Raw genomic sequence first — 72,089 nt, forward strand, 5'->3', positions numbered from 1 at the left:
CATATTTTATTTTCTGTCCATAGAAAGGTTAAAATGTCAGGGTAATGAAATGGTGACAAAATGTAGCTGCAGAACTAGAAGGAATCTCCAGTTTCAGAAAACAAGCATATATACCTGTGAAGGTGTAGAACACAATGTTTGCACGTTTTATAGGGATAAAAATAGTGAAGGCAATAGTTTTACTTATTTCTTAGTGGTTAATGACGGAAAGTGGGAAAAAGCAATTCAGTCAATGGGAAAAAAAGGATTTTGAATTAATATCTGTTTTGTTATTTCTAAAAATTTTTGGTGATATTTTAAACAATACTTAAAGAATTTAAAACAGAGCCTGACACATAGTGGTTCTGAAATAAAAATGTGCTTTCCCTCTTCCTTTCCAGTGTTTCTGGGAGGAATAGTTATGAAGTAACCAGCTAATTTTAAATAATACGTACCATAATACGCAGCTGAAAATTTTCCTCATTCACCTTATGAAAAAAGATATATTGCATTAGATCTGAAAATAAGCTTATAATTCCAAATCTTGTTTTTGCAAGATGGTCTTAGAGCCCATCTTTGTTTTCACTTTTTTATTTCATATTGTGCACATATAAAATTATATTTATATCATAAATGTAATATGTAGGGAAAAATAAAGTGAACACCAGTAAACCCAGAAGTGATTATTTTGAAGGTATATATATAAAATTTATATTTTTTTCTTGGGGTAGTATCTGTGCTTTAAGAATTTATAACTCCCATAATGTTCGACTTTACTAATAGCAACTGGTTATTCTAGTGAAAGGAATAGTTTTTTTGTATTCCAAAACTTAAAAATAATGGTTCAAGTATTTCTACACTATATTCAGAAAATTAAAAGGAAACACACCAGAAGATATAATAACCAGTATCCTACATTAGATATAAAAGCACTGTATTTATGCTATACGAAAATCATTTAAACAATGCAATTTGTTAACTTAATAGATAAAATACATCCAGCAGAAGGTATACATACTAAATAAGTCATTATCTGGAATTACAGACTGCTTTTTGATATTATGTCATGTCCACTTTGTCCACTAGACCAGCAGATTACACGTATTACTGTCTTATACTATATACCTGTGTATCATGTTACTATGGTGCAGGGCTTAAATTTTTTTAAAGACATCTTATTTTATATTCCTCTAAAATAACACATATATATAGCTATCTTCCTAAACACCTATTTTACTTTATGCATTTGTATGCGACAGATATTTTTTGCAGCTTTAAATGTATTGACTTTATCTTTAATTATGTCACCTATTAAAAAGCCTCCAGATGTCTTCAAGCAAAGCAAATAATCACCTTGAACAGCACGTCCCCAAGCATCAGTTTACATCATTGAGAAAGGAAAGTGCCTTGATTTTCATATTACTAATCCCGAGTATCAGAAGATGGTGATGGAGAGACAGTGCTGAGATGTATACCACAGCTATTTAGAGTATGATACATGAAATCAATCTTACTTCCCTTGTGTTGGTTTTCTCACGTAGTGCCTTGCCTGAATATAAAGCTATCCGTAACTCAGAAGAGATATCATAAAGAATCACATGGTTACTGTTTTCTACATTTAACCTGTGAATAATTAGATCATGTGTGTCATTCCCTTCTGTATAAGTAATAGTGATCTCTGACTCTTTTCAATTTTAATTCTGTACCCAAATGGACATTTATGAGCAAATTTACCTCTGGAAAGACTAAAGAAAGGGATAGTCTATTGTTGGTTGGAATCATATTTTGTCAGTTTCAGAGTCGTCCTGAAAAGGCAGAAATAAGGTTAAAATTATTTCGATCAAAGATAAAAATTGCTGGTAGAGACAACCAAGGCAGGGAGTTTTGCAGCACCTGCCTGCGTGAATCCCTACCCTACTCGTTTGTTCATAGCCCTGCAAGACAAAACCTTTACAAAAGATGGTTTTTGTAGGAACTGGCAACATTGTTGTTTGAAGCAAAAAGGGAAAAGTCCTGGGGCATAGAGAAGAAAAATCTAACAAATCGTAACTGGTAGAACACAAGATGATGGTTATTTCTTAGAAAGTGCACTGATAACCTCAGGATTTCTGGGCAGATAGAGGAGAGTCTGGAAACAGCTGCAAGACCTATTAGCATGTTGCTAAATCTGGATATTAAGACAAAACATATTTAGTTTCAGGTACAACAAAGCAGGAAAATTTAAAGGAATTAAAAACAAGTAAAGGAAATATAAAACAAAGTAAAACACCAAGAATGAATGTCTAACAAAAACTACGTAAGGTACTCAATTAGGAACATACAAACAATTGAAAGAAACGACTGTGGTAATAAAGTAATTTCTAAATAGAACACATTGGAAGAATTAAAACTAATTGGAAGATATTATTGTGTCAAATTAGGCTGTGTTGCAAAATGCAACTGCTGTTTATCAGAATGTACATTATAATTGAACTAAAATCTATTGTTTAGGAAAGTACAGTGTGTTTGTGAAAAACTTACACTTCCAAGTACTATAAGCTTGGATAAGAGCACAGCTCCATCACTGACTAGCCTGGTACTGGAGTCACTGAGTCATATTCATGAGAATGGGGTCAACCACAATTTATAACTTTTCAATAATATTCCTTAGATTCAGATCCACTCACTTATTTATTTCATTTATTCAAACAATATTTATTGAAGTCTTATTACAGCCCAGTTACTGTTCTGAGCAGTGAGCATAAAGTGGTGGAACAGACCAGTAAGACTGAAAGACAATCCCACATGGATGAATTTTACATTCTATTCGAAAAAAAAGTACACAGACATGCAAATGTATTCATACACACATATGCGTTTATGAAATGTTGGATAGTGTTCAGTGATATGAAGAAAACAGAAAAGAATGTAAGGAGAAGTCTCGATAAGATTTGACTAAAGTGAATGAACAAACTTTGGGAACAACTGATGGATGAATTTACCTGAGAGAACAGCAAGTGAAAATGGCGTAATGGATGGCTTGTATGGCTCAAGTGGGTGAGAAGGCTAATGGGCAGTAGGAAATGAAGCCAGTGACATAACAACGGGACAGATTATATGGCATCTTTAAGCCTTGGGAAGGATTTGGAGTTTTAATCTAGGTGTGGAATCATACTGACAGAAAGCATTGATGTCTGACTCATTTCCCATCACAAAAATTAACACAATGTTGTAAAAATAATTTTAGGAAATCCTGAAAAAGCAGAATAAACTTCTGTAATTTGCTCTCATAAGAGTTAAAGATAAAACTGTTGGGAAGATAAGATATTTTAAATTGGATCCAATTACGGTGCTACATGTCAAAAGCATTCGTTACATGATACTGGAACTAAGAGAGCACAACATGCGAAATTTCCAGGTGTGGCGGGAGCTTTCCCCACCTGGATTCCCACATCACGGCAGGCACTTTTCTCCAGCAGAGGTGCCATGTAGGAGGCAACAGGGGCTAACGTGCAACTAGAAATTTTTCACTTAGAAATAATTTAGTGCCAGGTTAGAGTCAGTTGGGCTTGAGATGAAGAAATTAAATGTCACACCATAGCGGAAGGCTGCGGTCAAGGTGACTTTTCTTTGATAAAGATTCTGAGCATAGAAGGGACATCACTTTCTTGAGTTGTGAAGATGCCACAGATTACACTGTAATGTGTAAAGCAAAGCACTGTAATGGTCTCACGTGATCAAAATAAGTCAGATTTTACAAGAATCTAGATGCAGAAAACAGTTTCTTGATGCAGCAATTTGTGTGTGTGTGTTCATGGTCTACTTTTAACAATTATAACAGAGTAGTCATAGTAATTCTGAAGCCTATTTCTGTATTTATTGAACATTTAACATGTGTTAATGTCAACCAGAGCCATAACAGAGGAGTGTGGTAAATGATACAAGCAGAAGAAACATAAATTATTTCGTCACGATTTCTTATAGCTTCCAAAAACGCCTAGACTTTGCGTCACTGAATTATGAGAACACGTATAGTGATAGTATGAGATTATGAGGCCACGGACTATTGAAGAAAAATGATAATCTTTGGCATTTGGGAGATCTCAATGTAGACTCTGATTATAAAACCTATTAACAGGGCACAGACTTAAATAATAAATTCTGGTCTTATAATTAGAACAATTTGCACTTGCCCTGAACACTTGAGTTATGAGAGCTAAACAAATAAACAAATCTTTTTTTGCTTGAAATGTTTGGTGCCCAATTACCTCCCTGCTTATAATGGAAAGATTAATAACTGTTACTATGTTAATGAAATATTTATGAATGAATGAATGAATTCTAGCATTGTTTCTTTGTCTTCAGCTTGCTCATCAATATATATGGTGGCATATGTTGAACAAAAGCAATGTAACTTTGGAAATTAAACTTGATGATATATATGAATTTTCTGGCAAATATGGAAACGATTACTACAAATCAATAATCTCTTTAATCTCAGTTTGGGAACTTATTACAATTGTATTTTATCAGAAACCTACAATGATTATAATCTTTTTGATAAAATAATCAAGTGCTGTATTGAAAATACCCTCAAATATGAAGTAGAAAAAGTTAGGAACTATTTACATTCCAGTGGCCACAGGAAGAATATGAAGGAAGACACCATTCCAGTGGGATAAAGACATTATTTAAGATTAAATACTGAAGTGCTTTCTTTCTAATTATGGTTGAGCTCTTTATATTTTTCAGATTAACTATAAATTTCTGTTTATCTCCCAGGTATGTAACCCTTATCAGAAAGAATAGCAATCACAGAGCTGATAAAATCTATTTGCACAAGATTTTAGATTGAACCAAGTGAAATTTCTGAATTAAAATTTTATTTAAAAACCAAATTGGCAATTTAATATGTTTCAATAAAATTATTTTTTAAAGTTAGCCATGGAATACATTTGTTGGACGTAGGTGAGTTTTCATATTTAAGAAGTAAATGATCGCACTATTTTTGCAAAAATTGAACTTTGCATGTGCACTCATGTGCACGTGTGGATTGCTCTCTCTTACAATTATAGTAGAAAGTTAATGAATTTGCCTCTAAGTTATCTAAATAAACATAAAGCAAAATTTGGGGGGGCATTAAAAAAGATGTATATTTTTAAGTATCATGTAAGATAGAGAATGAACTGTAATACTTGGAAAAATCAACAAATTTTTAATTATTCTTTAAATATTTCTTAAACGTATTAATAAATATATTTTTTAAATATTAAAAATTTTGGTATGTAGTAGATATCTTCAAACTGTATTCCTAGAAGCAATAAAGTGTTAAAAGAAAGATAGACTCACGCAGAGGAAAAGAAAGTATTAGCAAATACTTTTGTATCATTACATAAGCTATCAAGGCCATATAATATCCAAGAATACACCAAAATGGCTTTAATAGCTACTAAGTGTTTTGTTGTTTCACAAAAAAGACCCATATTTTTATTGAAATATAGATTATATCTTTATAAATCGTATTTCTCTGGCATATAGAACATTAGGTAAAGTAATATAAAATACACAAATGTATGTACATGTTTAATAAATATAAAACAGCATCATGATTACACAAATAACTATTTTAACAGGTAAAATTTGACAAAGCTAATCAAGTTAGAAAATTTATGTTGTTAGTTTTCTGAAAGTCAAGACATTAAAAAAACCTTGAAAAGATGTTTAGTTCTCATTGTGTTATAAATAAAAATGTTTTAGTGTTTTACTTGTATTTACTTGTTCAGGATTTTACTTGTAGTGATCTGGTTTTTTTTTTTTTTTTGTTTGTTTGTTTGTTTGTTTGTTTGTAAAGACAAAATTTTTCCCAGCATTGAATTCTTATAAAAATGTAGCACATGGGTTATTTTATAAAAATCATAAAGTAACATAATAAACATTCTCCTCAATTTTATTTCTGCAGTGCATGCATAAAATAGACATGCTTTATAATGAATTTCCTCAATTCAAATGCATATTATATGGAATTGTAGCTATGCCAGCAGATTGCTATAGGAAGCTAGAGGGTTTTAAACCAAATATAGAGTTTTAGGAGATTTAACTTGATAGAAATATAATAGTTAAAAACATTTAAAAAGGTAAAAATGTCCCTTGTATGATCTCTTATGTCTTGCAGGTAGCTTTTAAATAGATTTAAGAGTTATAACAATGCAATTTTAACTCTACCTTATGTATTTGCATAGGCTAATTATGTTTATCATGTCACTTTAATAGCAGTATGGAGAAAATTAAAAGGAAAAATAGATATTTACTATAGTTCCGGCTTCTTCCTTTCCTATCCCAAGCCACAGGCCCCCATATTTTTATGTCCTCTTCACATCACTTTTAGAATGAAAGTATGTGCCAATGTATGCATAGTTTGTTACTGTTATTAAATCATTAATTAACTCCTGTGATTCCCTTTTAAAATGTCTCACCAGGGAATAAAATAGGCCAACTTATTCATAGGAAATGAGCAAATCGAGAATAATATGCTAGTTGCTGATTATTTCATCTCTTATACAATAATCTTACTCATCTCTTACCTTCTTGTTTTTTATAAAATAGATTTGATCTTAAGAGTTACTAAGGTTCTGGAGCGCCTGGGTGGCTCAGTCATTGAGTGTCTGCCTTCGGCTCAGGGCATGATCCCAGGGTCCTGGGATTGAGCCCCGCATCAGGCTCCCTGCTCCACTGGGAGCCTGCTTCTTCCTCTCCCACTCCCCCCACTTGTGTTCCCTCTCTTGCTGGCTGTCTCTCTCTCTCTCTCTGTCAAATAAGTAAATAAAATCTTTTTTTAAAAAAAAGAGTTACTAAGGTTCTTTAGTAGTTCTAAAGATAAAGCAATTATATTTGTTTCAAATATATGATTTGACCTATCATAAAAATATATGGGAGAGAACTTCCCACAATAGATTATATTTAAGAAGATATGTTAAACAGAGAAGTGTCTGAGGTATAAGTATCCTTTACTGTAGGTTGACAAAGTTATATATGCTTAAAAAATAAATGATCAAGGCTCAAGGTTATAATCTTCTACTGAAAGCTAAGAATGAGGACTTACATCTTTGTTTTGGTGGACGCTCAACATACCTTCTCTGGAATATAAACAAATATTTCTTTAAAAAACAATAAAAGATGTGTGTATTTACTGAAAAAATAATACTCATTTGAAACTACAATTAAATTTGATCTGGAAAGAGTAAACAAGGATAATACCAACTATAGTCTTCCCCATTAAAACACTCCAATTTACGTTATAGGGTTTTGAATAGTATTACCACCATTTTGGACTTGGCTGAAAAATATATTTGCAAGTACATTTGATCTGCTGGACATAAACACTTAATATTTTAAATTAATTTCTAATAACATTTACCAGTAGCCACATTACTTTTTTAAAATATTGTGAAGGTGATACTTAAAACACGTTATCTAATATATTTGTGAAGTTATCAGTCTTCTAATTTACCCAATTATGTAAACAATAAATATGAACTTAGTGGGCTGTCTGTGTTCCAGACTTCTTGTATTAGAGAGCAGGTCTAAATAACCCTTATAATTTGGGGAGATCTCTCTTTAGGAGCTAAATGTCTATTAATGTTTTCTGCCCATTTCTTAACTGGATTATGTGCTTTTTGGTGTTGAGTTTGATTAATTCTTTATAGATTTTGGATACTAACCCTGCATTGATATGCCATTTGCAAATATCTTCTCCCATTCCATAGGTTGCCTTTTAGTTCTATTGATTGTTTCCTTCTCTGTGCAGAAGCTTTTTATCTTAATGAAGTCCCAATTGTTCATTCTTGGTTTTGTTTCCCTTGCCTCGGGGAAATGTGTCTAGTAGGAGGTTCCTGTGGCCAAGGTCAAAGAGGTTGCTGTCTCTGTTCTCCCCTAGGATTTTAATGATTTCCTGTCTCACATTTAGGTAATTCATCCATTTTGAATTTATTTTTATGTTTGGTATAAAAGAGTGGTCCAGTTTTCATTGTTCTGCATGTTGCTGTCCAGTTTTCCCAACACCGTTTGTTGAAGAGACTGCCTTTTTTCCACTGAATATTCTTTCCTCCTATGTTAAAGATTAGTTGACCATGTAGTTGTGAGTCCATTTCTGGGTTTTCTGTTCTGTTCCATTGATCTACATGTCTGTTTTTACCAGTACCACACTGCCTTGATGACTACAGCTTCGTAGTATAACTTGAAGTGTGGAATTGTGATGCTTCCAACTTTGTGTTTCTTTTTCAAGATAGCTTTGGCTATTGGGGGTCTTTTGCGGTTCCATACAAATTTTAGGATTGTTTATTCCAAAACGCTGTTAGTATTTTGACAGGGATGGCATTAAATGCATAGATTGCTTTGGGTAGTATAGACACTTTAACAGTATTTGTTCTTCCAATCCATTAGCATGGGATGTTTCTCCATTTCTTTGTGTCATCTTCAATTTCTTTCATCAGTGTAATATATTTTTCAGAATACAGATCTTTTACTTCTTTGGTTAGGTTTATTCCTTATGGGTTTTGGTGCAACTGTAAGTGGGATTGATTCCTTGATTTCTCTTTCTGCTACTTCATTATTGGTGTACAGAAATGCAACATATTTCGATGCATTGATTTTGTATCCTATGACTTTACTGAATTTGTGTATCAGTTCTAGCAATTTCTTGGTGGAGTCTCTGGAGTTTTCTACACTGAGTATCATGTCTGTGAATAGTGAAAGTTTGACATCTTCCTTGCTGATTTGGATGCCTTTTATTTCTTTTTGTTGTCTGACTGCTGAGGCTAGGACTTCCAGTGCTATGTTAAATAACAATGGTCAGAGTGGACATCTTGCCATTTGCAACAACATGGATGGAGCTATAGTGTGTTATGCTAAACAAAACAAGTCAGTCAGAGAAAGACAAATACCATATGATTTCACTTGTAAGTGGAATTTAAGAAACAAAACAGATGAACATAGGGGAAGGAAAAAGAAATGGAGGAAAACGTAAGAAAATCTTAGCTATAGAGCACAAATTGAGGGTTGCTAGAAGGGAGATGGGCGGGTGGGTAGGAAGATGGGCAAAACGGGTGATGGGTATTAAGGAGGGCACTTGTGATAAGCACTGGGTGTTATATGTTAATGATGAATCACTAAATTCTACTCCTGAAACAAATATTACAGTATATGTTCACTAACTAGAATTTAAATAAAAACTTGAAACATGGAAAAAAATAACATGATCTTATAACAGCTAAAATATGATTGGTTTCAAAATAAAGGAAAATTAATCATGAATTTGCTACTTAAATTTTTCCATTAGAAAAAAGTCTTTGATTTTTATAAATGATTGAAACAGCTTCTTTGTAATTTAGAAAAAGAAGAAAATGTAACTCTGATTCATTAATAAATAAAAAGTATACTCTTGAAATATAAAAGTCCTCTAATACAGTGATTCTAGAACTCTTCTAATTAAACAATTGGTTCAGCAATTTAAAAGCCGATGTTACTCTTGAGGCAGGTAGCAGAAGAGAGTACAAAAACTGCCCACGAGGGTCACTCTCAAAAGCAAGCCTACTTGAAATTACCTATAGTAAACAAATTTCCTGAAAATGATTACACAGACAAAACTTCTACCAAACATGAAGTTATAATCTATCATGAATGTATAAAGGAAAACTAGTATTGGAAAATCTTTAATTAATTGGATAAACAAAAAACAATATATAATATGTATATTGAAAATAATAAGGAAAATAAAAGCCATAAAGCTACCAGTACCCTGCCTCTCCTTTTCATGGCCACCTACTTCTGCCCTCTATTATCTGGGGGGTGTTATGCAGTACAATGTTGTGTTGATCCCTCAAAATAGGAGGTTTCTAATAGTGTGGACACACAGTATTTCTTGCATTCCTCTGAAAATGGAGGGGTTTTAGTTTCTTCTTCTTCTTCTTTTTTTTTTTTTTTTTACTTCTTCCAGACTCAGTTCAATGGGTCTTTACCTTTGCCCCAGCAGTATGAGAGCATTTGCTGTGTAGTTTTTTAAAATTGCTTTCTGTGACTTTCTTGTGACTTTCTTGTACTGGTGGCCAATCCCCTCCATCTCAGGTGGGATCAAAAATTGTTAGAACCACTTGGAAAATACTTTTCCAGATTCTTATAAACTTATTCAAAAACCTCAATTATGACCTAGTAATTCTAATCTTGGGTGTTTGCTCAAGAGAAATTAAAATTTGTGTTTAGACAAAAATCTGTACTTGAATGTTTATAATACTTTAATTCATAATTACTCCAAATTAGAAATAATTCAAATGTCCTTCAACTGGGAAATGAAAAAACAAAATATCTATACAATAGAATGTTACTTAGAAATAGAAGGGAGGGGCACCTGGGTGGCTCAGTTGGTTAAGCATCTGCCTTCGGCTCAGGTCATGATCTCAGGGTCCTGGAATTGCCCTGCATCGGGCTCCCTGCTCAGGGGGGAGACTGCTTCTCCCTCTGCCCCTCTCCCACTCATGTTCTCTCTCTCTTTCTCTCTCTTAAATAAATAAATAAAATCTTTAAAAAAAGAAATAGAAGAGAAAATTACCGATCATGAAACTATAAGGATGAATTTTCATCACATTATGCTGAGTAAAAGAAGCCAAATTTAAAATGTAACATGTTTAAATTCTTATTATATTTTTCAGTTAGTTAATTTATATTACTGTCCATCTTACTTCCCATTTTCATTTGTTTTGTATGCTATTTTATTTTTTATGTGCTATTTTAATCTTCTGCTAAACACTTCAGTAAAATATTTGCAACTTTCTATAACAAAGTTTTATTGAGGTATAATTTACTAATAGTAAAATTTAGTCTTTTTTTGGTAAGAGTTCTATGAATTTTGACAAATGCATACTGTCGTGCAACCCCTACAAGTCAAGATACAGCATATTTCACTTCTCCCCATTTTCCCTTTACACTGTTACTGTCAACTCCTCCCCAAACTCCCATCACCTTGCAGCCAATGTTCTATTTTCTGTCAGTGTAGTTTTGTCTTCTCCAGAATGTGATACAAATGAAATTACACACTTCTTCAACCTATCTTTCTGCTTTCTTCCATTCCTAAGGACCCCTGTGATTACCTGGTCCCATCCAGTTAATCCAGAATAATCCCCCTATTGTAAAATCTATAATTCCATTTGCAAAGTTCTTTTTCATGTAATATAACATGCTCAGAGAATTAGGGCATGGACATCTTCAGACGTTATTACAATCTATAATCTAATAGAAGCTGCCTCAGTAGTTAATTCCATTGTTTGAAGACAGTGGAATGAATTCACACAGAAATTTTTTACCATGGCCTTTAAGATCCTACATGATCTGCCATCCTACTGCTTCCCTGACCTCACATCATGCATTTTCCCCACACGAAGACAGCAAATGTGTTTGTAATTCAGGATCATTATGCTTGCTCTTCCTTCTCTCTCAAACATTTTTTTCATCTTTGCACAAATAACGTCTTCATCTCTGTATAATACATGTCTTCATATAAATGGGATTTAATTTTTTAAAAGATTTTATTTATTTATTTTGAGAGAGAGAGAGAGAGCGTGAATGGAGGGGGGACAGAGAGGGAGAAGCAGAGCCCCTGCTGAGATGGGAGCCTGATGTGGGGCTTGATCCCAGGACCGTGGGATCATGACCTGTAAGGAAGGCAGATGCCCAATGGACTGAGCCACCCAGGCACCCCTGTAAATAGGATTTAAACCCATGATATCTAAAATAACTACTTTCCCCATCCAATCTCTGTCATATTACCCCAGTTTGTTGTCTTTGCAACATTTATTACTTTCTAAAATTAACTAATAAAGCAAGAATTAATCTGGCAAATAACTGTATTTCAGGAAAAAAGAACACAAACTACAATGCATGCAATTCTTATTTGACTGAACAAATAAGAAGGCTATTTGGTACTTTTACAGGAGGTGGAATAGAAGAGGCTTTCATGGAAAAATCAATCCATGTAAGAAAACAAAATCCAAAATAAAATATATTATACCAGCAACCTATCGTAATAAATGCATAATAAAACAGCAATGCTAATGGAGTTATATTAGAAGAGACAGGCAACTAACCAGAAGTCTGCTTTTAAAGATGCTTTTGGAATAGCAGGTCCATAAATTCCCTCATACAGTGTTACCACACGCAGAGCAGTGGAAACTTCTCACCGACACTCCCTTCTATTTTCAACTGCTTGATGTTACTATTTTAGCTAAACGAATTAGATGTGTGAAATTCTAACCTTATCGAATATGATTTCTAACTGAAAAAAATTATTTCCAAATTTGCCTCTTTCGTGAAAAGAAGGAAGTACATCGTGAGTAAAATGTTCCATCCCTCTATGACTAGCGATAAGTTCTCCTTAAGTCTGTGGCTTCCAGGATTTCTTTGCTTCTCATGCTAGGACATATTGAACCCTACTGAACCATTTGTTATAATTTCCTATATATAGATATTGAGAAATATGTTATCCTAGTTCCATAAAGGAGATAACTAGCCAAGCAATATACTATTGATTTTATTAAATGATAGAGTTATAGACAGGCTATAAAATATGTTAGGAAATACTATTGTTAAGTGTTGTTTAAATAAGCATTCATATGCACTTTTCATTAATCATATTCTCCCTTCAGGTATATATTAAAAAATAAATATATCTAGTATTTTCATTTTCACATTGAATAAGAAAATATGTTACCTTATAATTTAGATTCAAATCTCCATAAGATTATTCTGAATGTTTGATGCATATTTTCAATGAACCAAGCTGTTATCTACTAACCATTCTTGAAGAGAATAAGAATGTATTAATTGAATGATTAACCATTATTTACAGCAATCTAAATTTTTAAAATAATGCTCTAATGGTGTTGGTTGATTTCATTCTCATTTATCTCATCACCAAAAGAGTTGCCCATTTTTATATTTTGGTTAAATAGAATCACATCATGATTTATTTTGGTTTATTTCATATGTCACCTTCTAGAGATTTACATTTTCTTTTAATTTTAATGAATGATCTGAAAAAGAATATTGGAAATAAATTTATTGAAATTCAATAAATGTTGCTTTAAAATAACATTTTAACTTAAAAACCCTGGTATTAGATGTTTGAGATTTACATAAAATAGGATCAAGTAAAATAAACAAATATTCAAGGATGGTGGGACAAATATGTGGGGTAGATAGCATCTGACAAGTGGAAAAATATTCTTATGTATCCATTAGCTGTCCCCATTTATAGAGCTGACAAATTTCAAGCATTTAAAATAGTTTATGGTCAAATTTTCAAGATGTCACCAATGAAGTCGCAGAAGATTTCAAATGACACAATCCAACATTTTAAAATACAATAGAACAACCACAATGAAAATCACTGCTGCCATCACAAAGCTTTTTTTTGGGGGGGGGGGATGGGCGGATGTAGGGTGTTCAGTTTGTGTCTTTGGTCTTTTAAGGGCCTTCAGATTTCCTTGGCCTCTACACTGAGAAGCAGAGAAGATCCGGGCTACATTTTCAACACATTTGCCCTAGACAATGGTCTTATTTAATTGGCTGATCTATTGTTCCCTGCTTCTACGACTGTCTTTTATCTCCTGACTCTCTGCATATTTTTAAATTTTGCAGTTTTAATTGAATTGTTATGCATATGCTTAAATGCATATGCATATGCATAACATATCCCAGATAAACAAAAATGGTTTTAGGTTGTCATTACTTTTTAAGTGTCTAATACCAAGCTTGAGAACATATATTCTGCCACATATGTCTTGCTTGTGTGTCTTACAAAGTTTATAAGTTGTGTTTTATTCTCTACATCAGTTTAGGTGTCAGGAATGATATATGTAGTAATTTGTAGAGTAGTAGACCAAACATTGATGAGCTGACAGGTGTTAGGTATGTGCTATCTTTTTAAAGATGCTGTACTGCGTCTGATTAAATTCACCTTTCTGCTTTAGCAGGGCATACGTCTGTACATACAGGAATGAAAAAAAATGATATAATGAGAATCTTAAGTCTGAGTATCCTGAGGGTGTCATTGAAGAGATGGAGTAAGATTGGTTTTAAAAAATAAGTCATAAAAATGTGAGCCCATAATCAGCAGTGCTGTAGTTACAAAGTTTAATGCTGGGATATGGGAATCAGAGCATAGCATATATTATTTTTCATGCTTCCAATCAAAATCACTGGTATATTATTTGCTGCAAAAATTCTCTGTGAATAAAACAGAATGTGGAAGGTACTCAAAGCAACTTCATTATGGAGCAGTGCCCTCCCTTAAGCCTTCACCCGGCACCCTGTTAGCACAGAACCCCATCTCCCTTTCCGAGTAATGGCATGAGGAGCAAACTACTTGTTAATAGTAAATGAAATGTTCTTCCCCACCCTGTTTGTACTCCAGGTCTCAGGAACTGCTTCTCATCTGTACACTGTTTGCTGTGCTGAGAACTTCATGCCTTGTACTTGAGAAAAGGATTGTAATCGGCTCACCAATATCTCCCAGACTGATGCATTCAATCCTGCAGTTATTTAGTGCAATGTGGTCATTGATTTCCCAAATGGTCAGACTGAACACTAATAATATGAGTTGGGGTTATTCATTTAGTATGAATGATGAATAAATTTTAAAAATGGATGTGAAACAACAACTTTTTGAGTTTTACTTCATTCAGTTAGGTATAGATTTCCTTGATGACTGATTAAAATCAATATATTTCTTTCCTATTATATGATAAGTTATTAGTATTTATTGATTCTTAAAGATTTTAGTTATATGTTATTACAGATTTATTTTTATGGGTTTATGGGTTTTCATAGTTTTATTTTTTTATTTTTTAAAGATTTTATTTATTTATTTTTATTTTAGAGTGGAGAAAGAGAGAGAGCGAGGCTGAGGGAGGTCTCTGAGCATAACTGAACACTTAAGAATTCCCTTCCACTGGAGACATGAATGCAATTCTCTTCTCTCCCAAAAGGCCATCTTGACTTTGCTGTTCTCTGCCAGCCGCACCCTCCCTGACTGCCCTCTGACTACTTGCTACTCTAGCCCAGCTATATTCATTTATTATACTCATCTTACTTACTTACTATTATCATATTTTATAAATCATCTATAAAACATTACGGATATTTATTTTCTGTCTTCTTAGTTGAGCACATTTATAACATCGCTGCCATTGTCTTTTGGTCTGCAAGTTCACACTATTTACTATCTGGCCCTTTATTGAAAAAGTTAGCTGAGCCCTGGTTCTAGACTGTAAGCTCCACAAAGTCGGGAAGATCTTTTTTGTTCCTTATTTTTGTTCCATAGATAAGAACACACAGCAGATGCCAGTATGGACTTGGTGAATATCATTAAGTGAGTCATTGGTGGAAAGACTTTGTTTCCCAGTACTTTGGGTCACATGTCTAGTCATCAGGTTTGTCCTCATTCTTCTTTACCTCTTTATCATCTATTTATCCAAGTGTCAACCAACAGATCTTTCTTATAAATCATTATCAACTAACTCCAATTGACAGTGATCTCATTAATAAACATTAATCATTTTAACACTACATATTCTGTTTTTATATCATTTAAAGGTGTCTTTAGGGGTACCTGGGTGGCTCAGTTGGTTAAACCACAGTCTCTTGATATTGGCTTAGGTTATGATCTCAGGGTCTTTTAGATCAAGCCCTGAGCTGGGCTTGGCACTGAGCATGGAGCCTACTTAAGATTCTCTCCTCTTTCTTTCTACCCCTCCCCCCCAACTCACTCTCTCTCTCACTAAAAAAAATAACAAATATAAATAAATAAATAAGTGTTTAAATGAACCTAGAGTTCAGTGGCACTCAGAAAAATCAAGAATGCATTTTATTAATTTTACTACAAATTAATTGAGCAAACTAACCAGTAGCACTTGCTTATACAAATATCCTTTAAAGTAAATATACCATATCCAAAGATTTGACACATAATTTTTATTCGTAATGATTATGAGTTACAAGAGAGTTAAGGGAGATAAGCCTCACAAGAAATTAAAAATATTACAAGTAGAGAATAATAAGTCTTCCTTAAAATAGGAAACATTGTTATTAATCGTTTAAATTTATTTTTATGCTGGGGGTGACAGATTCAGACATCTGTAAAATTTCCAGTAGATACTAATAATGTAAAAGCATAATTTTTATAAAAATAATTACATGAAATTGTGAAGATATATTTTCAGTTTCATAGACAACCAAAGTAAATCTGAGATTTCTGTGCATAAGAATACATTTTTCTTTTTTTTTTTTTAAAGATTTTTATTTATTTATGTGACAGCAGGAGAGGGAACACAGCAGGGGGAGTGGGAGAGGAAGAAGCAGGCTCACAGCGGAGGACCCCGATGTGGGACTCGATCCCAGTACGCCGGGATCACGCCCTGAGCCGAAGGCAGACGCTTTAACGACTGCACTACCCAGGAGCCCCAAGAGTACATTTTTCTTAATACAAAAATGCGTAATTACAAAATGCTTCCTCCTTTGCACGATGACGAACAGGTGTAATATATTCTGTCCCTTATTTTCTATTCCTCCACAAAAAAGAGATTAAAAGGCATTTTTGCTCAAAATCTTATTTTAAATATATAAACTTTTCAATATATTTCACATTTCAGCTGTTAGGGAAATAGAGTCAATTTATCTGCTTTCAGAATCCTCAAAAAGGAAATGAAAGATTTTGGATAAAAGTTCTCTAAAGAATTTTTTTTAAATGTATATGTTTAATTGCAATTGGGGTAAGCATGTTTTTTAATTAATACATAGGCAGATATGAATGAGGTGTCTAGGGTCATACTGCTTGAAATGTATTATTAAATACAGTGTTGGAAACCAAAATCTGTACTCTTAGAACTACTCTCAAAATTGGAAAAGACAATTGTGAACATACTTTTGCATACATACGCTTGTAGATGACATTAAGTTTCAAATAACTTTAAGCTTATCAACAACCCGATTAATTTTTCAATCAAATTGATTAGCTGATAATAAAACGTATTTAAAAATACAAAGGCTCTAGGATAGACAAAACAAGTCTGAAAAAGAAAAACATTAAAGGATTATGCTACCTGGTGTCAAGACTTATATAAACTGATAATTACAATGATAGAACAGAATGGAGGTTCCCAAATGGACCTACGCATTTATGGCCAATTGATATTTGGCAAAGATGACAACATAATGTAATGCAGAAAGAATGATGTCGTCAGGAAATATTGCTGAAACAATTAGAAAAACTGTGAATCTCTAACCTTAGAACAATACAAGAAAGCTACCTAGAAAAGGACCTTATGTGGATGGATCATCTATTTATACATACAAAGAAACTATATAACTTCTTAGAGAAAACATAGTAAAACATTTTCATGACCTTTGGAAAATAATTTGTCAGTTTCTAATAACGTGAAAAATAAATTTGACCACGACCCAGGAATTCCACTCTTGAGCATTTACTGAAGAGAAAACAGACGTATGTTCACATAAAGACTTCTGCAAAGGACGCTCATAGTTATTTCTTCAAAAGCCAAAGCTGGAAAGAAGCCAAATGTCAATCCACAAATGAATGGATCACTGAATCAAGGTATATTCATACAGTGTGATATTTCTCAGCAACATTAAGATTTCGAATTACTGATATACAAAAAACAAACCAAACGAAAAACCAGGGATGACTTTTAAAAGCGTTCCGCAAAGCGAAAAAAGCCAGACACAGGAGACTTTCTATTGTATAATTGCATTAATATCATATTTTAGAATTATATGGATGCATTTTTTGGTATATAAATTAAATCTTGGTAATATTTACTTAAACATTAAAAAAATAGTTACTAGAGCATGTTTTACTTAAACTACCACTACATATTACTATATTTTTAAATACTTTAGCTTTTGATCTGTATTATTATATTTGTGTATGCTAACTAAATTAATTGTGGACAGACACGCACAAGTAATAAGCAAAAGCTCTTGAACCGGGAACACACTGTCTGTAAGACATAGATTTTCATTTACTAGTGTATTCCGATTTTTACTATCTATACTTATGAATATTATCCTAAATGTCAACATGAGGTTTCTGCAGCGGAGCAGATTATTATTACTTATGTATAGCCATCACCACGTTGCCGCAGTTCTAGCCCCTGGTCTAACTTGATGAGAGGTCGATGTCAGCTTACACATAACTGAGTCTAGTGCAGGTCAGGAGCCCACAGAAATGAAGCTGGGTGGTTATATAGAAGAGAGATATTTTCTTCTCCTCCCCTGACTAGGAGGTCTTTCACTCCCTAGAGCTAACAATTTCTCCTTGGAAATACAAAAGAGAAAGGTCCAGACCCTTTACACTTTAAAATGTAAATACATTCCTCCTCCAGGAAGTGAAACCCTTTTCTTCAGTTCTACAACTCTGGAATGGTTTCAATAGTTGCAGCTCCTTTTCCTCCTGGAAATGTAATCACATACCTTCCAGGGAGGTAAATCTCCCTGCAGTTCTCACTAGTTACAGTCATAATTGCACTTCCAGGCTCAACTTTTAACCCAGGTCCCAAATTTTAATAAAATTTGCTCAGCAAATTTGCTCAGCAAAAAAAGCCCAGCAGAACAGAAACGGTATTTTTGCTACAGTTCAACATCTGTGATCCCTCTTTATTAACTAGTCTCCTAAATAGTATTAATTCATGCATTTTACCACATTATGTTGTATGAGACAAACTTACCCCATTTCATTGGACATTTAGTTTCCTTGCTTCTAATTTGTTGCAGTTTTAAATAATATAGAAGAATTGCAAATGATATCCATTTCGGATATTTCCCTAGAATAAATTTACAGCAGTGGAATTGCAGATTGTAAATTATTTCTTCAGATTAAATTCATTCAAGTGGGATTGTTTTGTCAAAAAAATTAAATTATAAAAGTGTCCCCCAAAAATGTGATGGCAATTAATAGCTACAAAAGGACAATATTAGAACCATAGAATATTAATATCAACTTAATGCATATTACAATTATTTTTGTTTTTTCAATTTTCTTCAGTTTTGGTTTATTAAGTGCTTTGATCTGCAGACATTTTGAATTACATATTGTAAACTATGCTATTTTTCATCATTTATATCCTTCTCATTTATATTTGAAGGTGTCATGAAAGAACAATCCAGATAAAAAAAATGACATTTTCTTCTAGTTATCTTAGAGTGTTATTTGTAGTATATAATTACTTACAACATTTGATAATACCAAAAATAACAAAAACACAGAACAGGAACCTAACAATAAAACTTTGTATTTATACCCAGGTCCTGCTTAACTACTTTAATGACAACTAACCAAAATGGCTTTATGTTCATTGTTTTAAATGCAGTAAAAATTCAAACCATATTGTATACAGTAATTTTCATATAGTAATAATTTGTACCGTATTGTATGCAGTAATTTGAATAAATTAAGTAAATAATCTGCAAAATAACTTAAATGTAATAATTAAAATGCAGTAAAATTAAATTAAGTGAAAAATGGAGTGACAGGAAAGCATATGATCAGTTTCCTGATACAAGAAGAGGAGGAGAACCATCAGAGTCAAGAAGTGAGCTTGTGGCAGCGGTCAAGGTACCGCGGCCCCAGGGGCTCTACATTTCTGTAAGGGGCTTCAACTCTTACTAATGTAAGAAAGGGAAATGAGAAAAGACCAGAGATATGGAAGGAATGTCAGTAAATCCTCAACCTCTTATCTGGGGCCCAGTACATGGAAGGAGAGCGGCACATCATACAGTTTGGACCTAAACGGAGGGCCCACTTACGGGGGAAACCTGCTTGGCTCAGAGAAGCAGCCCATTAATACTCCAGCCCTGTAGCACAGTTGGCCAATGGTCACCTTCAGAAAGAACAAACAAAGTAATAGCAGGAATACAGAAAATTCATAATAGAGATTTAATGTGTCTGCAGAGGGAGACCACGCCCCTGCTGAGTAACAGGAGGTATTTTTACCAGGCAAGAGAGCTCAAAGTGAGGTTTTGGTTATTCGTAGCCACACTGTGTGTAGAGAGAAGGAGACAAAACTCCAGGTGGGGGAGAAGAGAGGAAGCAAAGGATGACCCTATCGTCGCTCTAGTCTGGCATGAGATTAATATTTGTTATCATCTATTATTTCTTAAAAAGTCATCTTTTGTACTACTTAGTGCTCAGGAAATATTTTGTCACATAAATACATCATCAAAATTTAAATAAATAAATAGAAATCTTTTTATAGATGAGAAGATAAGAATGAGAGGGCAGGTGGAGAGAGATAAAAACAAAGAGGGAAATGCAGTCAGAAAGAAAATGAATTAGGGGAGCCCGGGGGGGTTCAGTCAGTTAAGTGACTTGATTTCGGCTCAGTTCATGACCTCAGGGTCCTGACATCGAGACTCCGTGCTCCGGGGGAGTCTCCTTGAGACTCTCTCTTTCCCTCTGCTTCTCCACCCCTTGCTCTCCCTCTCTCTCAAATAAATAAATACATTTAAAAAAAAAGAAAGAAAATGAATTAGGGAGAAGTGAAGTAGGCTCTGACTTCATTCTTGAGATAGATACATATGTTAAGAGTGAACATTGCAACTAATGAAATGAATTGCCATAAATGGCTACATGCATTTAAACACATTATTTTTGCTAAAGAAAAAACCGGCTAAAGTCATAATGCGGAATGGATATCAGAAAGAATATGGGGGAAAAAATAACTCTTTTTAAAAGCTTAGACCACTATTTCTTTGCCTATTTTCATTATTTTCTTTTCCCAACAAATGTATTGCTTACAAGTTCTTCACTGTATGTGAAATCTTCAGGAACCTATGATATTCATTCTATTCTCATTCTTTATATGCATTTTGAATATGAACACATATAGACATTTTATGTAATTCTATATACACTATATACATTTTGAATATATTTTTGAATTGACATATATATATATATAGAGAGAGAGAGAGAGAGAGAGAGAGAGACGGAGCGAGAGACAGCTTAATCATCACTCTGATCAGGACTCACATTAGCTTTTTCAGCCACACTCCTTTTCCTCTCTCACAGCATGAGGCTTTTGCTCATGTTGAGCTGCTCCGTCTCAGACACCAGCACGACCGCGTGGGATGTTGGAAGGTCTCACTTCTCATCAGTAGGGAGTTCTGTTATATTGTTTCCCACTGTGCTTCACTGAGTCCCGGTACTATTCTTCAAGCTCCTTGCTTGCATCAGTCTCCTTTCATCCTTCTGTGGTTTTGTACTATTATCCATTCTCTCCCCACACTCAAGCCAGCTCCACTATTTCAAGGGCATCTTTGATACCAGTGGATTGAGTAAGGCAGAAAGCAATCTACAGGTAGTCCTTCACTTCCTTTCATTAGTGAGGAAATTAGTATAACTCTTTATAAAGACTTTGAGATTTTGATGTATGTCCTGAAGAGAATATAAGGAAAGCATGTTGGTTCACAAACTGTCTCCCCAACACAGAGGGCAAGGGGAGACCAAAGAAAGAGGCAGCCCTTCCAGATTGGTCAGGTGGCAGGTTGGACAAGCAAGGGAACTTACTTACGAGGCTTGTCTAGGGTAGCCACAAGATGAGTAGATCTCTGCCCCCACCTGCCATGATATAAACATTTATATAGAGGTCTTAACTGGGTTCAATCATGGTATACTGTCCAGATGGTCTCAACAATACATTGTTCTCTCAAGTCTGGTCCTTGAAACAGTCTCCACTGTGGGATCAGGGGGGACAGTGTACATTTTAAGCACAGGGGAGAAGGTGAGGTGCCTCCGATTGCAGAGTCCAGTTCTTGGGGCAACTGAGGGTCATGTTTTCTCTGTTACCTCCTCCAACAAAGCAAGAGAAATTTGGTTTGTCGTTTTATCCCTGCCCATGTTCAGTTATATCAGCTTATTTGCTATTTTTGCTTTGCTCCTTCCTTATATATTTTTAGGAAGTTATCACAGAAGATCAAAATAGAAAAAGAATGAAATTGAATTCTCTAGCTTTTCGATGCTAGATTTCTGTACTAACCTTGCTTCAACTTTGGTTGCACACTCTTGCTGCTCTAGTTGGTCTCAATATTTGATCAGTATGTGATGTGTGTATGAGTGAGAGAAATGATTGCCTCTATCAAGCAAATGATATTTCATTCATCACTCTCCTTCCTCACAGTATAAAATTTTTAAGATTCCAGGTACTCTGGATTCAGATAGCCTCTCTTTGTATTAAATTATTAATTGTATGATCCTGGATAAATGACTTACTGTCTTATTTTCTCAAATTTATTAAGTTTATAATTTCTTGAATTTAGCAGTAATAACAATGATAATGTCATAACACCTGTTCAATAAGATGAAGATTAGATGAATAATTTACCTTAATAACTTAACTTAAAATTCTGACACATGAGCACTGGTAAGTGCTCAAGAAATGACACATTATTATATTTACTGCATCATTTTTCTCTGCCTACAGTGTCAGTATGTTCTAAACTCTATCCTCTATCCTTTCTTCTTCCTGACACCAACTTCAGCCTACTACTTTCCCAGTAGGCAAACATCTTGAAATAAAACTCTACATCCTACCGTTTAAAGTCAGCATATTCCTCATAAGGAATTTTACTGAACAGTTAAACATGGGACAACCCATAAGTGACTCTTAATCATAGGAAATAAACTGAGGGTTGCTGGAGAGGAGGGAGGTGGAGGGATGGGGTAACAGGTGATAGACATTAAGAAGGGCACATCAGGTAATGAGCTCTGGGTATTATTAAGACTGATGAATCACTGACCTCTACTTCTGAAACTAATAATACATTATATGTTAATTAATTGAATTTAAATAAAAAGTAAAAATTAAATAAAATAAATAAAGACGCCCCCCCCCCAAAAAAAAAGGAAGAAAAAAAAAGAGATGTGGTACCACTGACTTAACCCTTGAGCCAGATAAAAGTTCATGACGGGAGGGCAAGCCCTCACAGAGATGCGAGATGGTCGTGCTCCCCTGCCTATGAAATGAAATTTCATAGGCGATTTCACATGAAAAACTATAACATGAACTGCCTATCCTGGGATGTTTCTATAAAGATGAAACTCTTCCACTCTGCAACACAACAAAACACAGAACAACAACAGGAACAAAAAAACAACACTGGAGAGAGAAAAGAAAACCACACAGGCTGGGCTGATCCGTCGGGTTGATGTCCGAGTCTGTGTTGTTTTCCATGTTACCACAGGGCAGGAGTCTTGAGTTACAAATAAAATAATCTCTTCAGGATTTCAGAGCACATCATCAGCATGGAGACAACTACAAAAACTACTTAACACAAAGGGTGGAAAGAGACAAAGATGGCAAAAGAAGAACTCAAGCCAAGATAAGTCTACTAAACGGAAAAAAGTAAATAGAAAAAGAAAAAAATAAAAATAAATAAAAAGTAAATTAAAAAATTAAATAAACCCATCTTGAGATGGTTTGACTACAGATGAAATAAAAATAATTGAACAATTTACAAAATGAGTATAAAATTGCATGTATAATATTTGCAAATATAAAGGGAGAAGCAATGTCCCATTCCAAAATAATTTATAAAACAAAAAGTAGGTACAAAAGGATTTTATTCCTGACTGCCTGCTCTATAGATTTCAAGCGCCGGGATCAGAAACAATGCCAAGAGCCTTAAAAACAGTCTTTATCTCCCTTCTAGTGGTTCTGCTTTTCTGATTGAACATGAACTGACAGACAATTTTCTACTAAAAATGTTTTCAGAAAACAGAACCTTAATGGATACATTCTGTGAATTGATTCTTAGTTATCTGGAGTTGTTTTTCTAATCTGATTAGATGTTAAGGTGTTGTTGACTCTGTTTCTAGGACTAAAGGGGTATGCAGTGGCAATATATTTATGGAGATAATCACATGGTAATCAACTGGCAAAATATTTGTTTCCTATCCCCGCCGTGTTGGGCTCTGGTGATGCAGAGTTCTTAGTTCCAAATCGGGGATACTTCCTCCACATGCACAAGCAGTGGTCCATTCATGCAGAAGTTGAGACTGCCACATAAACACTTTGGGTTCCTCATACCAATGAACCAACTGGCAAAGAAGGGTGTTATTGTACTGATTGATTTTGATAACTGAGGCAGGATTGCGGTTGCTACCATGCAGAAGGAGGGATGAGGAATACATCTGGAAGGTAGGAAATCTAGCGGTGCTCCTTAGTACTCCCATGGCCTGTGATTGAAGTCGATGGAAAACGGCCATAACCCCAGTGTGGCTCATGCTCTAGGGATCATGGCTTTGGTCAACCCAGCTGGCAAAAATCACAGCCAACTGAGGTTCTTTCTAAGACCAAAGACATATAGATTGGATGGGGGAGAAAGTAATTATAAATACCAGCTATAATTATGAGAAGAGTCACAGAAACAAAACTACAATAGTTATCAGCAGTTCTTTCTTATTTTCATACGAATAGATTTGTTTGTGTATGCATGTGTTAAGACTTCATTAAATTAACATTTCAGCAAAGCCTCGGGATGTTGGATGGTGAACCGAGGTTTAAGAAAAGAGCACAAGAGAAATTGAAAGAACAAGGTTTGTCCTCATAGGTCCTGGAGGAAGTACATGGCATACCTGGAGGGGCTGCTAGGGGAGATCGAGGCTAAGTGCAGGCAGAGCAAACGATAGAACCTGGGTCAAATGCCTTTATTAGGGTCCACGAGTAGAGTGCTTTGGGATTCCCAGGCTATGGCCGGTTTGGTCAATTGAAACAAACACATAAAAAGTGGGGTTTTGGTAATCTCTGTGGGTTCTTATCTAAGGGGCCTGGAAGGGGAAGAGACTGTTTATCACAAGGGCTGTTTGGAAAGTCATTTCAGGAGCTTCCATTTGCTAGTGACTCTGCAGGCTGCTAGCTAGAGCCTGTGCTTGTGTGAGGGGCTAGTGTCGGTGTGAGGCCTCCACGGGCTGCCTGGCCAAAGAAAATGGACACTGAGGCAACAACGACATGGAGTAGCTTAGCTGAACTCCCGACATTATGTGTGTATAAGAATTTCCCCGTTAACCTTCCCCTATCAATGACTACAAAGTATGTTAATGGTAGTTAACTCTACATCTCAGTATCCCGTTGTAAGCAGGGGAGCGAGACCCCAGTAGAAAAACCATGAACATCAGCTAAAGGTGGAAAACAGTTTTCGTATCTTTTTGTGGGGATAAGAACAACTTGTTCCCAGTTGTATCAGAGCTGGTGGAACATGACTCCGTTCCCGTTTCATTTAGAAGCTACATACGGTTTTAGGAGTCCTGTTTGGATGCGGGGTTCATGAGTTGCACTGCGGTGGCTTTACGATACATTCACATGACTCTGCTAAATTACGTTTCCTGAAGTGTTTCAGTATATACTGGTTCGGGTAGGCCAGGAGAGACATACTGTGCGTGATTTGGAAGGTAACGCAAAGCAGCACCCGTCTCCTTTTCATAATCAGAAGGCGGTGAAGAAGTACCAGGTACTATGTGAGCTCACACATGTTGGCACTTCTTTGTTGGCTCACCTCATGGGCAGGGGACAGCAGCTCCCCAGAAGCAGTGACACCTTCCCCAACTGTACAGCTCGATACAGGTTTAGGTCAGTGCCGAAGTTTGTCAAGTTTCCTGCAGGACACCAACATCACGGAATTTGGAGGTGGTGAGAGACGAGCATAGTTAGTACCCACCTATTTGCTGTGTAGGGCAACGGGTCCTTGCTCCCCTCCACTTTCTGCCAGCTTCCTTTCTTGCCCGCTTCCTCTTCATGCTTTAGGGTTCAGCATCACATCAAAAGGCAAAAGACAGAGTCTTTTCACTCATCTCCCACAGTCACACACACATTTCTATAACAAGTGCATAGAAAAGTCGGCTTCTCTGAACCCTGAATCGTGCACGGGTTTATCAGCTAGTAAACTTTATCACAAAACTTCTACATTTTATATAATTATTTGCTGCAGTATGAGCATAGGTTGGAACATAATAGAAAATTTAGCTATGGACTCTTTCATATAGAAATTTCGCAAGGGCTAAAAGTGGCATCTCAATTTCATGGAGAAATGATGATCTAAAAATATATCATGTGGAGCTAACCAGACAGATATTTGGGAAAGAAGGTAAAATTGGATGCACATGTCACACTGTGTACAAAGCTAAATAGCAAATGGATCAGAAATCTAAATTCTGAAAAGGAAATTAAGCAAATACTGAAAAAGGAGAGCATACAAGCACTCAACAGGTGATTTCTATCATAATATTCTAGGAATAAGAAAAACCTCTCTAACTCTGCACTGGAAAAATCCAGAATCTATGAAAGACTGTATAAATAAATTCAACTACTTATTGCCTGTATGAATGTGGGTAATTACAATTCCCTATATGTAAAGAATGATTAATATGATTATGACTAATACACAGCATCTTCTAAATATGGAATATGTTATTGCCTGTGAAATGTGTATGGGCATATATCATGGCCAGAGAAAGAATGGAAAAATCTCTTGTTATTGTTATGATTGCCATTACTATTGGTAGTGGTAATAACAATAGCATTAGCATTAGTAAGGGTACAAGTACCAGTATTATATTACATTACTGAAGACTGGAGACAATTTTAGTCTAAGGAGAATTAAGGACTGAGACCATGAATGTATGTATGAAAAAATATGGCTTAAAAAATGACTGGGGAATATCCGAACATTTCTGGGTTAAAATATCACTGCTATCTGAGTAGTCTGGCTGGCCTGTCAAATAAAATTCAAAAGACTTAAAAGAAACTGTGATAACATTTTGGAAGACACACTGACTAGTTTTTATGAAAAGTAGTTCATTAAAGTCAATCCTAATGGAAAATACAAAATTTTAAAAACATTATTAAAATTCTCTAGTAATAGCTCGAACACTAAAACACAAGAGATATAAAAATCACTTTTGTATTTAACTCTCTTTACTGTTTAAAAGAAGCCAAGCAATATTTTCCTCTTCTAATTACAAAAGTTTCATACACCCGTAACAAAACAAACTAATATGCTTTACTGCTTTTCTTTCTGGCCTGACGATATGCTTACAAATTTGAAATCATTGTACTTTCCTCAACAACCTTTAATGAAGATATATTGCTGTTAATCTCACACGGAACTGTCTTCCATGTCATAAAATTGCATCAACCATGAATAAGTGAGGCTCTGTGATTAAAGATGGTTGTACAGCTGCAGTTTGCTTCTCCTAAACATCCTATTATTACAGGAAAAAATAGTTACTTTATTAAATAAAATAACTTACAAATTAGGTAAAATGTAGTTATGAGGAGTCAAGAAATATGGAGAAATGGCACTTTGAATCAAGATCAACGTTTGGGTAAACAAATATTCTGACGCATTGAAATAAAGCCCAGCACTGCATTTGTGATTATTTTAATTTCACTAAAACGTCTTGGATTTTTACATTTCATATTTTTAAAAAAGGAAAGCATGTACCTTACTAGGGTATGCACTACTATGAGTGTTCATTCTCTGGGGTTGTAACCTCTACCAAATATCAAACATTTCCGTGGGGAGTAGAGTATTAAACCACAATGAGCAGGAATACCTTCCTTGAATTAAGGAATCAGTGTGACTCTTCCCACTCAGTGGGTTACAGGCGATGTGGGAGAGGGTAAATCCAAATGATTTGGAGTCATAGGACATGGTTCAAGTGGCAGCTAGAACCAGAATGCCTGTAATAATAATAAAAGTAATAATACTTTTGAATATTTTGGAAAATGACTGAGGTTGGATCTCATTTGAAAAAGTGACACAATATTACGTAGCTCAAATATTTTGGAGCATGATTAAATCAGAGATATATGTCAAAAACACAATATAGATCCTAAAGTAACCATCAAATATGTCCTATCGGTAGTAAGATGTTACTCCATAAAGGTGTTAATTGTATCTTTCAATTCCCAGATCCTAGGTAGCACCCTACACAGAGTAGATACTTTTCACTTCAATTCTTTTTAGAGTGTGGTTGAGATTTTTTTATGTCCCTTATACCCAATTTTAAGCACTTAGATACTGACTAAACTAAAATAAATGTTTCTTTGATGGATTTATTGAAAACGTGTGGCATTTATTGTTATTTTTTTAATATTCATGAGCTGAATCTTAAAATTCGGTTCTGCTTCAGATGTATCTTAGGTTCATGTTTACTTGTGATCAGAGTGGAAATCAATCTAAACGAAGGTCTAAAAACATTTTTTCAGTTCTGTTCAAGGATGCCATATTTATTATGTTCATTTAACTTCCAAGTTGTTGTTTGGAAATGATCTCATTAGCCACAGAGGTATTCTCTCCCGATTTTTTGAATACTACTTCAGGAAACATGGAACTATATCAGCATTCACATTTATACTTACATTAACTCAATTTTGTATCACTACCACCATATGAGCACCGTACTCTGTATCCCCATTTTTCACAGAAAATAAAAACATGCAGAGAAGGTAAGCAAACTGTCCTATACCACTACCGTAAGTAGCAGAGTACCCGAGCAAGCGGTCGGATTCAAACGATCACAATATATTGTGCTATGTCTTAATAGCTTTTCAATCTCTAAGGCAGATGGAGTTGAGTTGAGAAAGATATTGTACACATTATTTTTCTCAGTACACACACTTGTGTGCAGGTCGCACACGTGCGCACGCGCGCACACACACACACCCCTCTTTAAATGAAATAGGAAGATACTGTGAACTACCCAGTTGGGCAAGTTGTCAAATTGCCATACAATATGGAGCCCATACGGCTCTCTATTTGGCATGCATAAATCAGGATTCTGTTTGAATTCCATAATGAATAAGCTAATAAGTAGGTTTTATTGCAGAAGGGAGACTCAATAACCAAAAGCAAAAAAGAGAAGGCTTGGGTGCTCTTAATATGCCCATCATACTACAGAAAAGCACAGAAGTAGAATGACTTTTAAGATAAACTCCAAGATTCTTGCCTGCTTGTGTTCACACTCTGTAAAATCCTGGCCCCTTGAGTTTGGGTGGGCTCTGTGATTACAATAAAATGTTACTCCAACGATTAGGTTCTATGTTCTATGAAAAACATGACAGGATTTTTAGATGCAGTTAAGGTGCTCACTAGTTGGTTTTGAATTAATCAAAAGGCAGTTTGGGGCGGATGTGACTTAATTAGGGAAAGCCCTTTTGAGAAGGCATAGGCTCTTCCTGGGCCTGAAGAAGCAAACAGCATGCTGTAAGCTGCCTCTGGAGAGGCCCCATCTTCAGGAGTTGAGGCATAAGGAAATGAATTCTGCCGACAACTTTGAGTCTAGAAGTGAATTTTTTCATGACTAAGCCTCCAAATAAGAATGCAGCCCAGTTGACATCTTGACAGGAAACTTGGAAGATCTTGAGCAGAAAATACAACTGAGCAGTGCCCGGTCTTTTGACAAATAGAAATTGTGACATTATGAGTGGGTATTGTTTTAAGTCATTTGGTTTCTGAAACTGTGCAGAACGGAGAATGAATACAGGGATGGTACGTTCAGGTCTTTGTTGGGCCAGTGTGGGTTTGAATTTCTGGGCTGGTACCCTTTTCTATTTATGGCTCCTCCTTTTAACAGGATAAGCCTTGCCTGTGGGAGAGGTACAGGCTGCTTGGCCCTCGGTTGTGCAGAACTGGTGTACCAGCTATTTATGATACTGACCCAGCAAACCCAGTTACCCTGTGCCAGTGGACGTTGTGTTATAACTCTATATATTGCCGTTTTTTCCATATTTAATTTGTTTCATGACTGACAAGAATTGTTAAATCTAAAAAGTGGTATATCTGGTGCATTCCCAAATATTTTCAAAGAGTCCTTAAAATATTCTTATTTTACTATCTCTTTTCCAGATGCACATCTCATTCACACAATTTGATTTACTTTTTCTATCCCATAATAAGCAGAAGCAATATGAATGAAGATTTATATATAATTATCTAAAGTAAGAAACAGAAGGCTTTGCTGATTTGTGTCTCCAGATGTTTTATGTCAGATGAAAACCATTATATAACGCTTTGCTAAATATAGTACACCCATGTGATTATCATCACTTCTCCTGGAAAATATTTCCTTCGGTGTTAAAAATATAAACAAACCAGGAAACTAAAACATCTATGAGTCATGATTTTCATGTATAAACCTTAAAGTAGAAATAGTAAGTCACCTATTTCATTTATATAACTTAAAAACAAATATAATTTAATTACACATAGTAAATATAATTTATATACATACTTGCAACTTAAATTATTTCATCATATTTTGTGTCTATGAGTCAAAGTTTTTTTAACTTTAGATTTATGGTTTCTTAACTTTTTCTAATGCTCTCTCCATACAGCCTTGATACTTTTTATCATGTCTAATGTGGCTGTGAAAGCATTTTGTTTGGTTGGTTATTTTAGGACACATAAAATCTGTATTATGTTGTCTCTTCCAAGTTAAAGATCTGTAGATTTTAAGGAAACAGCAATTATACAATTACAATTTTAGGGAAATATGGAAAATGATGAATAAATTGGTGAAAATATTTAGTTACTTCCTTAAGTCATGTTAACATGGGTTGTTGATTACCAGTATTTGCAGAATTGGCACTTTTTGAGGACAGTCTTTAAGACTTGTTCTGAATCCAGGAGGGTTGTTTTTGCTGTTTTTCTCCCTGGTTCTCCTTCCTAAACTAGTGGGCTTTTCAAACATTTTAGCTTTGCTAACATGGAGCTACCTGCCTCTCAGTTGCTTGCCACCAACATGTCCACGGCTTTGAGAACATCCTTAGGGTAGAACTTCCCTAATACACTGTCCCAAATAAAGTCAGGGCACTTGGGGAGAGCTTCAAATACCTCTGTGGTTATGGCCTGCCTTTCCCCCTGGGAAAAATCTCTGAGCTCCTCCTCCAGAGCTGGGTGCTGGGACAGGGACTTTCTCCTCTCAGAATGATGCCCTTGCTCTGAGAGCAACGAGCTGGTCAGGAGCAGTGGTCTGTTCGAGGCTTGCTTCTCTGGGCATGGAACTCCCACCCTGCAAGTGAGCTGAAAGGAGGGTGATTGGGGTTTCTGTTTTCTTGGACTGCTATGTCTACTATAAGGTCTTATCCTATGAGTGAGGGCTGCATGAAGGAAGGGAATCCCTGAAACAGTGAGTTGGGAGATGAGAAATGCTTTACCTTGCCTCCCCTGAGGAGACACCACTGCCCTAGACTGGAATCTGTGGGAAGTGATTCTTGGTCACCCATTCAGAACGTAGTTTCCATCTTGGGGGGAGTGAGGGACATGACTCAAATGCCATAGACTCAGTTTTATGAGATTTAATAGATTTTTCTTCATCTTTATTTGTTTCATGCCCTTTGGCCAATTTACAGATAATTTAAATGGTTCTTTTGCTCATTTATTTATTTATTTTTTCTAATTTTCACCTCTTACTATTATTTCATCAGAGCCAGGGTCCACAGAATTCCCCCAAGCAATGATTCCAGAAGTCATCTGTCCCAAAGGTAGTTTGAAAATATATTTTAAGTAAGCTTTGGAACCGAGGTAAAATAAAGGAGACAGGAAGCACACTGTCGGCAGAGTAAAGAGCCTAAGGAAAGTTTCAAATGACATTGAAAATGCAGGACACATTTAAGGAACAACAAATAGTCCAGCTTTGTAGAAATGTTAGAAATGTAGGAGAGTATTGAAAGAAGAAATGGAGAAGACTGTTGGGATCAAAGTTTTTGCTGAAGAATTCAGAGGGATATATATTTAATTTTGTAGACAATGTCGTAGGATTGATCCCCATAACATAGTAAATTAACCTTTTGCCAGGCAAATATTGATAGTTCCCTTAAAAGACAGAAGAATGGATAAACACTTTGTTATACTTAATATTAAAAAATATATACGCATGTATATTTATATATGCTTCTGAATTCTACAAATACACAATAACTACAAGAAATCACCTTAAAAGTAGATTGAGAATTTCAGTGTTATTTAAAGCTTGACAAGAAGAGGGTTATGAAATTAAATCTCAAAGACAGCTCGTTGTCATGATGTGAGTTAAATTTCCTAGTGAACAATATTCTTCTTTAAAATTGTTTTTCTCATTCACAGGTCTCATTCAATGCATATGGGCGTCATGTGTGGTGGTGGTGGGGTCAGGGGGTAGAAGTTCCACTTTGGGTGTCCACTTGATCCAGGAGGAGAAAAGCCCGCTTCTCCACTCATCAATCTATTCAACTCAGTGCCTTTTCTTCTCATTGGGGAAGCCTCTAATGAATTAAAGTTCAAATGGGAATATAAGAGTAGATGTCTGCCTTATGCCATAGCCTCAGAGTCTGTGATATTAAATGAGGATACAGGGCCAGTCTTCAGAAAGTAAAGGAATGAAACGCTCTCATGAATGAATTTTTTTCCACAGAAAAATATCATTAACCATTGGACACAACTAAATACACACAGCACATAGCGAAATTTTAACACTATGGTTGACAGTGATGCACCTTTTCTCAGAAATAATTATTTAATCTGTTCACACCCTTTTCACATGGCCCTCTTGTGTCAGTAGTGATGACATTTCCCCTGACAAAGACTTAATGACTTCATACGAGAACATAAGAAAAAAGGACAAATAAAACGCCAAGCTGTTTCTGTGCTGTCACGGTTTTCTCTCCTTCATGTGGTTGCTGACAGCCAAAATTGAAAACACGCTGAGTTTCCTCGGCACCTGATGCTCACGATACCGCACGTCAGAGGCAGAGATCCTGGGACAGGGGAGGAGATCATGGCGAGGGAAGTGGAAGCGCGCAAAAACATCGGAGGCCAAGGCCACTTGCTCATTGCCAGGAAAATTGAGAAAACAGTACCCAGGGTTATTCCTCTCCCCTCCGAGATGCAGCATGGTCTAAGAATGTCTCCAAATAGCTGCTACATCACGTAGGAGGAGGGCACTTTCGAAGCACAGGAGGATTCAGATCGCTAAAATAAGGACGTGCTGAGGAGTTACTTCGTTGTAAACTGACTGCAAAGAATAAATAGCCATAGGGAGATCGTTGCAGATCGTGAGTGGTTCTGGATATGTGTTTGCCAGAAGGACAGCTTACAGAACAAGAAGGAATCTGGGTGTACAGAGACATGAAGTAGATACACAATCTTTCCCTGCTGTTTACTCGGACTACACGTGAATTCATATGATATTTTTGTTTATTTAAAAAACAATCACAGTGCTCGCTTCAGCAGTACGTACGTATACTAGAATTGGAATGATACAGAGAAGATTAGCGTAGCCCCTGCACAAGGATGACATGCAAATTCATGAAGTGTTTCCTATTTTTATAGTATAATGCGAAGTGGAATAGGTCAGTCAGAGGAAGACAAATACCATATGATTTCACTCATGGGGAATTTAAGAAACACAATAAATGAGCGAAGCGGAAGAGAAGAGAGAGAGGCAAACCAAGAAACAGACTTAACTCTAGAGAACAAACTGATGGTTACCAGAGGGGAGGTGGGTGGGGGGATGGATGAAGTAAGTGACGGGGATTAAAGAGGTCGCTTATCATGATGAGCACTGAGTGCTGTATAAAATTGTTGAATCACTATATTGTGCACCCAAAACTAATATAACATTGTATGTTAACTATACTGAAATTAAAACTAAACACTTTAAAAAAATTATTATTCTTGGAAAATTTTTTTGTGGTAAATATTTTCTTGAGTTTTGATTAAAGATATATAGTAAAATAAAATGTGCTTAATAAGGGTAGTGGGATCTGATTACCTGTTTGCAAACTGGGGAGATGAAAAGCGTTGGTAGGAACAGCAATAGGAAAACTCGTCCACTGACTTACATTATCAGGTCTGGACAGACATGAGGCGGCAGCAGGTATAAACAGTATTACTAACTATAAGCAGCAGGCTGTACATTAGTCCCCAGAACGTATTCATCTTATAACAGGAAGATTGTACTCTTTGATCAGCAATCTCCCCATTCCCTTCATCCTCCACCCCCTGGCAACCACCATTCTACTCTCTGTTTCCATGAGCTTGGCTTTTTTTTTTTTAAATTATACATATAAGTGAGATCATACAGTGTTTGTCTGCTTATTTAATTTAGTATATTGACCTCAAAGCTTATCCATCTTGCTCCAAATGGCAGGATTTCCTTCTTTCTTCTGGCTAAATAATATCCCATTATAGATATATACCACATTTTCTTTGTCCATTCATCCATAGAGAGACACTTAGGTTGTTTCCCTACCTTGGCCATTGTGATTAATAGTGCAATGAATGTGAGAATGCGGATATCTCTTCAGGATCCAGATTTCACTCCATTTGGATATATACCCAGAACTGGAATTGCTGGATCATATGGTGGTCCTATTTTTAATTTTTTCGAGGGACTTCCATACTATTTTTCATACTGGCTGTACCAGTTCACATTCCCATCAACAGTGCACAAGAGTTTCCTTTTGGCCACATCCTTGCCAGCACTTATTGCTTGTCTTTTTGATATTAGTCACCCTAACTGGTATGAGATGGTATCTCATCATGGCTTTGATTTGCATTTCCCTGATGATTAGTGATGTTTAATACTTATTCATAAATATGTTAACTGTTTGGATGTTTTTCTTTTAAAATGTCTATTCCATTCCTCTGCCCATTTTTAAATCAATTTTTTTAACCATTGAATGGTATGAATTCCTTGTATATTTTGAGTATTAATTGCTTTATCAGGCATGCCATACACTTTCTATTGTTTTATCAGTATTATCAGATGGCCAGTGTTAAATTCTTATCTCTACCATCTCTTCCACTACACAAATATTTTCTCTGTTCCTTTCATCTTTTCCTTTCATTCACTCCCCCACAGTCCAGCTCTTTTTTCCAATAAATATTCATAAGGCATCTATTTCCACACATTCCAATACAGTAGCCTCTGGTTACATGTGTCTACTAAGCCCTTGAAGTGTGGTCAGTCTAAATCACTAGGCGTCACAAATGTAATATACACACTACATTTCAGTGAGTAAATGTGAAAAATAGAATGTGAAATATAATAATAATGCCTTTTAAAATACTGAAATCCAAATGCTCCAAGTCAATGCTTTTCAGGTATGTAACCGTTTTTCTGCTCCCTTTCTCCTTTCCTTCCTCTGCTCCTTGCAATTTTTACAAAATAGAATTATAATGTAGTTGTAAGAACTAATACAGAGAGGTACTATGTAACCTCTAAACAGATTCCCAGAATAGTGACATCTTAATAAACTCTGGTACAACATCACAATCAGTATATTGACTTTGACATGGTCAAGACACTGTATCACCACGATACTTTTGTCCTTTTATAGCTACATCTACTTCCCTTCCCACACTCTCTGGCTTCAGTCCTGGCAACTACGGGTTTGTTCTGTATTTCTACAATTTGTTATTTCAAAAGCACCGTGTAAATGGCATTATACAATATGTAACCTTTTTGCAATTGGTTTTTTTCACTCAGTATAATCGTCTGGAGATTCTGGGAGGTTGTTGTCTGTATCAATAGCTCACTCCTTTTATTCTTAAATAGTATTCCATGCTATGGGTGTTATCAGTTCATTTAGCCATTCACTTGTTCAAGTACATCTGAATTAGTTTCAAGTTTTGCTGTTATTGTAAAACTCCTACAAACATTCGTGAATAGGTTTTTGTGTGAGCATATCCATTTCTCTCAGATAAATGCCCAGCAGTACAATTGCTGTGCTATCTGGTAATCCTCCCATCCTCCCAACAGCAGGAGAATGAGTTATCTAGTTTCCCCACATCCTCAACAACAATTAGAGTTGTCATGATTTTTAAAAAATTTTTGCCATACAGATTAGTGTATAGTGCTACCTCATTGTGGTTCTAGTTTTCATTTCCCAAATGGTTAATGATATATAACGTCTTTTCCTGAGCTAATTTGCCATCTGTTTATCCTCTTCAGTAAAAGGATTGTCTTTTGCTCATATTCAAATTGAATTGACTTTTACCTGTGGGTGTTGAGGATTCTTTATATATTCTAGATACAAGTCTGTTGCTTGATATGTGGTTTGCAAATATTTTCTCCCACTCTGCAATTTGTCTTTTCATCCTTATAATAGCATCTTTTGAAGACCACCATGTTAACTTTTGATGCAGTCTAACTTGTCAAATTTTCTGATGCAGTCTAACTTGTCAAATTTTCCTTTAGTGGATAGTCGTTTTGGTGTCAGGTCTGAGCTCTTTGCTTACCCCTAGATTTTCTCCTGTATTAATATTTAAAACTTTAATAATTTTACATTTTTTATTTAAGTCCATGATCCATTTTGAGTTAATTTTTGAATAAGTTGTGAGACTTAGCTTGAGGTCAAGATTGCTCAATCGATTGATTTTGGGCTCTAGACAATTTGGTGCATATTGCTATGGCTTCTTGTTAGATTGGCCCTTTTTGTCATTAAATAATATTTCTCTTGGTCTCTGGTAATTTTATCTGTTCTGAAATCAACTTTATTGGGTATAATATAGCCACTTCTACTTTGCTTTAATTAATATTTTTATGATATATCTTTTTTCATGCTTTTACTTTTAAGCTGCCTATATCAGTATATTTGAAGTGAGTTTTTTGTATACAGCATATGGTTGGGCAATGATTTCTAATCCCTTTTTCCAATTTCTGTCTTTTAATTGTATGTAGACCATCTGCATTTAATGATCTGTTAGTGCTTTCATCTGCCATTTTATTTTTCTGTTTTCTATTTGTTCATTTTATATTTTTTGTTCTGTTTTCATTTCCTTACCTTATTGTGGTCTACCCATACATTTTTGGGATTCTGTTTTTTACTTATCTAGTGATTTTTGTGGTTGTTCTAGGTATTATGCATATAACTTATCTACTGGTGTTGTCGTTTTAACAGTGTGAGTAAAGTACAGAAATGTTACTTTGACTTTGCACCCCTTTGCTCATCTTCCCACTTTAAGAACAGAATTGTTTTAAATATTACGTATACATATATTTAGAACTGCATCACACAGTGTTACAATTTTACTTCAACTGTCAAACAAAATTTAGAACCTCAAGAAAAGGGAATTCTCTTGTACTTAACCACAGTTTTGCTTACCATGTTCTTTCTTCCATTTTTACATTCCAATGAACCTTTAAATAAAACCATTTCCTTTCTTTGCAGAGAATTTCCTCCTTTGGTCATTCTTTCAGGGTAGATAGCAGATATGCTGATTTCCCCTTCATTTCTGGAGTATATTTTTGCTGAGTATAAGATTCTGAGTGAACAGTACTTATTCTTCAGTCCTAAAAAGTGTTTTGTTCCTATTTTTTTTGGCCTTCTTAATTTCTGATGAGAAATCTGCTGTCATTCAAATTTGGTTTTTCTTGCAGGATAGGTGTCATTTTTTTCTTGTTGCTTTCCAGATTGTTTGTCATATGGCTTCAGATTTCAAGATTTGACTAAAACGTGTCTTGAGGTTTAGCCTCTTGAATCTGTACATTTATATCATTTCCAAATTTGGGGAGTTTTAATACAGCATTTCTTCAAGTACTTTTAAAATACGCCCTTTTTCACCTTTCTTCCTGGGACTTCGATAACACGAATGATAATCTTTTGTTATATTCTCTGAGGTTCCTAACGCTTTATTCATTTATTGTCATTCTCTTCACACCTTGTTCCTCAGATTGGGTAAGTTCTCTTCCTTTATTTGCCCATCACCAAGTCTTTCCTGTGTTGCCTCCAATATCCTGCTTATTCCATTTATGAAGGTTTTTAAGATCTTATTATTAATATTATTTTGGCAATTGTATTTTTCAGTTTGAAACTTTCTATTTGGTACTTCTTTACATCTAACATTTGTTTTCTGATCCTTTCTAATTTTTATTATTTCATGTGCACACGATTGCTCATTGAGGCATTTTTTTTTTATCATGACAGCTTTAATTCTAACATCTCCATCATCTCAGGTTTTGAATGTACTCGTTGTCACTTTTTATGGGGTTTGAGATCTCCCTGGTTCTCGGTATGACAAGTAGGGTACAGAGGCACCTCATTATTGTCAGGGGGCGGGGGTAGTAAGTCCAGGCTACTCTCGTGCTTTGCTGTGACACTGTGGAAGACCAGGGCCTGTTAGCAGCCAGTGAAAACGATCGTCCTGGCTCCTGCTTGGTCTTCTCGATACCAGTATGACAGAAGTGTTGGAGTACCTTGTTACAGCTTTGCAAGTGAGGATACGAAGGCTTTCCACTTGGCATTTGCTGACATAGGTAGGAGTAGGACCACACATCTTTCTATGGCATTTGGCTGGACTAGAGCATATCTTGCATAAGAATTTTCTGTCTTGTTAAGCTTCTTTTTTCCTGGTCCTTTGGCTAGAGAGCAGGCTCTTGTTGAGGCTTTTTTTCCCCCTTTTCTTTTTTCTCTTTGTTTGCGTCCATTGATGTCTCTGGGTTGCTGGTTTCTTCATATCCAAGTCTGAGATATATGAGGCAAAAGGAAACAAGAAGTTTACCACTGTGTTGTACTTTGGGCCCTAATTTCTCTAGCGTTTTCTGTCTCTTTCAAAGTTTTCTTATATTTGTTCTATACATAATGTCCAGGGGTTGTAGTTGTGCTTAGCAAAAATAATAGGGAAAAGCATGTTTACTTCACTTTTGTGGAGATAGAATTCTCAATGTAGCAGATTTTTAAGGTCTTGAGTTAGGCAGTGGATATAACATTCAGGATATCATATTCCCTGTTAGAGTATTTAGCTTTTATTATGAGTGAAATTACAGATGTGCAGAAATATTCCTATGACACAATCTTGAGTAATGTGGTATATAGTGGAATCACTTTTTGAAATGAACTTGAAGGAGCATTGAGTACGTAGGAGAATCAAGTGTTCAATATTGGGTATATATTATATATTTATGATTCGCTTATAGGTCTGATGTTTAGAGAGTTTATTTGGATTTAAAATATTTCATTTTGTCAGTATATGAACTGCATTCAAAACATGGAAAAGGAAAATTTAAAACATGGAAAATTTGGGGTGCCTGGGTGGCTCAGTCAGTTAAGCATCTGCCTTCGGCTTGGGTCATGATCCCAGGGTCCTGGGATTGAGTCCCGCATTAGGCTCCCTGCTCAGCATGGAGTCTGCTTCTCCCTTTGCCCCTCCTCCCACTTGTATGCACTCTCTCTCGCTCACAAAAATAAATAAAAATAAAATATTTTAAAAAATAAAAAATAAAAATAAATAAAACACAGAAAATTCATTAGAGGCAGATTGTAAAGATATGCAAACAGTGGGACCAGAAAATTGTCCTGGCAAAAGTCAAAGCATAGACATTAGGCAATATGGAAGATCCAACCAAAGACAGAAATTAAAGTCAAAGAGATTGTGGATGGGGAGTGGACATAGTTGAGTCTCAGAATCCAAAAGAAGAGAGTGAGAAGTCCAGTTACAATGAATGAGAAAGAGAGGTTAATGATACGAATATCGAAATATGGTCCTTGTGTTTGGAAACATGGAAATCACTATTTATTTTGGAAAGAAATGTTCTTGTTCGATCGTCTTGAGTGGATGTGATGAGGGGTTGCTCAGAGAGTGAAAGGCAAATGATGAAGTGCATGCGTCATGTGAAGATAACTCTCCAAATTATCCTGTGAGAAGGAGAATCCAAACTGGGGCAATTGTTAGAATGAGGAAAGGTAAGTTTTTAAGGCGTCAGGTTTATTTTAAAAATAATTTAATCTGTTTGTTGATAGGATATGGTAGAAAGGAGAGGTCAAAATGCACAAAATAAACTATTAATTGAAGGTGTTAAGAATGTGACAAAGTATGAGAAATCAATCTTGTACTTATAGCTTTTTATATATTTTAAACTTACAATATGGCTTTCTTGTATATCCTCACTCTTGTTTAAGGAATTCTGATTATGTAAAGGGAGATCAGAAAATATTAAATAGTTTCCTTATTTGAATATTCAAACATAGTTACATTTTTATATGTTTGGAACAGATGCAAGTAAGTAGCAAAATATCTGACTGGATTTTTTAAAAAATTATTACTTGCTTGAGATTATTGCAGCATCTGGTTCATGGTTCATAAATAGTATCGATAGAAAAATAAATACAAGATGGTACTTTGAACTATAAATCATATTTAATGCTCCTTTAAATATTAGTTTATCAGTCTTTGTGTGCTTAAAATTATACTGTCATAAATAATTTCTCCGTACTTGGAAAAGTGGTGGTATGTACTAAGATTAAACAAAAAAATCTGGCTTCAATTTAGAAAGTTTGTTGTTTTAAGACCTTGCTTGACCACCTACAACATGTGTTTGTAAATCCCTGCTTGCAGCTTTGTGTTTTTCATGAGACTTTCTATTCCAATAAGAACAGCTGGTGAAATTAAGGTTACTGTCCTAAATTTCATTTAGAAGCCATTGGTGTAAAGCTATTTTCAGGATCATTTACTTGGCTCTCGAATAAACGCCTCTTAGTTGTTAGAAATGTAATCTCACTTTGCTAATGTTCAAATCACGGATGGATATCATCATGCTTCTGAAAACGAGTTTATATTGGATGGGTTAAATGTGTATAGTAGATTTTTAAAAATTAATTTGGACATCACTTTAAAAATTATCATTTTAAAAGCACAATTTTAGGGGCGCCTGGGTGGCACAGCGGTTAAGCGTCTGCCTTCGGCTCAGGGCGTGATCCCGGAGTTACGGGATAGAGCCCCACATCAGGCTCCTCCACTATGAGCCTGCTTCTTCCTCTCCCACTCCCCCTGCTGTGTTCCCTCTCTCGCTGGCTGTCTCTATCTCTGTCAAATAAATAAATAAAATCTTTAAATAAAAAAAAAAAGCACAGTTTTGGACATTGAGAACTTTGGTGGTATTATCTGTTAAACTATAGATCTTTTACATTTTTAAATAATTATTTATTTATTCACTTCTGTTTGCAGTGGGAGGGGTGTTGCTCTTTCATTTTTATTTGAAGAAAGGACTTTATTGAGATTTATAGAAGACTTCAAAGGACAAAAAATCCTGTGGTCACCTGAACTAACCTGATCATCTTACCAATAAAGTTATCAGAGATATAATAATCAGAGAACATAAATAATACGTGCCTACTGGTGACACTACAAAGTGACAGAACCATGTTTTAAAATCCTTGATATTTGCCTTTTCCAACAGAGTGCTACTCCTTTTATTGTTTTCTAATTTGACTATACTGAACAGTTGTATATTTTTATAAAAGAAAGGAGTACAAGAAAAAAGAACAGATTCCTTGTTCCAAAGTTAGATGCCACATGCTGAAGTTTTGAGAGCTTAATACATAATGCTTCCCTCCTATTTCCCTCATCTAGCTTGAAATCAAATGACAAACAGGAAGAACAGTTGGAAATGGAAATCACACTTTATGATGATAAAATTATTTGGAAAATATGGCTTAGGTCTGTGGATATCTTCAAATTAAAATTATACCCTTACATTGGTCAATCCACTTTGGTAATTAACCTTGGAGAATTAGAGCATGGGATTGCAGAATTATTTGCAGAGGACAGATCCCCCCAAAAAATCAGAAGAGCTTGAACATTACTTCTCTGATCATCTTAGTGAATTCATCCACCAGATAATTTATTTCTTCCCCATAAGACGTGAGTGAAGATGCTTGACAGTGCCCATTATCATACTCCAGTGCAAGGTCCTTTCCATGCAAAAATGAGGAGCAGAGAAGAAGTGTCACAGAAGAAATGTATTATTAACTGAGCTTTCTTAAATCCCAACAATATTGTACTAGGCATGACCATGGCTAGGATATGAATATATTGAAAGTATAACTTCTATACCTCTAGATTCTGGCAAACTATTAAGCTAGAAAATTGAAAGTAAAGAAAAATAACCACATCACACACATGAAAATCTTATCTTCCAACACCAAACGTGGGATTTATTTTAGACATGATGAAAATTGGGCCATGGATAAAAATCTGACAATGTCAACTAACAATTTGTTAAATAATAACAATTAGGACTTTTTAAAATTTAGAAAAATTATAACTGCATAGCTAATATTGTTATTTTAAGTCAAAGAACATTCCAAACAATTATATCATGGACTGATTCTAAAATACATTATAAGAATAAAATTTGGAACAAAATTCTACTTTATTAGCTAAGTAATATAAAGCCCAAAGTTTCTTTTAATCCCTGACCAGGTCATTAATCAATGATTAATTATTTAACTCTCAAAGCAACCCTCTAGCTTTCTAAGAATAATTGAGGAATCTGTTACCAGAATTAGTGTGTTCTCTGAACTTCTAGATATTTTGCTTTATATAGCGATTACCAAGGGGAACCATGACTCAAATCACACATTTTATATATCCATAAATTGTTTTTTCTCTTGATGTAATTTTATGAACTTCATAGCTCTCCAAAGATGCTTTTGTAATTATATCCTTGAATAGTTGTTCTTATAAAATTAATATGTTATGGACTGAATGTTTGTGTACCCTTTCCCCAAATTCATATGTTAAAACCCTATCTCTCAATCTGATAGTATTAGGAGGTGGGTCCTTTGGATGTAATCAAGATAGATAAGGTCTTGAGGACAGAGCCATCAGGAGTGGGATTAGTGCCCTTAGAAAAGAGCTTGCTTCCATCACCTGAGGACAGAGCAGGAAGTCTGCAGTCTACAACTAGGAAGATGACTCTCACCAGAACCTGACATGCTGATGCCTTGGTTTGGACCTCTAGCCTCCAGGAAAGTGAGAAATAAATTTCTGTTTTTTATAAACCACCTTCTGTACTTTGTTATACAGCAGCTTGAATGAAGATATAATGACTAAAGTTTCAATATTAAATATTGGATTATATGGGCTTCTATTATTTAATTCCTCATATTGATTAGAATTTTTAAGAAACTTATGTTATTATAAACATATTTTCCATTTCCCATATTCAACTAATCATAAAATTCTATTAACATCTAATGCATTTTCTTTTTCTTTTGCTGTCAGCCAGGCCCTCATCTTCTGGGTTGATCAAATATAGACTAACAGAACTTTTCACCTGTATTGTTTCTACTCCTTAATCTACAGACTTTGTCAGTGTTATATTTCTAAAAGTTTACTCTGATTAACTCATGCTCGCACTTGAAAATCTTCAAAGATTTTAATTTGAACAGTGGCCACTAGCAACAATCAAATTGATTCAAATGATTCACTACAACTGATGCATATACTTTTCTGGGGAATGTAATGTTAGAAACTATCCTTACATGTTCATTCAAGTGAATGCCATCCGCATTAAAATTGTTTGGATTATGAACTGGAGACCGCTAGTCATAATGAAGTCAATATAGGAACTTTAAATTAAGCACATCCCACCATCTCCTAAAAATACCAAAGATGACAGAAAACAGACACACACAAACAAAATTAGATCAGAAACTAAGATAAGAAAATGACAGAAAACTTTAGTATCCTAGGCATATATTAAACAGAATTGATAGAGATCAATGCAACACAAAATAAAAAAATTTATTTCATTTGGTCCAATGCTGTAATAAGATTACAACTCAATAAAAGCACACAGCAAGGTAGAGTGAGAAAGACATGCCATATCTTCTGTACTCAATCTCCCAAAGACTTAAGTCCCCTACCAGAAAACTAGACCCTAGTCCCTCCCAAAACATTCAAAGGAGACAGTAAAGGAAGTATCAAGGCAGGAATGTTCGTTGTGATTTCTACCCTGGAAGGTGGCTTCTCCATAAATAATAATAATAATAATAACAATAATAATGAAAAAATAGAGGTACTGATGAGAAAAGCAAGGCAAAACTTTTCAGCAGAGGACACTGTAGATCTTTTCTTCATGTTCTCCATCAGTTCAAATTGCTCGATAACAATATAGCAAGAGTCTGAGACGCCGTTACCTTTTTCTGTGAGGAAGTACACTGTGGTGAAGGACTCTGGAAAATAGGAGTTTGAATGGAAGGTTTAGACATCAATCTGAGGTCTGGTTCAATGCAGACAGTCAAATACAAAGCCACACAGGGTGTCAGGGCAGGGCAATCCGTTCAGACAAATCATTAGAAAACCTTAAAATTGGGCTAATATTGAACATTCAAAGATATTAGTTGAGGAGACAAATCAAACATGAGACATATACTTGTTGAATCCAACTCAACTCAAAATAAGGGCAAATAAAGAAAGGACAGACACATGAAGATACACAAACAAAATAAAAGCGTACATCTGAAAAGATTTATTGAGCAATGCAGAAGAAAATTCTCAGATCTTTAGCTTCAATCACAGAATGAGAGAACAATTGGTCCCTATGAAACTGGAGCATATAGCCCTAACAACAACGTTCAGTTACCAAAATAGGATACCAGAAAGAGGGTACAGTTTAAGATGAAAATAAAGGAAATGGATAAGTTATGGCATGTTTGTGAGAGAACGAAACCGGTGCCGTGTAACCCTGTAACTGATTCCGTGACATAGACAACAGATGTGATTAAGCCTAGGAAAAGGCAAAAGAATAAAAAATATTAGATGTGAGATATTAATCGAGATGGCAGATAATAAAGAACCAATAAATCCAAAACGAGTTTTCTTGAGAAGAACAGAACTAGGAGAGCAAAAGCAATAATTACATTAGGGAGAAAACTTCTGAGGGGAAACAAGACCAATATGTTTGTAGGTGCAAAACAATTGTCACATTCATGGCAAAATATAATTTTTCTAAATTGAGCTTGTAGGGCTTTAAGAAAGGGTATTAGAAACGAAGAATACTATATCTCCTCAGTAATAAAAGTTTTCCTTAGAGATTTACCTGTTTCTTTTATTGGAGCCTATATGCCTTCCACAGACAAAAAATCTGGCAAAGAATGATCAAAAGGATGTCTAGGATGCGAGGAAGATGTATAAATGACTGTGAGCGATTACAGGCAGAGAGCAAAAAAGAAAAAGAATGAGTTAATTTCGGTTTTGTTAGTTATATCACAATAATTGTATTAGGGTGTATATTCCATTGATAGAACTTAAAAACAACTAAATATGTGGCTCTTGACGAACACAATAGGAATGGGAAATATGGCACCCTTAAAACACTTCCAAACATAAATAAAATTAAAATCATCTAAATTAAGTTAAAATCAGAATAGATTTTGTAGTTAAAATAAGTATATGTATATGTCAGTAATATTATTTTCCTCTCTGATTTTTGGATACTTTAAAGTAATTAATTTAATTTTCTTTCTGTTATTCCAGGTAAGGGTATATGTGACCTACCAAGTCATATAAAATCCAAAGCTCTGCTGTTGCAATCTTGCAATTTTTTAAAAAATTATTTATTTATTTATTTGACAGAGAGAGAGAGCACACAAGCAAGGAACGGCAGGTGGGAGAGAAGCAGGCTCCCTGATGGAGGAGCCAGATGCGGGGCTCCATCCCAGGACCCTGGGATCATGACCTGAACTGAAGGTAGATGCTTAACCAACTGAGCCAGCCAGGTGCCATTTTTTTGCCATCTTGCAATTTTTAATAAATTTTGAACAGGGAGCCCTATATATTGGTTGTACTCTGTGGCTTGTAAATTATGTGGTCTGTGCTGTTGCCACATTTCATCTTATCTAATTATGTTTATTTTACTTCATTTCCTTCTTCCCTCTCTCCATACTTTCTTCCCTTCCTTTCTTTAACATGATTAACATAATCACTTGGGTTAGGATATTTCAAACAACTGGAAACCATAGCAAATAAAAAGATCAACACCCATGTAATCCCAGCTCTGCAGTGTTAAATGACCATGTACTCTAATGGAAAGAACCACATAGACCTTGCCCAAGAAAGAAGAGCATTTAAAGAGGGTGTCATAAGAGATTCTAGTGTGAGAATGTCTTCAAAAACTGTTGTCAATATGTTGTGTGTATTTCTTACTGTCACTGTGATTCACAGAAGCTACCCACACCTCAAACGCAGGGATGGTGTTAGGAGATTAATAGTTTGTCTGTGGCACTTAGAGGACGCGGATGTGGGTGTGTGAGCCTTATCTGAAATGGCAACAGGTGAGAGACTGGTTTGAGCAGCCTCGTCACCATAAGCAGAGGGATCTGCAGAGAAGAACATGTACTCTGGGTAAGAATAGAGTTTTTCTGTATGCCTAGTGATTCTTTAAAAGAATCCTACCCCCCAATTTTCTTGTCAGTGGTGAGACTACCTAACAAACAAGGCACGTCCACCTGGAAAGGCATCCAAAGGTATAGCAGCAAGGATGGGTGGCTTGGAGGGAAAAGATAACCTCACCAATGCCAGGGAGCTCTGGAGAGCTCCTGGTAAGCCTACAGTGGTCAGCAAGACTATTTTTTCCTTACTTATATTTTTGTGCAATCCTAACTCTTATTTATATTTCCTTTTTTTTTTTTTTCTCATGAGTTTAGGAGAGAAGGAACCCCTTGACATTCCAGCTTCTGGCTTCAAGCTTCCATTCTCATCTCACATGGAACAAAATAGTAAACTACTCTGAAACACTGAATTCCCAGCAGCAAATGCTATTCCAGGACCCTGGACAATTCCTGCAAAGGGGAGTGATTTTAATACTCGAATTTCTGGGACAAGAGAGGAAAAAAGGAAATAAAAAGACCAGGACATAAATGAACTTTAAGTGTACTGCCTTCATTGTACAAAAAACATAGTATCTTAATAAAAAAAGTCTACTGAGGCATACAATTTAAGGACAAGGCTATGGTTTCTAGACCACAAGCTTGGCTGTGTTTCCAAGGCAGCAGGATCATTGCTCACCTCCCCACCAAACTACTCTGCGGTAATGGTGACGATCACCATGCAGGTAAAATTCAGTGATTCCATGCTGGCTTTCCCCCCCCAGAAATATCTTACTTGATATCTTTCAGTCTACTTCTCAGAATTTCTCTTCTCTCCTTACTCGCCATCACTGTATTCTATTGACTTCATTCTTCCACTGCTGCTTTGTGACTTGTGGCCTCTCCTCTGGTGCTTGAGGGCTCTACATGTTTTGCAGGCAGGTGTGCATGTAGTCGTGATGCACTTTGAGCCAGTTTATGAAACCCAAAGAATCAAAGTACAATGTCAAGTTGTTAAGTCCAATAAATTAGCATCTAAGGGAGCTGACGCGCACATGAAGAGAGTTGTTTCTTTCTGGACTGAGCCTTCAAGGTTGGAGGTTTCAATGTGAAGCAAAGAAAACCTATCAAACACCACTTTCAGCCTTAATTCTAATACAGTTGCTATTTTTTAAAAAGATTTATTTATTTACTTTAGAGAGAGAGAGAGTGAGTGGGGGCACAGGGGGAGGGAGAGAATCTCTAGCAGACTCCCTGCTGAGCGAGGAGCCCTACAATGCAGGGCTCTATCTCAGACCCTGAAATCAGGACCTGAGCCAAAATCAAGAGTCAGGTGCTTAATGAACTGAGTCACCCAGGAGCCCCTACACGTTGCTGTTTTTAAAATCACAGAAACATGTTACATATTTTCATCTTCAAAATATAGTTCCTTTTTTCCCCCTCAAAGGAATTGAGTTTGCTAAGGTGACATTTGCCCATGTCTCAAAAGGTTGTTTATTGAAACTAGATAATGTGTTTCAATAGAAAATATTTTACTACAAATAGTCTAGTTAAAAAACCTTCTTAAATTCAGTGATTCTCATTTATTGCTGGCTTTGTGGCTGCCAACCCTGTTAAAAAAATTATTCTGACACTTGCCGAACACTCCAAGTCAGACTTTATTCGGGAAATGAAGTACAGTGGGGTCTTGTGGTGGGGGAATTGAACTCAATCTCCGTCCTCCATAGCAAAACCCCTTGTAGTAACCCATACAAAGAACAGCACAGCCACCCTTGCTCTAGGGACACATTAGAAGAGACTTCTCGAATCAGTATCTGAATGCTGGCTCCATCATTACATAACAGCAGATGATCCAGAAGATTTTCAGACCTTAACTTAAAAAAAAGAAAAAAAAAAAAAAGCCACACAATTTAAAGTACCAGAACACAAGGTTCTTTGATTCTAAAGGAATGAGTCTCTATTCCTCTTTCCAAGCAGGAGATATTCTAGAATGGATGCTGGCCTGAGCATCCAAAGTAATCATAATATTATCATTTTATTCTTCCTTCTTCCCATATCTGGTAGTTCTTAAATTATAATCATAAGGATAATAATAATACTATCAGTAGATAGTATTTTCTTATGCTAAAATTATTACTACTACTAATAGTAATATTTTAGGATTACTACTAATAATTACTACTACTGATATTAGCTAAGTCTATATATATATATATTAAAGTTTGTATCTATATATTTATATCTATTTATGTGCTAGAACCATTCTAATTCCTTTTTGGGAGTCTTGTATAATTCTTAATAATACATCAGGGAAATAATCATTATCCCCAATTCTAGATTAGGAAATGGGTTGGTTGGAGAGACTAAGTAGTACAGTTGACACTTGAACAATACAGGGGTTAAGGGTGCTGACCTCCCACACAGTCAAAAATCCACATATAACTTTTGACTCCACAATAATTTAACTACTGATAGACTCCTGTTGACTGAAAGGCTTACCAATAACAAACAGGTGATCAACACATATTTTGTATGTTGAATGTACTATATATTATACTTATAATAATATAAACTAGAGCAAATAACACGTTATTAAGAAAATCATAAAGAAGAGAAAACACATTTACAGTCTTGTATTTATGGAAAAAAATCTGCATATAAGTGGACCTACACAGTTCAAACCCGTGTTGTTCAAGGGTCAACTGTATTTTTTTAAACATCGAAATATTAGCCTGTGATCAAGCTCAGACTTCAACCTATGTTGTCTGAATTTAGAGCTTTAGTTATGTATCAGTATATTCTATTTTTCTTACACATAAAATTCAAACCTGAGAATTCAAAAATGTTATATTAGTATCAAGTGTAAAACACCTTATCTGGACACCTTATCCTTATGTAAACTAAAACCAGATATATTTTTTAAATCAAGGAAAGAACAGGGACTCCAACAGTAACTGAGTCTTCACTGCAGGCACAATCTAATCATTTTAGTAAACACCCTCATGGTTGTTCGTAGTCACAGCAAACTTTGGAGGTATGTAGCATTATCTATTTTTTCGTAGGCGAAAACCAAGGCACCAAGAGGTCAATTGGCAATTATCTTTTAAAAAGATAGCACCTGGGGTGCTCATCTAAAAAGGACAGTGGATAGCCTCTTATTTAGTGGAAAGACACAATAAATCAATGAAAAGACAAAAGGAATTTAGTTGGAAATAGAGCTGAGAATCTTACCAAAAGTTATCTTTGATCAGAGAATTTTATAGTTAGAAACCCTGACTCCTCCTCTGTTCTATAATGGATGATTGCAATTCATTCTGGGTTTTTTAATATTTCCTGCTTGTCCTTTCTTATTACGTTTTTAAGGCATCCCATTAATAATGGTGTTTTACTTGGATCTGTACCATGTCCATCAAGTGGTTTTTTAGACTTCAGCTTTATGACACCATCTGGCATGTCAGATGAAAGCAGGTTCCCCAAATCTGGTGATGGTTGGAAAAGTGAAGCAAGAGTTTATGTTATTATATTTAAACTATTAATATATTAGTATCTTATCAATTAGCATTATAAGTTAATAATCCAGTTATGTCTTCAATAAGTAGAGAATATATTTTTCAAACCATTATATACTTTTTTACACTGATCACTATTTTCCCTGGTCTCGTGTCATAATTCTTAGGCATATTTTGACAATAATTGGTGTAAGCTTTTCCAAAAGTTTGTGATACTAAGAACGTACACATATTTGTACATGTGTAAGTATGTATGCATGTCTGTGGCTTTGCCTTTCTAGACCTGCTAAATTATTGCTGGACCATCATGCATAATGATACTTGTAAATGGAAAACTTAAATCCACCATAATCAATATTTCCTCTCCTTGGGGATCCTATAGCAATTCTTCTAGATTCTTCTTCATTTTTTAATTTATAAGTAGAGCCTTGTCTTTCATCCCTAATAATCTCTTGTTTCCTTGGCAAATTATCATTTTGATAGTTAAGTATTAAAAATATGTGTATTTACAAGTCACAGCAAACCAGTGATTACCATGTTGGATTTCAAAACTTGTAAGTTATGGCACTAAATGTCAAACAAATGATAGGGCAAACATGAATCTTTACTTTTACTTCATAACGTGAAGTTTTACAAAATTTACTTTCCTGTGCATATACTGTGACTCCATATGTTTAGTAACTACCAACGTCCAAGTAGCCTAGAGTTGAGGACAGGAAAACAAAAAACAAAAAAACATTATTACTTCGCTCCTCATGCAATAAAGGAAAGGTATAGTGTTTGGAAATATTGCTTAATAGGCTTAGACTCGTGACAGATGAATGTTAACCAATGTATTTCATTAAGACTAAGACAGAATCAATAATTTCCTTTTAGTTTATACATTCCTATGTGTTTGGGTCCTGGTGTATGGTTAATTAACTAATAAAAATACTTAGCTTAACTTCAGAAATTTTGCAATTTGTTCAAAGATCGCTAGTGATGAAAGAAAAATCATTGATTTATGTGGTTTTTCTTTTCCCCCTCTTTAAATAACTGTTTAAGACAGGCTTCACATATTGTCCTAATGACTAATCATATGTAATTAAACAAATAATTGGTACGACTTTCCTGATGGCTCTAAAAGTTCTGTCTCACCAAGCTACACTATGCACTATGATTAGGACTTCCTTCAGCTGTTAGTGAGAAATATTAACGACTTAAATAAAATCATTTCTTTCCCATATAGAATGGCAGAGGTAGGTTCCTCCACTATCCATAAGCTCCCTTCCTGGAGTCCCTTCAGGGTCCAAGCTCCAACTCCACATTCCCTTATCTACATTCTGAACAGCAAGAGGAAGTAGGAGGAGAAAGTCACGCACCTTCCTTTTAATGGCAACCCTTGGAAGTTGTACTTACCACTTCTGTTAATATTCCATTGGCCAGTGTCACACTAAGCTTTAATAGTGTCTGTAGAATGAGGTAATCGTTGTGTATTACCAAGTTCCCAACTAAACATTGGCTCTTCTAATTCTTTAGAAAAATGTAGGATAGAATTTAATTGACTCATCCTATCTGTACCACAAAACTAAACTGGTCAATGAATGCTAGTGAATAAAATTGATACTAGAGTTGTAGTTAATGCTGATTTATAGATTACATTGTTCTAACCCTAAAGCTCTAACAGCCAGCCATTTGTTTTATACTCCAGCTACAAGATATTTTCTAGATGTGTGATTGATTGTGCCACAAGGCAAAAAAGCCTTGCTTGAAAATTATCAGTTACATCAGTAAACTAGGATATTATATCTAGCAATCTTGACATCTTTGTTTAGAATTGTATGTCAATAACGAATATTTTTAAGGCCACGAATATTACTAGATTTTACATTTCGGAAATGTGTAAATCACTTGGATATTGTGTAAATATGTATTTTTTCAAGTGACGTGTCACAAACAACTAACTTAATCTCCTGAGAAGATCATTGTACCCTGATCTTAACACCTTAAAAAGAATACGCAAATCAGTACAATTACCATCCAGATGAACTAATAAAAAATAATGTAATGATTCATCACACTTTCCCACCACATTTTCTGGCTTATCTGTAGTTATTCTTTATTTTACCATGCATTATGAGTCAAAATGACTAATGCAAACAGATGTAACGAATGTCAGCTTAATACTCAAGCATGGGAAATTAGAGATGCAGAACCTGGTCTAATTATTTAGCATGAGGATTAACCTCAAAATAAAAATGGGCTTGTTACTATATATTAATGGATTTAAGAGTATTTTTTTTCTTTTTTGTATAAATTTTCCCTACTTCATTAAAACAGTAATTTATTTTTATCACTTCATTTTCCAATATAAAGATATGAGAAAAATAATGGAAAACAGGGAAAAACTTAACACCTTAATTTTTTCAAATATATTAACTATGCATGAGACCTATCTCTTTATAATAGTATATGAAATATATAAATATTACAAATACATAATTAATTCCAATCTCTATGTACTAAGTTACGCCTGGTTGTCATTACTAAGACACTTTGCTTCTTGTTCCGGTATGGCATAATTTCTGTAGTAATCCTGCCTGAGAGGTATTTTACATTTCAGATATCATTACAAATTCAAGGAACCTGCAGTGTAGTCCTGCTGCTAGTCTGGACTTGGCTTTGGGGCTAAGTACTAGGTCCCACATACCTAAGGATGGGCAGCCTGTAGTGGATATTGACACCTACTCCACATAATCTCTATGCTCCCCTGTTTCTTGGCATGTAGTCCCACTTACAGTCGTGTTTGACCCTGCTGTGAAATCCGAACCGAGAGAACGTGGCACATGTTGTACGAAACATCCAAACCAATGCATGGAAGAAGCTGTGCCTCCAAATCTTTTCTCCCAGCAGATGAATCTGAGTACAAGGTAATAGTGGTTGACTGAGCCATAAAATGGAAAGAGCCTCAGGATCTGACCCCCGCATGGGGAAGACCTACCAGGTACCCCATTTAACAGGATTATCAGTGGAACCCAAATGTGTTTCACCACGCTTCGTGTTTATGCTATTCGGGTCTATTTGTTATTGCAGCCTATTCTGCTCTACGTAATACACAGACAAAGTATTCTCCTTAGGCTGAAGCTTTTCACCTCAGCTGCCGGGAATGGCCAGCAATCCCTGTACAGATGGATGAAAGATCCAAACTTTGCTGTGAAAAGAGGACAATGCAAGGGGGTCAATGCAAGGGGGTCAACACTCAGAGACGAAGACCTTTTGCTCTTCTTTGCTCCCGCTTTTATTGGTCCTTCAGGATAATCACAAATCCTTTTCACTGTCTCTCAAGCACGTGATGTGTGACCAGAGTTCTTACTCGAACTAGGAGGATGTGTTACGGGAAAGATACCATATGCCAATCCGCCTGTTCTCGGAGGTCTGCTAAACATAGCCTAAGGGACAATGCCTACATGTCTTAGATCACAGGCGACTGTTTGGGCTAAGAAAGCTTCAGGGAAGGCAACTCCCCTCGGCATTCCAAAGGCCTCTGCCCTTCTCCGAAACCCTCCCTGCCCGCAGAGGCCTCTGTGTTACATTTTAGCAAGCAAGGTGTTAATGGCTGATTTCACGCTCTACATTAACCCAACACTCAGTTCTCTTTCTGAATACTCCAAATGCATTTGCTTCACTCCAAATGTGTTCGTCTGAGATTAGCGATGGCATGATTAAAACAAAGTAAAAATAAATATTTCTAGTATAAAAAATATACAGTGTAGGGACACCTGGGTGGCTCAGTTGGTTAAGCATCTGCCTTTGGCTGGGGTCATGATCCCAGGGTCCTGCGCTGGAGTCCCACGCCCGACTCCTTGTTTAGCAGGGAGCCTGTTTCTCTCTTTGCCTGCGATTCCCCCCGCTTGTGCTCTCTTTCTCTGACAAATAAATAAAATCTTTTTAAAAAATATACAGGGTAAAATATAAGATTAAGGAATAAGTATTTCTCTTTCAACTACTCGCATTAACATAGGAACATAAAACATTTATGGTTTTAAACTTTCCTACATGTTTGAGACATTAAAAAGTCTAACAAATTTTAACAAACCTATAAAATAAAATAGTACCGTATCAAGTGTTTTTGTCCTGCTAATTATTCAATTATGTCTGAATTAAAATATCTAAGAAATCTAAAAAATGCAGCTCTTGTTTTTTGGTCAAGACCATTCTCAGGAGAAAGTTCTTTAGAATTTGTTTACAAATACGAGATTCCCAGAAATGAATTTTATGAATATAGAGTGTCCTTTGCTTGACATTTCTTATTTATCTTTTGTCATTTATGGATTGACTTTTTACGGAAGATATTTTTGTGTGAAAATTATCCCTTCATACGTAATATTCTACTTGGCTCTCTCTTTTCCACCAGTTACACACCAACCTGAGTTACACTTGTTAGTGTGTGATAGCCACTGCCCTCTTATTTGGAAAGGGACTTTACCGCTGGATTGCAAGGATAAAGTTCAATGGAAAGTGGGAATCCATTTCATAACCTAGTGGTGGACTCACTTTTCCTGAGAGACTTCAGACCTCTGTAATTCTTTGAACACTCCACGTTTATGTATCCGAGAATTTGCACTTAATTTCCCCCAGCCGAGAATAACATTCACGGTCCTGATCACCTGGCAGACTACACGAGGCTCTAACATAACCTCATCTGATAATATTTCCAGAGCGTTTGCTGAGTGGATCCTCCCTTTTCTCTGCTCCCCTAGCTCCTTTAAAGTTTGGTGCATTGTAGCTACTACGATTTCCAGCTAAAATCTGGAATCTTTGCAAGAAGAACTGTGACACACTTATCTTTATAAGCCAGTCCAATACGTGGAACATAGAAGTCTGTGGATAGATACCGAAAATAATAAGTCGCAGGTTTTTTTAATGAGATTAACTTGCTTCTGATCCAGATCAAAGATTCCACATCCATCTCAATCAGCAAATCCTAGTAAAATGAGGTAGTTAACATTGGAACAGCACCAGAATTGTGCTTCAATATACCGGTAGTTGCTTGTAGAAAATGTTCCTTAAGTAAACTGTAAATTAACTGTCAATGTTTACTTCATTCTGCAACTTATCATTCTGTTGCATTATAACTTTCCACATTAAAGAAATTTCCTAGGTAGTGTTACGGAGACCCACAATACTCAGAAAAGGCAGCCAAGAAGGCATATTCAGTGAATCTGAAGAAAAAAAAATAAGAGTTTCTTTTAAGTATGTATGACTTTACAGTTTCAGGAAATGGTCTTTCTACTTATCCTTATAATAACCCCATGAATCTTGCTTATTCCAAATTTCAATTATCTTCTTAAGTACTGAAGTGATTTTAATAATACCTCTTTTACTTTATAAGAAAATGAGGTCCAGAAAGATTGAGACCTGCCCCAAACCACATACCAAATAGATTTAGATGAGATTAAGAACCAAGGTGAATGACTTTAATTGGGTTCAGTTTGCATTTCAAATATGTAACATTGCTTCTAGTTCTTTAATACAGTAAATGTAAATGTGTATAAGATAGTTCATATAAGTGCTTAAAAACTGAATAATACCACTGATAAGATATTTATTGAACAATTGCCAATTGACAGGAAGTATACATATATTCAGTTCTTTCTGAAGGTTTTTGATATATAGATAATGCAGTTTAATCAATAGCTACCATCAGCTGATCTTTTGTGAGCTATTGATTTTTTATTCGCTGAAACTAGTAATTTGATAGAACCTCAACATTTATTTAGCATATTGTCTAATTTCTAATTCCCTGATTTATTAGAAAAGACTCGATTATGACTTATTTATTTATTTTTGAAGATTTTATTTATTTATTTGAGAGAGAGAGACAGACAGCACAAGTGGAGTAGGGGTAGAGGGAGAAGCAGACCCCCCGCTGAGCAGGGAGTCTGATGTGGGGCTCGATCCCCAGGACACTGGGATCATGGGATCATGACCTGTGCCGATGTCAGACATGAACTGACTGAACCACCCAGGCACCCTGATGATGGTTTATTTAATCCTTGGGTGGGGTCAGGAAGATACATACATGTGGGATATCTATGTCTTCCCATGATATTTGGGGTTTTAGTATCATTTTTACTTTTGTTCTTTTGGCCAGCATGACCTCTGCACACATGGAGCACAGGCCCATCACTGGAAAGCCATTTAGTAAGATCGAGCCAAATAGCCAACTAGAGATCTTGCTAATGTTTTCCTGTGTAAGTAGATGCCCTATTGCTAATTAGCATAGCAGCCTTGCTTAAAAATGTCACAGCGCAGTAAATCCTCCTTCTTCTGCAGGAGGGAATCATTACAGCATCTGCTTTGCTTACACGTTACTTAAGCACAAATGTGTGCTGGTTCAGGTTCAGGTTGCTCGAACAGGAGAAAGGGAAAGCTCCCAGGAGTCAGAGGGTTCTACTCCTGCTGATACCGCAAGTAGTGTCTTCACTATAGCTTAGTGGGGATTTTCATAGTCCCGACAGCACAGGCTAAGTAACTCAGAGTGTAGAAGATGGCTACAGAATTTGCTTCATTTAGCATAGACATTTATTGCTAAGCGAAGTTAAAAGTGTTTAAAGCAAATGTGATGGTATGTAAAATACAAAATGAGCATAATCATTAATGTAACAGTAGGTGAACAGAAAGATAAAAGCATCAATAGTTGCACATTCTAGGATCATACTAAAAATGTTGTAGAGCAAATGCAAGCAGAATATTCTCAAATCAGCAAGACACCAAAAATAGAGACAAAATGCCATGAGCTTCCAGAGAAAAAGACTTGCTCATCTTCAAATGAACATAAATCAGATTTGCTTCAAGCTTCTCAACAATGATACTGGGGGAGAAAATTAACAGATTCATAATTGTTTCCATACTGAAGACAAAAACACTTGAACCTAAGATTTTATGTCTAGCCAAATTATCATTTAAATGGACGGGTATAATATTTTCAAGCATATAATGTCTGGGAAAGATTGCACCACAAAAAGCCACCTTGTAATCATTCTTAAAGAGAAAAAAAATAGAGACAGGTGACACAATAGATACGGAAAGCAAGAGTGATCAAATGACTTGATAATGTAAAAATAAAGGACAGAAAGAATACAAGGGGAGGGAAAACATATCCATATTCTAGAGAAGACTAACCCAGTTCATGTGTATATGCTTAAAACATAATGACTGAAAAGACAGAGGGTCTCAGATTTCGTTAAAATACATACACACACACAGTGTCAACAGAGTGAGTTCTACAAGAGGCATACATAAACACAAAATGCGGTGAAAATGTGAATATCAAAGGTTGGGAAAGTTATACCCAGCAAATATAAAACAAAAGAAGATTGGGGGTGGGGGTGTTTATTTAACAACAACAAAATAAACAAAATCTTAACAAAACATTTAAACCAGAAAATATCAAAGAAACAAAGTAGAGTGTTATCTACCTATATAAGGAACAACAAAAATGGGAAGATATATTCATCAGAAACAAAGATGTTCTTTCCTAGTGTCATGGTCTCACAATAAACAACTGACAGCAGGACTGGGAGACATATGCACATCTACCGAATGCACGTCCATTCATGCCAACATGTGTGGGACACATCTAGAACAACATCTAGAAGGATATTTATAACTTGAAATACAATTACCAGAATATCGAAATGGTTGTAAACAAATTAAAACTTCATCACACAAAGGTGGTTAAAGTGCCACAAAGCAAATCCAAAATTAAGAAGAAAGAATAATAAGGGCAAAATTTAAAAACAGGATGAATAAAATAAAATCTTTGAAAATATTAAGATGCTCTTTTGTTAAGACTGGCCAGTGGGTGGCTTAGTCAGTTAAGTGTCCAAATCTTGATTTCGGCGCAGGTCAAGATCTTAGGGTCCTTAGATAGAGCCCGGAATTGGGCTCCATATTCACTGGGTAGTCTGCTTGAGATTCTCTCTCACCCTCTGCACCTCCCCCTGATCTCTCTCTCTCTCTCAAATACAATAAATCTTAAAAAAAAAATACTGGCCAAAAAATGAATGTGAAAATAAAATACAGGATGAAGATGGGGGGTGACTCTTAAAAACGGTTTTTAAATATTATTTTAAAACTATGTTAGAAAGTTTGAAAAGCTAAACTAAATGGATAAATTTTTGGGAAAAAATGTAAAACATTTATGGATGAATAAGCACTGAATAAGTTGAAATGGCAAGAAAAGCTCGCCATCACTAAAAAAGATACAGTCAAGATGCCCAGTGAGTTCTATCAAACTTTCAAGGAACTATTCATTATCTTCTAGTCATTTCAGAATGTAGAGTGAGAGGCTTGTTTTATGAGGTTGACGTTATTTAGATTCCCAAACTAGTTAAAGACAATATAACAGCAAAAAAAGTAAACTCATTTTAATATGTATGAAAAAAGTTATGTACTCTAGAAATAATCACAATTATACTTCCGTAAGTAATAATTTTTCCTCTATCTAGTTTATTGATATTCGTCCTGGCAGTCATGTGTTGTGATACTAAAATGTCTATGTATGTATGTATGTAATTTTCATAATATAATTATATATCTAGCTACTCAACTCCTGAGCAAACTATCATCACCTTTTGATGGCCATCAATTGCTCCAAATTATATATAAGTTATTCAAATATTCTCCTACCCCAACTTTTCAGACTTCTTCATTTCTCATGCCTTCTCATAAGTGGCCCAGGAATGGGAATAGCACTTCTGAGTTGTTCAAAATTAGGCAAGGAAATTAATCTTTCTGTCACTAGCCAATCATTGGATGCAGGACACCTGAGAGAAAGCAGTCAAGAACTAGTCTCAGCAAGAGACACAGCTATGAATCATCTACAGATTATTGGCCCAGCAACCAAGGCATGTGTATATTAGCATAGAGGAAGGAATCCGGGTGGAGCCCAACATTATCCACTATCATCTCCTGGCCCCACTTATATCTATTTGCTCCTCATAGTAAGTTGGCCCCATCTGTAAACAGGATTCTTGCTGGTCCTGTTTCTGAAAAACTGATTAGCAGTTAATGGAACAACATTGATTACAAGGAAATAACTAAAATTTATCATCCCTTATTCCAACATCAATTCTAGATTTCTCTAATCTTTAGCTACCACTTTATACTGGTCTGGGTGGAATGCCTAGTGGGAAGACTCAGGAATTCAGCCTTGAAGAGTATGAGCCTCGGAGTATCTTCATTTCCTCATGCCATGGTTATTGTACTTGTGTGTGAATTTACAGTTAAAATTGTGCTTATGAGCTCAAAATATGGGTCACCTGAACTTACCATCCCTTCCTTCTGCCATTGTGTAGTAGCAACCCTGTGTTTCCCTGATGATAACAGTCATTATCTCTTATTGTGATTCCATTTCTTACGTGATGAGTTCCTGGCAGGAGGAGACTGAAGCGTCAGAAGGAGCCAGAGCTTACCGTTAAGTGGTGCGTTAATATGCTTTCCAGTAAGAACATTCCCCCTTCAGGCAGCAAGATATCTAGAACATACTGCCCAGGATTTCAGAAGGCTATGTTAGTCTGTTTGAATCCTATAACAAAAATACTATAAATTGGGTGGCTTATAAACAACAGAAATTTATTTTTCATGGTTCTGGAAGCTAGGAAGTCCAAGATCAAGGCTAAGCAGATTTGATGTCTGGTAAGAGCCCACTTTCTTACTGAGGTACCTTACAAGGTGAAAGTGAGTTTCTCAGGCTGCTCTTATAAGGACATTAATCCCCTTCATGTGCCTCTTCATGACCTGGTCACTTCCTAAAGGCCCCACCTCCTAATAGGCTGAGATTTCAACATATGGATGTTGAGGGGAGACAACCATTCAATCTATAGCAAATCAGAAGCACAATTCCCCAATAGGTCACCAAAAGGATGGTGACTAATCTTATTTCTACTTCTATCCTATTGGTTTCCAGACCCAGCCTTAGGACTTAAATTTGAGTAGCAGAGATTCAGATAAAGTTGAATTTTCAGCCCTGCTAGGTATCTTTAGCTAAGGTCAGGGATCAGGTAAAGATAGATGGGATCTTCAGTCTTGGAATTGATACATCAGTGTCCACTCTGTATTGATAGACTGCTATAGCCCCTCATAGCGAAATATCACGTGTGAGCCTCAAATAAGGCAGGTGCTTCAAAGGATAATATTTTCTTCATCCCCAGTCTTGGTAACCAGGACAGTGATAAGTATCAGATGTTAGTATGGTCTGAATATAGTGTGAAAAGGGAAAATATGCCAAAAGAGGTGCAAAATCTCTCTATGCACCAGCAACATCTGAGAGAGTAAGGAGGGGACTGTGCATGAGGTGCTGGATCAAGCAATAGACTATAAATGTGGATAAGGGAGGTTTTAACAATGGGGGAGCAGTTGTTGTGATATAAGATTTAATACCCTGGAAAGGGCCTTGGGAGGAAGTGCTGATATACTGCTGAGATAGTTATGAGAAACTTGGGGGGAAATGGCAGTGCATAGTAAATGAGGTAGAAATGCTAGAATTGACCGGTGGAGAGGGAAAATGGATCTAAAGGCACAAAAATTGTGTATGTTAGCATGGATAGTCTACCAAATACCAGAAAACTAAACAGTCTATAGCTTTCCATGGGTGGGCCAAGAGGACATTCCATTATTCAAAGCAATAAAGAATTCACTGGTGTGAAGGCAACTACCTTATTATGAAATTAAGGTACGACTGTTCTCTGTAGTCCAGTGCTTATGGTGTTATAGAGTCTAGGCTTCTGAATCTAAGTGGAATCATACAATCTTGAAACAAATAAAGCTAGGTGGCAAGACTTCATTCTCAGAGCTGGGTGGGCAAATTATTGCAATCAAAGGCAAAATCTAAGTGGCAGTCATAATCACAACCCATAGAAATTTATGGAGAAAGTTAATAGAATATGATTTTCTCAGAAATACGATAAATGAATCATCATCAAGGGTATTACTTAATTTGTATAATAAAAAAGTCCCAGAGGATAACTAAGATACTGCTTTTAAAATTCATAACCCCTTGATTGGTTTCCAGACCTGAACCATTTCTCAAGTTCAAACTCGTTATCTAAAGATGGAAACTCCATTCTGTCTGTCTTCTGGCTAGAGAAGGTTAGGGTTTCCTGAAATCCTGCCAGGGCTGCTTTTTGGCTTTCAATTTTTTGTCCTTAAATTGATGCTTTATCATCTTGAACCTGCCATTCTCCCTTTTCAGTGGATCCAGCATGCTCACCAACACACAAAAAATTACAGAGTCATCGTAATTACCATTCCTCCGCACCTATCCAGTATCAAAGATATTTCACCAGGCGTCATTGTTCCTTCCGCCATTGAACAATGTAACGGGTGCACTGCTAGACCATGCCAGGAAACCCTATACATACTTCAGTTACCATCAGCAAGCCAGCAAGGGACAGATTCCCAAAATCCTATTGTAAAATTTATTTCCTAAGATCACCCCCAAATCTGGTATCAATTATTTTAAAATCAGTTTCCTGGAAACAAACAATGTTATGGAAAGTACCATACAGACGCTTCTAAGAATACCCTTAGGAGATATACCTAAAGGGAAGTTAGGAATGCAGGACAGGGTAGAAGAAGGAGCTGGTGCACAGTGTTAATGCTTTGTGAAGCTGCGAAGCTTGGAAGACCCTTCAGAGTTGACTCAATTGAGGAAAAGAGCCAGACTGTCTCCAGAAGTTGAGAGATGGATTTGTCAGTTCTTAGGGTGTCTGAGCAGAACATCGTAATATCACCTACAGTAGTCATATTTGTGCCTTTATTTTGCTTTTCCGCATTGTTTATGAATTTAGCACCTTATTAGAAATTTTAATCGTGTTTTTAAGATTGTATATATGCTTGTTGGTTTGTTGTTTGCTTTTTCAATCAGCTACTTTAGAAATGTATGAAGTATTAAACTAGGACTGTGGATTCATTTTTCCTTCTGTTGAATTTTGCTTTATATAATTTTGAGCTATATTTTGAGTGCATACATTTTCAGAATTGTGGATATTATTGTTGAATTGATGCTTTTTAAGTTTATTAATGTCATATAGCTATCCATGACCAGCAATTTGCTTTGTTCTTTACCACGTTAATGATTTCAATTATGTTGTATATATTTTGAAACAAACACAGAAAGACAGATACTTGGTTAACAGTGATGAGACCTGGGTATTGAGTCAATTATTTAAGGTGCTTTAAATTATAGCTGACCATGAGAGAGGGATCTCACTTATAAAAAATTAAATGAAAAGATTCAGTGTGCCTTTTCCACAAGAGTGCGAAGAAATATACTCACCTAAACCTCTCACACTGCTTCAGTTGTCAAATATATCGTCAGAAGTAACTTGAATCATTTTCTGCATTTCTTAATATTCATAAAACAAATAGGTTTATGGTTTGACTACCTCAAATTGTTAGATGAAATAAACAATAAAAATTAACTTTAGTTATTAAGCAAATAGGTTTCTTCTTTTTTTTTTGAAAATGGGGCATTTCTAGAAACTTAATACTCCTAATTAGATGAAAAATAATATGCTGGCTATTTTAGAGGAACATTAAAAAACAGTGGAGTATGGTAAATCTTGAAGGTACTGATTCCTACTTCCTCTTCTATTGCATAGAAGAAGAAAAAGAAATTCGGAGTGCACATCCTTGGGTCGTGAGTTAATTGAGTGGCAAAAATAGGTCTAGGGCCCATGTCATGTGATCCCAACCCACTACATAGCCAACTAAAACTGTGTTTTCTTTTGATTTTTTTCGCTCATCAATGAGGATGAATTTATTTCTCTAGAGAGACATTGAGCATTAATGTATTACTTAATAATAAACACCAGTATGTGTTTTTTAAATATAATAATTTATTGAACATCAAATTAGTGAAGCATATTATTACTGATCCTTTAGAGTACATTGGTTTGCAAATGTGTATTATTTAGATTAAATAGTTGTTGGCAGAAATCTGAATTTATTTTTTGAACCATTTTTTTCCACTGTAAAGTGGTAGTACATATACAGAGGGAAATGAAGCTGGCCAGGCTTCACAGTAATTTGAAGAGGGAGCTATAATTTTGGAAATGGAAATGGAAATTTTATATCAGGTCAAGCATTTCTAACCTGAAGTAGAACAGTGGGGGGATAAAAGGGCAGCATGCAATCTCAACAATTAAATTTCAGTGATATAAAAACCCCCCCCCAAAAAATGCACTTCCTTTTGCTTTCTGCCAACAGCTAAGCTTAAATTGCCACAAGTTAAAAAAAGAAAAGCAGGAAAGGGAACAAAAATTTGCCTGAAGAATGAGTAAATAAAAAACAATTCTATACCTTAATTTAAAAACCATTGAAACATCTTTATCTATGTTTTAGCAGTGTGCACATATTGGTTCAAAGGAGGTAATTTTGTATTCTGTAAGTGAGTAATCAGTGAGGGAAAGTATAGAATAGAAATGTTTATTCAGAGTTCAAATTAGAATGGAGGAGATAGAACTATGACTTTTATCAGTGTTCATTTGAATTTCGATCTTGTTCAAAAAAAACCAGTACTAGAACACTGACTTCAAATGTTTCATCTCTCCCCTGTTAGAGACACGTTAGAAAATATTTTCTCCACTCGCAATACCTTTTATGATTAGACTTCAGACATAAAAACCAGGTCGTAATAAGGAGAGTGAAACTTCTGGCAAGAATTGCAAATACCTGATTATATAATCTGTTACACGGAAATTGATACCAAATTAACTCAACCTTGATATCTCCATCCGAAATATTTTTATATTTAAGACAATTGACACATGTTAAGTATTTATCCTTCTGTCCTCAAAAGAGTAATAATAGAAGAAAGTTATAAAATTTTAAAAGCTTAGCTCTGCTTGAAGACCATGTGAAGAGTCCATAACATTTGAAGAATTTCTGAAATGTGTGTGGCAGAGACCTGGGAGTAGATTGCTTAGATCTTATTTTAAGAGGGAGCTGCTGTGTGAAGCAGAATTAGCCGACGGTCCCAGTTGCTATGGCTTCAGGATGGGTCTCAGCACTGGAACCAAGGCCTAGCTCTCCCTGGCTGCTCCCAGCCAATGACTGAAAATGGTGGAGGTTCTAGAGCTGAGCCCTTCCTGTCCAAAGCAGACTTCTCTAGCGGGCAGTCGTTGGTTGGGACCTCTCCATTAGCCTGGGCAAACTTCCTCAGGGCCACACTGCAGTCTGACACTCTCCACGTCCTCTCCTTCCTTCCCAATTTCTCTTCAACAGAGCCAGACCTGAATCACGTTCAGAGGCTCTCCCTACTTACTTCCACTTCCTCTCCCCTCTACACTTTGCAAGAGCACCCAATAGACCCTTATAATTCTGATTCAGTCTTGGTAACTATTTCCTTCAGAACCCAAACTGGCGAACACACACACACACACACACACACACACACACACACACACTGGATTTCAATCGAAATTGGAAAAACCTGGAAAACTCTCAATGGGTTCAGACATAAGACAGAACCAACAACAACAAAAAATAAGCCTTGTATGGAGGCTGTGAATGAAAAACCCAAATCAGGGCCAAGCAAGGTTATGAATAGACGTTGCTAACAGAAATTGCAAGAGCAATTAACTTTTAAAAAAGGCTTCTCTTGTGTGTCAATTTCTTATTTGCAAATTGCCTGGCTCATGCATTTAAACGTGAACTAATACTCTGAGATTAGCTTGGTAAATAAATAGGATGATTGTCCTGGATACTCTAGAGTGCATTTTCATGTCTGAGGGAAAACTAGGATAGAGTCTTAAGTAAGATTTGGCTGCCATGATGGGCAAGGAGCCAGCTGTTCCAAAAATATAGCTCCATATATAAATTAATACAAAGCATACCCAGCTTCATTTCCCTCCAAATTTCCCATTTTAGATCAGACACTTTAAAACATAATTCTTTTTCAAGAGAACACTGATTTTTCACTTAAACTGATGACCAAAATTAAAAACTATTTCAGGAAACCTACAGCATGAAAAAAGGAAACTAAACTGGGTAAATAGAAGATTTAAACAAACTTAAAGACAGAGACAAGGCAAATGCTCTGTGCATGTACATCTGTGTAAATACATATGCATATGTATGTAAATTACTACTTGATATAATAAATAGCATCATTAGTATCTTTGGAGAGATGATATAAGATATTTTATCTATTAACCCAGGCAAGATTACTTTGGGGTAAAAAAAAAGCCTAGAAGCTCAAGGATACACTGTGATATATAACAAATCCAAGAGCCGAGTGGGCTCAAAAATAGAACTATTTCTCTTTTCTAATCTTTCTTGATTTCTCCAGAATCTCCAAATAATTATCAAATTAAGGAGTGGTTTCCCAGAAAAATCACATTCAGCTTCCTGTCAGGAAAACGTGGTGTGAAGATAAAGTCAAGGGTGTGACTCTAAAGAGGTTGGTTAAGGTCTTAGAAACGTTTACAGTGGTGTCTCATAAATCATTCAAACAGACAATAAGCTTGTAAGGATAGTAAGGCTGTGCCACATAAATCTCCATTAATTCATAAAGATTCTAAGAGTCCCATAGCAGAATGGGCTCCAATAAGACTTACAGAAACTGGGGCTTCTGGGTGGTTCTGTTGGTTGAGCGAGGGACTCTTGATTTTGGCTCAGGTCATGATCTCTGAGTTGTGGGTTCAGCCCCATGCTCCATGCTGGGTGTAGAGCTTGCCGGAGATTCTCTCTCTCCCTCTCCCTCTGAATCCCACTTAAAAAAAAAAAAAAGATGAGACTTCAGAGGATCTTGGGAGATACAGAGTTTAATACGTATATAGAAGAAAAGTGAGTAATTTGTGGTCAGAACGCTAACTGTGATTGTTTTCAAATATTTCAGTAAACCACTTGATACCCCTTTCATCAAGATGGGGGTCTAATTTACCTTCCCTTGAATATTTGCTGGCCTTAGCCACTCACTCTCCTGCTACTGAGGGACGCAATGTGTGACTTGCAAGGCTATGTTGGAAGAGGTCAAACAGCCTCTACCTGGTTCTTTCTATTGGGGTAGTCTTTTTGTTTGCTTGTTTCTTTGTTTTTGTTTTTTCCTTTTCGGGTGGCCATGTATTACATATCCAATTATCCTAATCTTATATCACTATAAAATTTCAAGAAATCCTAACAGTTCAAAATAGCATAAATCACATTTCTCTGAGGTTCAATGAACTAAAATAATGAATGTGTATTATGGAAATATACACAGATTGTTTATAATTAATTGATACAATATGATTTGTGGTGAAGGTGACATTACATGTGAATCCTGAAACAGAGACTGAAGTGTCTGTCACCTAGTAGGCAGATTGTCAATAATTATTTACTGAATAAATCAATATGTGCATACTTAGTAGAGACGCAAGGGTGTTTGAGATGGTACAAGTTTATATATATGTAAGAAATAAGCCAGAAATACCTACGCTGCATAGAACAGAAGAAATTCCTATTTGGGTTGTAATTTTTGAAAAGTTTTTCTCTTATATATTTTTCCTTTTCTTTTTTTTTTTTTAACTATGTTAATTAACAAATTAAAGCACAGGAATAGAATCAGAATGTGCTAGTAAGTTACCTATCAATATTTATTTGACTGGTAAATTTTAAGTTAAGCCAAAGAGTGAATTTGTGACTGTCATGCATAATTTTGGGTCTACTACCACAGAGTATGAATAAGTAAATGTTATTTAACCAAAAGCCCTAAATAAGTAATAGGGGGAGCAGTCTGATTCTGATCTTTTTTTTTTTTTTTTTTTTAGATTTTATTTTTTATTTATTTGAAGAGACAGAGACAGCCAGCGAGAGAGGGGACACAAGCAGGGGAAGTGGGAGAGGAAGAAGCAGGCTCATAGCGGAGGAGCCTGATGTGGGGCTCGATCCCATAACGCAGGGTTCACGCCCTCAGCCAAAGGCAAATGCTTAAAGACTGAGCCACCCAGGTGCCCCTGATTCTGATCTTTTTACACTTTCTTCCCTTCCTGTTCCCGCCGCCCCCCAAAAAGCTAATGCATCATTATTCAGAAGAGCCAGCAGATTCGCAGGTTTTTCTGGCCATCTCTCATAGATCTTCATCTTCACAGCTGGAGTTGCCACGAAGAAAACGTTTTAAATAAAGTACATGGTATCTCCACACAAAAAGAGAATATAATCTAATTGTTAAGCTCCCAAGCTTCCAATTCCGACAAAGATTCAACTGAAGCAAAACAAGGAGCTCTTTTGTCTCTTCAATTACACAAAAATCAAATAAAATGAGCAGACTTGTATAAATGTCCATTGTATGTGTTGATGTTCTCAAACAGAAACTGATTTCTCTGGTTGTGATTGTTTCCCGTTATGTGGAGAAAAACTGCTCCGGAGAAATGAAAGGATTTCTGGCACGAAGTACGCAGCATGAGTGCTTTCAACGGAGCGCAGGCGGCTGCTACGTCTCTGCGGGACGACGACGTCAGACCCATTAACAGGGCGGAAGCACAGGCTTCCCAAGTCCCAACATCGGCAGAGGATGTTTCGGGATGCTTCCTACCTCGAACTTTCTCTAATAACCGGACACCGTTGTCATCCCTTAGGGGACCGCGCAATAACTCCTGTGGTTCTCTGTCCAGAGCCGGTCAGGTAAGAACCGATTTTCTCCATTAATTGGTGAAGCAGCAGCGACTCTTTGGGAGGAAAGAAAAGAAAGAGAGAGAGGAAGGAAGGAAAAGAAAAGAAAAGAAAAGAAAAGAAAAGAAAAGAAAAGAAAGAAAGAAAGAAAGAAAGAAAGAAAGAAAGAAAGAAAGAAAAAGAAAGAAAAGGGAAAGAAAGAAGGGAAGGAAGGAAGGGAAGGAGGAAAGAAAGGGGGGGAAAGGAGGAAGGAAAGGAGGAAAGAAGATGAAGAAGAAGGAAAATTGCTTTAAAATACACTGCGATAAGTTTGCATTCAGAAAGTCTGGAAAGATTCTGTGAGGGAAGCCTGTGTGTGACGCGCTCCCCTCTCAACCCTTGCCCTCCCCGCTGGTGGTCCACAGCGCTGAGGTGGGACAAACAAATCCATCACACTTTGTGAGACCGACGCTCTCTTCTCTTGCCCTTCAGGGTAACTCAAGAACTAACTAAGGAATGTTTTCTAATTCTCTAGCTGTGGATCTAGCAAGCGGTTTTCGAAATACAGTAATATGTGAAGGCCACATGATGGTCACGTTTTCTGAATAACCATTACAGACCCAATGCCTTAGAAAAACGATAGTGCTTATCTCTCTCCCCATAAACTACCCCCCCAGTTTTAATCTCTTTAATAACTTATGCATGTGTGTGCATGCACGTGTCAGCTCCCCAATCTAATGAAAACACTGATTATGAATTCCTGAAAATATTGTTGTTTCTGTTCCCTAGGTTTTCTGTAGTTGAATTACTCAGACAGTTAAATATTGGCACTTTTTCTTGGCAATTGTTTTACAGATAGAAAGAAACATAAATCAAAGATAAACATTCTTTTAAGTGAATACTTATCCCAAAATCTGGAAATAATTTCATGTACTTATTTGTATAAATATTATTTATAATGAAAGTATTCATCACTGGTATGTTTTTCTATTACATTCCTAAATATTATGATGAAAGATTCAGAAACATTAGGAATGAAATAGTATCTGATTGTTTTATTATTCTCTAGACAGTGGAAATATTTACTAATAAAAGCAAATTAATATCAGGGAATAGTATGGAAATTTTGGAAGCAAAGTATTGGTGGTTATATAAAAATGTACTTTTTAAAATTTTACATTCAGTTTAAAGAGTTAAGGTTTTCTCAAGAGGTACATGTAGATAAGGTTCCAAATATAATTCAAGGTATTAGTAAAAAGCAGGCTTCCCTCCCCATCCTCCATTCTATTTCAAAATATTTTCCGGAGACAAACTCAACCTTTTATTTCTAAATACATAAATTTGTACAACTTTTCACTCATCTATCAATTTTAGATTTTTTTTACCAATATCTCCAGTGAAAGTTGAAAACTTATGTATCTGACACCACTACTCTCTACATACTCCCCACACTCCACATAACAATTTTTTTTTTACTCGGCTGTTAGTCAGACTTTATATAATTTGGGCTAAATCAATGCAGTGAACGATGAGCTGAAAGCCTTCCTCAACAATCTTTTGTTTATCCTGGAGTTAATGTTTGATGCAGTTTAAAAATTTTCCCTAATTTCCTATGTAATTATTATTCATTTTCCCCAAAGCACCAAAATTTAACCTCATGGTAACAACAAATATTTCCATGCCTTCACACACATTACTTCTATTACTCTCTGATAAGGGTACTTCCAGTAGCCTTCCAGTTTCCTTGTCCTACAGACTGTTTGCTCTCTGATCTGTCTGCCCAGTGGTTGTCCCAGAAATTTCCATTTTCTGCTCTTGTGTGGCATATATCCTGCTTTTTGATCTATCATCTTTTTTTCTTGAATATAATGAATATAATATCTTCAATAAATTACTGTCTAAAGATGTGTGAGGTGTACATTTTTAAAAAAGATTTATTTATTTATTTAAGAGAGAGAGAGAGCATGCATGAGAGGGGAAGGAGAGGGAGAGAGAATCCTTAAGCCGACTCCCCGCTGAGTGGGGAGCTGGTCCCAGGGCTTGATCCCAGGACCTTGAGATCATGACCTGAGCCAAAATTAAGAGTTGGATGCTTAACCAACTGAGCCACCCAGGTACCCTGAGATGTATATTTCTAATAGTAATTCAAAATATTTTTATTTTATTCTTACACCTAATTGTCGTATAAATTTGGTATAGATTGCTAACTTGAAGATCATTCTGACCTAAGAATTTTAGAGACATGTCTGAGTTGTTTTCTAGCTTCTAGTGTTAAGAAATTTGATCACATTCTAATTTTTGGTATTTTCTAAGTGACCCCGAAGATATCAAGATTGTATACCTCTTTTTTCTCCATGTTCCTGGTCTTTCAAATTTCTGGCTTCTCGGAGGACCCCCAATTCTAAATGTTTGTTTCTCCCACCTTTTGATAGTGACTAAAACTGTATTGGGAGCCTGCTTCTCCCTCTGCCTGCCACTCACCCTGCTTGTGCTCTCTCTCTCTCTGACAAATAAATGAAATTGTTAAGATTTTTTTAAAAAACTTATGTTTCATCTCATTATTTACTTACTTTCTTTAAATACTTACAGTGCAAAAAGATGCACATGACATTACTGTGTTAAGAACATATCTCTGCCTGTAAAATCGGGAAGTACACTATTTGGATTCCATCTACAAATTAGTTATTGAGACTCTTACTAAATTTACATAAGCATGGTAGAAGATACATGACAAAAACTTGAAGCGTATTTTCTTTTTGGTCAAATTCATCCGTGTGTAAAGAATAATGCCATTGTCGAAGACATAAAATGGCAGATGATTCATTTATACCATCATTTAGACACATGATAATGAATTACTTGTCCCCAATATTTCTCAGCATATATTAAACATATCCTCAAATATACTAAATATCTTTCATGTAATTCTTCTTCTGTATATATAGACTGAATAAAGTGAAAAAATATTTTAAAATAATTACATGCATTTTTTTACTTACAGAGAAAATGTAGTTTTTCTCCATAAGTAAAAATCAGTTGAAAATGCTTAGATGGTATCAACATCCAGTCTAATAATGCAATCTTAGTTCTCAAAAAGTACGCGATATATATATAGTCCATACAGTATATATATATTCACACACTTGCTATTTCAATTCAGAACTTTAAGAAATGCACATTTATTACAGCATTTAATGGAAGTCTTTAAACAGAATTTGGCTCTGTTGAATGGATTACATTTACAGGGCCATTCAGAGGAGTAGTTTTGCTTTAATTTCCCATCAAGTTTTCCATGAATTGCACTATCAATATATTGAAAAATAAAATCCTGGTTTCACATATAAAATTCACATAGAAATCCATCAACACTTTTAAATTATTTCCAAGTCTAACACAAATAATTCTGTAGATTTTACCATTTCCAAATCCTGATAATTAGATTTCACTTACTTCCCTACCCACAAGAGAAAATAACACTGCTGCACAGTATCTTTGTCAATACATTAACTGATTCTATACGAAATTTAGAGGGAACACTGATAATGAATTAGAAGTGCACAAAAATCATTTTAAAGCTCTGTAAAATATTGATGATTTCATGTTAAATATTTGCACCCATGTGTGCATTTTCACACCCTTCTGAAAGTTCATTAAAATTAAAGTAAGAAGTACAAAAAATATTAGTGTGCGAGGATAGATGCCCTGAAGGAAAAATAATAATGAATTAGCAATATTGACAGGTTTTTAGAGGATGGAAATAAGCAAAGTGAGACAAATCAGTGCACAAAATCTAGAAGTCAAGAAGGCTCATGGGTAGAAAATCCAGGGGCATATCAATCAGAATGAGTAAGAAAGTGTGGACAAGAGGAGCGCCTGGGTAGCGCAGTCGTTAAGCGTCTGCCTTTGGCTCAGGGCGTGATCGGCGTTATGGGATCGAGCCCCACATCAGGCTCCTCCGCTGGAAGCCTGCTTCTTCCTCTCTCACTCCCCCTGCTTGTGTTCCCTATCTGGCTGGCTCTCTCTGTGAAGTAAATATAAAATCTTAAAAAAAAAAAAAAAAAAGTTTGGACAAGAATCTGAGTAAAGGGCAGTTAGCATCCTCAGATTTAGACTCTAGTTTCCTTACCCTAGAAAGGAAAAGAGTATTTTTCCTGAGCAATTGAATGGAAGAGCCTCCACTCCGTTTACAGCACAGTGGAGAGTGAGTCAATCTGCATATTGCTTCATGGAAGCCCCACACATTCCTTTGTATTCCTCTCCTGTCTGGAATTCTGACAACCACATTTACACAAATGCTGGTGCACATCCACTCGTGCACAAACACACATCTAGGAATAGATTGGAGCACACCACCCCGCAAATCCCTGGGGAACCTGAGCGGCCCTTGAGAAAACACCTGTAAGTATTGCCATTCGGGAGGCTCCCTTCATAATAAAAGCCACTTGTTGCCCCGGCACTTTGCTGAGACCAATCGTTCTGGTTCCCAATATTAAACATAAACTTCCTGATCTCCTTTTCATGAATTTCCTTAAATGTGCACTGGCAGCAGATGCTCGTCACACGTTGCAGTAAAGACCAGCACTTGCAAAAGAGACCACGCAGGAATCTGGTGGAAATGCAGGCAATTCAGGAAGCAAGCAATAAATAAGAATTTTGTTAGCATATCAGCAATACGAAAAGAAGTGCATACAATGAAACAAAAATATAAACCTACTTTTCTCATTTTTTAAAGAAAGCAACATTAAAAAGTCATTTGCAAAATTCAAACAAGATAGAAATGGGGGTAGCAAATGAAATTAAGAAGATTTCTCTCTCC

The 72,089-nt window shown here is 35.8% G+C and overlaps 1 non-coding gene across 1 annotated transcript; it reads left to right on the forward strand.

Moving 5' to 3' along the window:
• Positions 1-33,269: 33,269 nt before the first annotated feature.
• Positions 33,270-33,380, forward strand: LOC123801179 (U6 spliceosomal RNA). The gene has a single exon (XR_015725999.1). It is a non-coding gene; the product is annotated as a U6 spliceosomal RNA (small nuclear RNA).
• Positions 33,381-72,089: the final 38,709 nt, after the last annotated feature.

The sequence above is a fragment of the Ursus americanus genome, chromosome 10 (assembly GCF_024610735.1).
Source record: "Ursus americanus isolate L20-20 chromosome 10, mUrsAme1.1.p, whole genome shotgun sequence".
Lineage (NCBI taxonomy): Eukaryota > Metazoa > Chordata > Mammalia > Carnivora > Ursidae > Ursus > Ursus americanus.